Source organism: Rattus rattus, chromosome 14, assembly GCF_011064425.1.
Source record: "Rattus rattus isolate New Zealand chromosome 14, Rrattus_CSIRO_v1, whole genome shotgun sequence".
Lineage (NCBI taxonomy): Eukaryota > Metazoa > Chordata > Mammalia > Rodentia > Muridae > Rattus > Rattus rattus.
Genome location: NC_046167.1, coordinates 72,498,334 through 72,570,247, shown reverse-complemented (window position 1 = coordinate 72,570,247; position 71,914 = coordinate 72,498,334). Strand labels below are relative to the sequence as shown.

The window sequence follows — 71,914 nt, the reverse complement described above, 5'->3', positions numbered from 1 at the left end:
CCCAGCAGCTGTGCTTCTGGAAGTTTGTGTCGGGGTCTCCCTGGCACTGCATGTGTTAGCAGAGTCTAGAAAGAACATAAAAGTGCACACAAGAGACTGTGAGGGAGACACCAAGACTAGCTTAGAGTACCTGGGAAGCTCTAAGTGGGGTGTGGGGGAGTCTCCAAGTCACAGAGGAGGGTACCCATGTCTCTAGGGAGGAAATGGGTAGCCACATTAAGGGTGGAAGACTCCCTTCTCACTACCCTCATTTGAGGCCCTTTCCGGACATTTCATTTACTCAAGACCCAATAGCAACATGACTTGTCATGTTGAAAAGGGAAGAGGCGGTGTATGCTGGGTGGAAGGGACAGCATACCAGAAAGGAAGTAGGTGACCAGGTCACATTAAGAGGGGATGGAGACGGAGTTGCAATGGGTTTTAGGTTAGGGAGAGGGTGCTTTGTAAGGAGCCCACCACTTCAAGCTCACACTCCTTCCCTCCACGAGATTCACAGCCGGATGGTCATGTCTGTGACTATGCCATGCTCCCAAAGGTTCCTCTTTCGTCAGAGTAGAAATGACACCGCCTGCCTTGCTTGCAAGATCCAGTGCCTGCCAACCTACCCAGCTGATTGTCAGGAGGAAAATGCAATGGAGGATAGGTGCCCAGATGTTTAGATTTAGTTCCGAGGGCAATGGGGTGACATTGACCATTCAACAAGCAAGTTCAAGATCATCCAGGGATCGGGCAACAGACAGAAAACACCAGGTTTCCCTAGCCAGTCAGCGAGGCTGTTCCACTTGGAAATTAGCTGAGTGTATACCTCACGGCCTGAAGCAATGCACTGTTTTATTTCCTCTTTGCACAATTCTGTCAGGTGAGGGATTTTTCTTTTTGCCACTTTACAAAGGCGGAAATCAAAGCTTAGAAGTTGTGGCGCTTGCCCAGAGTCTCAAAACCAGTAAGAGGGAAAGTCAGGATTTGAGCCCAGATCTGTCTGCCTCCACAGTCCCTATTCTTAGCTACTCTGTATTTAGCTTTTCAGCAGACAAAGGCCGGTTGGCCTGAATGCCTGTGTTTGCAGCTCAGGCTTCTTCAAAAGACTCCCTGAAAATCACGGTCTCTCTCTCTCTCTCTCTCTCTCTCTCTCTCTCTCTCTCTCTCTCTCTCTCTCTCTCTCGTTTCTTTGTTTCTTTTCTTTTCTTTTCTTTTCTGGTGGTTGGGTCAGTAGCTGCGTCCTCATACATAGTGGGTGGGACATTTGGTCACGGCCCTCACTGCAGGAAGACATCTGGTAGAAGCTGTTGCCCAGCCTCACAGGGCCTTTCATTCCACCCCCTTTGTTTCTTCGGAACATGGGTGATTAAAAGCAGAACTAGCTTTTGCTTGTCCTCGTGTCACCTTGTCCAAGGATGCACTCCCCCACCCCAAACACACACACACACACACACACACACACACACACACACACACACACACACACACACACACACACACATACACACCAGGCCGATCAAAAGGTGAGCCTATCTGAATGTCATCTGGAATCTGGGGCAAAGGTCTGTAGCTGCTGCTCTCGGCCCAGGTAGACAAGAGCCTTGCTGCCGCTTAGCCAGGTTCTCATCCACGCAGAGCCGGGAGATGGCTTCAAAGTGATCTCTTTAGAATGATGGATGGACCCAAGAGGGAGAAGGTGACTTTGACTCAAAGCCAAGACAGTGACCATTCCCATGTGCCAGTCACCTACCCAGGTGGTAACATCTGCAGCAAGACAAATGTTATCAACACAGGACAGGTAGTGAAACTGAGGCTCAGAGAGAGCACGTCGCTTGTCGAAAGCCACACATAGCCAGTGACAAGACCAGCAGGGCTTTGTACAAGATCGAGGTCAGAGTGTGAGCATCTAAACCTCCCCACATCATCCGGATTTTGGGCAGCTCAGCTGTCATGTCTTCTTTGTGGTGACATCGGCTTGGCATCTGGCAGTAGTGCGTGGCGGTGGCCAAACCATACCTGGGGGTTTGTCTGAGAAAGCGGTTATCTCTGTTTCATGCCTTTTCCCCCTTGAGCTGAAATTCTCATAAGCCACTGTTTCGGGGCACAGCCCAGCAGCTTTGGACAGCATTGTCACATTGCACATGAATCCAAACCACGGCAGGAAGGAGATCCTTTCCTTGTTGGCCCCTCCTCCATCTTGGACTACTTTCTGTCTATAGACTTGGCTGTCTATACATTTGTCTGTCTGTCTGGAATCAGGAAGTAGGTCCCTGAGACTTCTTTTCTATTCTGCTTTTGCCCAGCCTTCAAACACATTGTTCAGAAAACTGTTCCGTGAGACACATCAGCGTTACTCTTAACTCCCTGCCCCTCCTTCACACCAGCGCTCCACCACACACAGGCCAGCCCGGTGTCTCCTGCCTCTGTATCTAGCCTCCCCTCTCTGTCACCTTCCATTGCTGCTGCCACCAATTCTGTGGCTACTCAGCTGGTGCAGTTGTATTATCTCAGCACAGGTGACCGTTCTGAGGAGAGGCCCACCAGACTCCTCTCCACAGTGAGCCCACCTAACCTTCTATATAGCATTTACACAGCATAGTTTTTAATTACTTAATTTTTTTGTGACAGAATCTCAGGGCCGGGTTGACTTTGAATTCATCATATAGGAGAAAATGACCCTGAATTCTTGATTCTCCTGCCTCAGCCTCCTGCTTATGCCTGCCTGGCTTGTTTTCCTGCTTGTCGCCACTCTCCATTGGAGTGTGAACTGTCAAGTGTTAGGACTTAGAGCCCCATTATCTTGCTCCCTGACAGGCAATAGGAGATCACCGACTATTAGGTGGAGTAGCCAAATACACCATTGCCACATAGTAACGCCCCGTTTATCAGGCACTTGGAACTGTCAGGCTACATTGTAGCACCTTTTACACGTGTGTTTCTTCTCCGCTGCAGCTCTGCAGTCACTGCTCGTCTGTTTTATAGACTTGGAATTGAAGTGTTCAGGTCAAAGTGGACCAGGAGTGTGGGTTGGCATGCGGGGTGGGTGGGGGTGATGGACGTATTGACAGGAGCTAGAGGGAGGCAAGGCTTCTGCCTTGGTTCTCGAGGAAGAAAAGCTGAGACCTCCCCCCTTAGGCAGAGAAGCCCAAATCCCCACCACCTTGGGGGATAAAAGCCTTGGGGCAGGAGCTGGGGTAAGGAGGGTAACCTACTGCAAATTTGGATCCCCGGTCTAAGTCCTGGTGCGACACTGACTTTATACTCTGTTTCCTTGGCAGAAAAATGAGGAGACCGGCTTAGAACATCTTGAGTTTCTCCAAGCTCTAAATACATGAAGAGAAGGAAGGAAGGAAGGGAGGGGGGAGGAAGGAAGAAAGCAATTACGTGTCTTCCAAATAAAAAAATATGAGAGAGCTGAGTGGAATCCAAACACAGCCATCCCCTAGCACTCCTGAGGCCCTTTTACAACATGCTCAAGAGACAGCCATCTCAGGTCTCCCTACATAATTCCGCAGATGGAGAGCCTCTTATAAAACTTTTCCCAATCAGTCATTTAGAGCCTTGTCCAGGGCCCTGAATACTTTCTCTTGGAAACCATAATCCCCGGGATGGGGAGAGCATTGCAATTTATGCTCATTCCAAAAAAAAAGGGGAGCATGGATGTGGCTAGGTGGCTAATACTATGTTTGTGGTTGTCTGGCTGCAAGCTGCCACTTGCAGTGTGTGTTTTCTTCTCTCGTAGTTTTGATCTGCGGAACTCAAACTTTTCTATTTTTTGTATGTCCGTGAAAGGCTCCAAGTTCCCCCTTTACAGGCAGCTCTGGTGCCATTCAGGCCTTCACATCTCTGTGCACTCAGGTCTGCCTGATGGATGCACCTCCTTGCCCTCACCATCACCTCATCACCTCAGCCACCATGGACCCCTAATCGTTATCACATCACCACCACCACCATACACCCAGGGACCAGCTACTTTCTACTCTCCTCTCTGCACCAAGCTCATTCCTTGAGAGTTTGCCCTTCCAGCAGGGTACAGATTAGTTGACAGGACAAAGCCCTGTGGTTGGCTGGGCCACTTTATAGGTATCAGAAGCAAACAAAGGTAACCCTTGCCAAGAACGTTCCCACTGCTGGTTATCTTAGGCAATCCTCTGTGCCTTTGCCACCCCCTTCCCCAGCCTCTCCACACACATTACCTCAACAGGAGGTCTATAGGAGAACTGTGTGCTGTGGACAGGGATACCAGAGTCTTCCCATTTGGCAGCGTGACCCAGAGAAACCGGCTACTTTGGTGGAGGCCATGTAACTGATGATAGAGGGTCAAGAGCCAGCCCTCTTGAAACTCAACTTCTTATGCTTCACCCCATCTCCCTCCCTCCATCTTCCAAACGTCAGTCCCTCATCCACCCCCTTATGATCCTTACCAAATTCACAAATCATTATGGGTATATTTTTTTAAAGTGACATTCTCCCCTCGAAGGCGTCGAAATTTTTGCAAAAGCAATTGTCTAGTGATTCATTCAATAGATGGATAGGCCCCCTCTCCCACAAATGGGCCACCCCAACAATAAGTGCAAATGACAGCCAATGTTATTGACGCCTCCGAGGCCAGTCCAAAGGGTTACTGGTCTACCTTAGAAAGGTGGTGACACTTTAGATGGTAGCACTTGGCAGGTGTTTTCTCGGTGTTCAGAGGAAGGTTTCCAAGGCACCCGAATCTTTCTCGGGTGAGCCCCCTAGGGTTGCCTGCTCTGTACCAGACGACTTATCTCACCCTTCCTAAGGAGCCAATAGCATGGAGTGGGAAGGTGAAAGCCTGGTCTGTATCAGATTCTGGCTTAGCGACGTCTCCACTGTGCTGCTGGGACAGCCCTTGACCTCTCTGAGGCTGTGATTCCATCCACATTGGTTCATCACAACCCACTGCTGAGAGGAGGAAAGTGGGCGTCCGGGCCATGGCCGTGTGAAGGACGCCGAGGCCCTTCCACAGATGGTGTGCCTCATGCTTGCTGTCTGCTTCTCTCTTACGGAAGCTTATTTGAGGTCCCACCTTGTCTGAGAGTGAAGGCAGCCAAGGTCTCCAGATGGAGAGAGGCAGAGCGAGCCTAAAACAAATCCGTCTAGAACAGCCTGTGGGCTGGGAACGGGGCCAGGGCAGGCAGGGTGGGCCTGAGTTTGGATTGGAAGGTGGGGAATGGCTGTGAGGGGGAGAAAGTGGATAGGAAAGGGAGCCCATGCTGGAAGGGGTCACTTTGGTAACAGCCCCCTCATGGTGGCAGTAGTAGTAAGGGAGAGGGGTGAGGCCAAGTGGAAGGGGGTGGATTATTACAGAGGTAGAACCCTACCCCGGGGCCAAGGTATGGTCAGACTCTGATGTATTCTACACAGGGAGAAGGTTTCTGAGACATCAGTAGGGGAGACTTGTTACATTCTGCTAAGGAGATCAAACCCACATAGGGCTTCTGAGCCTATCAATCCTTGGAGGTTCTTCTGATCTATGTTTTCAGAGGCTTCTGACCACACCAACTTGAAGTCACGTGGGACCAGAAGTACTGTGACTGGCCTGTGCCCAGAGAGGGTTTGGTAAAACAAGCCTGGATAGGACTTTTGTAGTCCTAAAGTGGCTGGGTTTTGGCCGGTGGCACACAGGGGATGGACTCCCATTGTGAACAGAGTAGACTCTTGCAGGGTCTCTGTGGGCTCAGGTATGTCATGGTGTGAGGGAGGAAGGGATGGCAGAACTGAGGGCTTATGGGATCTGTACATCCTCTGATGGTGAACTGAGAAAGTAATCCCTGAGGTGCAGGAATATCTGTCCAGTATTCCACATGGTGGCCAGACTATCTCCCCTTCATTATCTCCAAAGACAGAGCTATTATTCCTGCCCCCTTCAGGAACATAGATCTTCCTCGGTGTACTTATATGTGTGTGCAATAAGTAAGCCAGTGGCTACATATATTTTAGTCTACTGAAGAGTTATTGGGCTTAAACAATCTTTATAGTTTTTTAAATGCCCACTTTTATCATCGGGAGGTAACATGGAAATTCAGAGTTAGTTTCTGGCTTGCCATGGCTTGACTTAGTAACTTTATTTCATGACGAGGAGGAGCGAAACATACACTTCTAGAACAGAACACAAGAAATCCCATGAGGCGGGTGGGCCACACTTGATAAGGCAGGTTTTGTGCTGGATGCTATCTGCCCAGCTGGAGGATGAGGTAAGTGTCCTGGTAGATCCTGTCTATGGGAAGCTGGGCTCCCCTGTGGCCTTCTTAAGGCTGGAAGCATCTTCAGTATCTTCTGTATGCTACATTCACTGCCGTCAGAGATGGCGCCTAAGGAAAACAGTTCCAGGTCTGTCCTCATACTAGATGTCACTTGGAGCAGACCTACTAGGCAGGGATATCAGATATCTGGTCTCTGAGAGGCTGGGATTTGCCATTTTGAGGCCGCGGTTCCTACGGTTTGTGCAAATGAGGCTGTGTAGACAGTTTCTACCCAGCTAGATAATCGTGAAGTCTTCGAGGTTCTTTAGCTCAGGCCTCCCTCAGATCTGTCACCTAGAAGAAGTTGTCCCTGTGTAACATCATCTGTCCTAGTCAGTGTTCTATTGCTATGAAGAGACACCATGGCCAAGGCATGAGAATACCAGAGAGTTCTACATCTGGATCCGCAGGAAGAGAGAGTTCACTGGGCCTGGCTTGGGCTTTTGAAACCTCAAAACCCACCTCCAGTGATATGCCTCCTTCAACAAGGCCACACCTACTTTAGTGAGGCCACACCTCCTAATCCTTATCAAGTAGTGCCACTCCCTGATGACTTCAAATATATGAGCCTATGGGGGTGATGGAAGGGGCATTCTTATTCAAATCACCACATCACCTGACCTGTAAGGAGTCAGGGGGCAACTGTACCTCAAGTCCCAGCATCTCCGAGCTCACAACAGTGCATCAAGACTGTGGCTTGCCTACAAGACAAGCCCGATTCCTGGCCCACATGGACGCCTGCCTTCCTGCAGCTTCCCACCACCGGCATTTGCTCTTTCTCCTCTGGGGTCTCATTCTGTCCACTCATTCTTCAGCTCTCTTAGGCCTCCAGTACCTTGCCAACCAGATCTTGCCCAGCGATCATGCTTGTGGCCTAGACACCTGTCTTCCTTCACAAACCCACTCAGCCACAGAATATTCCGCGCCCTCAACAGTGGCTTGGACGTTGAGAGTGACCGGGATGCTCAGTACTCGAAGGGCAGTTGAGCCATTTATGCTGCATCAGAAGCGCCACACCTACTACTGTCGCGGGTTGGAAACTATAAATTATCAGGTAGAAGTGCTTGTGCTTAGGTTTAAAAACCTCGTCAAGAATCAAATTATGCATTTCTATGAACTTCCATTCTGTCTGTGTTAAGCAGCGGAGAATACCACCAAATACTGATGAGTGATTGGGTTGTAATAACTGTTTTTTTTGGGGGGGGAGGGTCACTGATACCAATTATTACATCCCATGCACATTTCTTTCTCCATTGATAATTACTACTAGCTACTTCAGAGCAATTCTTACAGTGTGGGATAGCATTTACATGCTCCCCTTTGGGACAACAATATGAGTACACAGATACTATGAATATAATGGAAACATAAGTAAAATACAGCAGAACCTTTTATCTGTAGTGTTTTCTCCTTTGTAATCACCCACAGCCTGGAAACATTAATGAGAAATTCAAGAGATAAGCAAGAAATCAGTAATAAGTAATTAAGCTTTTAGCTGCCTGTTAATTCAGGTACAGTGGTACATACCTATAGCCCCAGTATTTGGAGGCCTCAGGCAGGAGAATTGCAAGTACACTGGCTTAGAGAGCCCATCTCGAAAGCAAACAGCAGAAAACCCTCTGCTGCTCTGAGTCGCATGACGAAGCCTCGTCAATTCTATCTGGGATCAGGGATCAGCTCTAATCCCTTTGTCCATAGAGTCCACATGGGCTGTGTCCCTTAACATCCACTGTGTATGTTTGGAGTCAGGGAGTGCTGTGTCCAGGGGGTTGGTCACTAAACAGCTACGGCCACTCTGGGCCCAGAGCCCTCTCATTACGTTTTTTCAAGAGGAGCTAGAAAGCTGATATAGACATGAATCTTTTGGCTTTAAAACAAGATGTCCTCATTTCCAGCGTATTCTCCTCTTAAAATGTTGGCCCCCACAGGCCTTGATTGCAGGACATTGAGAAATCAAGTCAGAACGAGGCTGGAAGCTTCTGCCCCGCTGTGTTAGCCCTCGGCGCTGTCTAGGCCGCAGTGGGTGGGGGTGGGGGTTGCCATTGACATCCTGTTAGCTTCGGACCCTGAGTCTAAAAATCTAGCCTGCCTAGATCAGATGGATGAAGCAAAGAAGTGCAGGTTGACAGGAACTGGATGTAGATCTCTCCTGAGAGACACAGCCAGAATACAGCAAATACATAGGCAAATGCCAGCAGCAAACCACTGAACTGAGAATAGGACCCCCATTGAAGGAATCAGAGAAAGAACTGGAAGAGCTCGAAGGGGCTCGAGACCCCATATGTACAACAATGCCAAGCAACCAGAGCTTCCAGGGACTAAGCCACTACCTAAAGACTATGCATGGACTGACCCTGGACTCTGACCTCATAGGTAGCAATGAATATCCTAATAAGAGCACCAGTGGAAGGGGAAGCCCTGGGTCCTGCTAAGACTGAACCCCCAGTGAACTAGACTGTTGGGGGGAGGGCGGCAATGGGGGGAGGGGTGGGAGGGGAACACCCATAAGGAAGGGGGGGGGCTAGGGGGATGTTGGCCTGGAAACCGGGAAGGGGAACAACATTTGAAATGTAAATAAAAAATACCCAATTTAATAAAGATGGGGGGAAAAAATCTAGCCTGCCAGGCAAGATGAGCTCACTGGTGTAACGGAGGCAAGACCATTATGAGGGTAACTAACGGGCTTTTGATTAGATTAGATGCCTACTCCCCAGGGGGGAGGGCAATTCACTTCTATCACCGCATACCCACCAAAAGCCTGTGGCTGGGGAAGGCACACGCCCTAATAGGAAGCAGTTACTTTATCTTGCTAAATGGACGTGATGTGCCCATCAAAAAACGCTTCTAAACTGCCGTGCCGAGAGGGAAAGGCGCGGAACCCTGAGCCGGGCATGGCGCGTCTTGAACTGACAGCGATGTACAAGATGGATACAAGACTGGGCCCAGCGACAGTCTGTCATGGAAGGGGCTCATAGGTCCCCGCCTTCCCCAGAACCTGCACATAGTAGTAGTGTTACTTGGTTGGGAGGATCCGTCTCTTCAAGGGTCTAGCATGGGTAAACTTCCTACGTAAACAAAATCTCGCCTCTCCTCCTGTGAACAGGATCAACGAAATTCATTGGTGTGTGCGCAGGTGTGTGTGTGTGCACATACACATAATACACACACACACACATACACACACACACACACACACACACACACACACACACACACAACTGTCAAAACAGAATGCCTAATCAGAAAGAGGAAGGGAATCAGGGAGAGTGGGAAAGGGTCCAGAGAGATGATAATGGTTGTGTGAAAATAATTGAAACATAGTTATGCATGCATGAAATACATGCATGGGAAAAATCTTAACGGAACCCACTGTTATGTAATTAATAACCACTAGTAAAACATGGAGGGGGGGGAAATAGGCTCATTCAGACGAGCAGACATCCTGTGGGCTGTGTGAGCATCTCCTGGACAGGTGATCTCTGCATGTCCTCCTGTGTCCTGCAGAGTCTGGAAGGCTCCCTGGCTGACACTGTCCTATTGTAAATGCCTTTGCGGGGGTCATAATTGCTTGGCGTCAAATTCATTGGCAGTAGTTTGAGGGAGATGGATGTCCTCTCCTGCTAGGGCAGCAGGCTGACACGTGCTCCTCTCTGGCCCAGCTGAGAGATGCCTGACTCTAGCTATGGGCTCTCTCCTGGGTAGAGTATTTTTGTTTCTGGGAATAAACCATAGTAATGCTGCAGCTGGGATTCCTGCTCTGGGCTGTAATGTGGCCTCGATCCCCCCCCCACTTTCCTTCTACACTGTCTGTCCTCAGGTCCCCAGAAGGCTTCATCATTCTTGGCTCTCTGCATTTTGATTCCTTTATTTCTTTGCCTTCCAGATCCCTGGGTCTGAACCGACCTCTCTGGCTTCCCCTATCCCAGTCTCCTGGAATTTTGTGTCTGGATGCCAGCTCGCACCAACCTGGTGCCTCCCCTGTGGTGGCAGACACCTCAGGAGCCTGGCATTAACTGCTTCCTATTGCTCTCCACTTACAATTCCCAGCCTTCATCTCTGCTCAAGGTAAAGGTGGCGAGCCGGGGAAGCACCAGTGCGCATGAGGTCCGTGCCCTCCTCCATTGTCTGGAGGAGTGGCGTTTTGGAAAATGCAAACTTGACTTCTTCTGTGAGAGCCTAGACTTCCATGGGACTCCCACAGCCTCCTTGGCAGTGAAGGATTGAGGTCCTGTAAACTGTGAGACCCTTTCCCATCCCCTGCCCTGCAGACATCGGATGATACCTAACTGTTCTAACTGCCCCCAAGAACGTCTGGAAGTTCTGCAGCCCTGAGCCTCTGGATGTTTTCGGTGTCCACCTGGGCTATGCGGCCACTTTTTATGCTCCCATCACCGCCAAGGCAGTTTTTGATGTCTCTGGAGGTGACTTCCGCTGTACAGTAGGTGCTTGGGTCTCTCATGCGTGCGTCACTCGGCTGAAAGGCTGCTCTGCCCCTTGGCAGCAACATCACCGTCTTCCCCACTAAACAGGCATTCTCAGGCTCATGCCACATTCACCCATCTCTGTCTTCTGTGACCTGCTCAGGTTGGGTACATGGCAGCCTTAGAGAGTGTTTTCTGAACACCTCAGTAAATGAGTGGCTAGTTCTGGTTTGGATGCTTGGAGGCTCTTCTATTGAGAGAAGCAGACAATTTTAGAGTTGACAGAGACCACAACAGTCAGTTTCTGCTGGACCTAAAAGTAGTAATGATCATTTCCTGCTAGTTTTTGAGGCTGAAAACCAGGCCAAGCTCCCATGTTCTCCAGGATAATGCTCCCATATACTCCTGGAGAATGTTCCCATGTTCTCCTGGAGAATGCTCCCATGAGGCTGGTAGCAATTGGCCACTCTACCTTCTCCAATTCATGCCCAACATGGGCCTAGACAGCCTTCTCTCACTGTGGCCAGGCCCACACCCTTCTCACTACACTGTCAGCTATGGGCTGAGTTGGAAAACCCATCTGAGATCGGTCAGTGATAGGCCTCTATGGTTTTTCAGATCAGTTTAGTCACCGGAGGCCCACAGAGGAAAATCGACTTGACCAGGATTGCAGAGATGGGGGAAATGCGTATTCACACCCGAAGTCAAGTTTGTGTCAGGTAGGTCAGAGTGACCAAAGAAAAGTTAGAGATGGTCTAGGAAGCGTCTTGGCTAGCCTGGAGTTTGAGAAGCCAGGAAGGGTCCCTCTGAGGATACCCCTGGACCTGCTGTGCAAGGGGCAAGACGGGTAGAGGAAACACGCAAAAACCAGAGAGCAAGTGAGCTTGCTGCTTTGAGGCCAGTGGAGAGAGGAGAGCCCAGCCATGCCATGGGCTGCTTGGTAGAGATCTGTGGACTTTGCAGTACAGTCTAAGTAAGAGAGTGCCATGAGAAGGTTTACCAAACAACAGGCACAAACGGGATCCAGGAGAACCCAAATCAACTCACCCTTCTAGTCCCAAGTACATACCTGGCCAAAACATATGTGTCCCTCCAAATGGCCTGTACCCAAAAGCTCATAGCAACACTCTTCATAATAGTTCTAGAATGGAAACAACCCAACTGCCCATCAACAGGCCAACAGATAAATAAAAGGTGGCACCCATAAAATGGAATCTAAGTTAGCTCTAACAAGGCAGGCGGCTCTGACACATGTTCCAATAGGATGGGCCATCAAAACATGGCAGGACAGGTCCAGAATAGAAGGGCTTATAGAGACAGACAGACAGACAGACAGACAGACAGACAGATCAGTCAGCATTTGGGGCAGGCTCATTCTTTGCTGAGGTGCTGGAAGGGTCCTGGGGTTTGTCCAGCAGTGTCCCTAGCCTCTATGGCTAGATGCTAGAACATCACTCCTGACCTTGTCACATTCAAAGACCTGCAGTTGATGAAAAGGTCCCCTGGAGTATTAAATAGTTCTCAGCCAAGCACCACCTTCCTTGGGGGTGACCCTTACGGAATCATTTGCGTATCTCACCCTGAGGTCTCCAGTGCTGCCTTACATCCTGCATCTTGGTCCAAGGGCTCCTTCTATCCCATCTGGGCATTCCCTATAGAGATGGTGCCTTATGTCGGAGTCCTAGAATCCAGCACAGAGACCATCACTTTGTGGTCACCCAGGAGTCATTGTATGGTCTGTGTGGGCCAGGGTATCTCTTCTCATAGGGCTGTGGGATGGCCACTTAGGTGCTGGAGAGCACGCTGAGCTGCTGGCATTAATAATTTGTGGTTCCTTCTCCCGCGACATCGCCGGGTGTGCACGTGTGCTTCTGTCGTGGCAAGAACACACCTGCTAGCTATGTGAGGGAACTGGTGAGAAAAGACAGGGTAGGTAGGTCCCCTAGTCTCCACCCTCAGGGTTCCCCAGGGAGGTGCTTACCCATATGTATGAAACACAGAAGAACCGTGCACCCCAGTAAATGAGAACTGGGGACAGGTGGCATCAGAACCAGATGGGAAACTAGATGGTGACCGACTCAGTCTGGCAAACGCTGCTTCTGAGGACACTGTCTACAGAGGCTCTGGAAGCCTCAGAGGTGGCCTGCCCATTGACAGAACCACACCAGAAATGCCTCTTTCATTCACTCCCTCTCTTCCTTCAGCAAGACTACAGCCCTGGAAGCCACAGAGGTCTCGGTGCTGATTGCTGAAGTGTGTGTTCCTTGCAGAAAATCAGGAAAGCCCGGGGGTCAACTCTGCCCCCAATCCCGCCACCCAGGGCAGACATCATTAACCTTCTTTTAGTCCCTCTCCACGTTTTTGAAGGCTTTTGTCTCAAATCCAGGGTCATGCCATGTCTGCAATGGATAAGGGTGTCCCCACTCATTCAAAACTGTTTTTAGTAAAAACTTGTCTGCCCCAATTGTTGGACATGTAGACACTTTCTGAGTTTTGATAACGGTCGTGAGGACTGCAGTAATCTCCGTTCTCATCCCATCATTCCATTTGGATGGATGTATTCTTGTTTTAAAACATTTTTGGCAAATAGCCTTTTTGGCCTCTGCTGCGACCCTTACCCCATTATCAGGGATGTCTTTCTCAAGGATGTACTAAATCCTCCCGATTGCAGTTTAACCCTGCTTTTACCTCCTCGGGGCTATTGGCGGAGTGGGACCACAGCTGGGTTTGTTTTCCCCACGGACGTGACTTCTGGAGAGAGTGTCTCTAAAAAAAGAGCGTTTGCCAGATTGAATCTGTCACCAGATTTTTGTCTTCTGTCTTGTCCCTTCAATTCAGATAGCACTGTCAGTTGGATGACGCGGATTGAGTCGACGCAGTTTGTACACGTTAGCCATTAGTCCAGGACAGAGGGAATGCGCCTGCCTAAGAACCCAGGGGAGCCATCTAGGCTGAGACTGAAGGGGGTGGGGTTCTTAGGGACAGGGTGACACAGGGCGGAGTCAGGTGCAGAGGTGAGGCAGTGCGGTATCAGCTTTCTGCGGGACACTGAGCAGTGACCTTTGTTCTTTTAGAGGCAATGCTTGGTGAGGATACCCAGCTCTCTGACAACCATTAGTCACCTCTAGTAAGTGTGCGGCCACTCCTCTCATTGCACGTGAGACAAGGAGGGAACCGTAGCGATCAGGCGTACATACTGGGTGCCTATGTTATGCATGGTCGTGGTCATATTTAATGGCCAGGGCTAGCATGATACAAAGTAGTATCACCCTGCAGCCAGGAAGACGGGAGACCAAACGGCACAGCGGGGACCGCTGGAAATCCCTTATTGTAGAGAACCTCGGTTCCTCCACCTGAAATAGGAGGTTAACCAACTGGTTTCCAGAAGTACTGTGATGACTCTTTGTCTGAATTATTATACACCTGATGTGCCTGGCGCCAGGCCTGCCCACAAACGGTATCTTTACTCTTTTGAGATCTCCCTGAAGCCGGCTCAGAGATCGGTTTCATAGTCCTGGATAACCTTCAGGGAAAGCAAACATGTTTGTAGAAACTCATAACTCTCTCTTATAATTAAGAGAGCAGAGGGTTGGCCAAGACTCATCTGAGAGATGTCTCCTAAAAAAAAGACGCCTTGCGAAGTGTTTGAGGGGAGGGGAAGGGGTGGGGCGCCTGGGACTTGAACTAAACCCCTCTCCATTCTCTGGGCCTTGCTTCATGATTAGCTACATATATGACCTCCAGATAAATAGTGCCAAGGCTCGGTAGATGCCAAAGGTAGTGTATAACAGTGACCTGTGGGAACACCTCAGCTTACGGATGTGAGTGTCAGAGGGGGAAACTGAGGCTTCCAGGCTCAAGGTCACTGGGTTTCTCAAGAGGCCAAAACCAGAGTCAAGGCCACTTCCCAAGTTGTACTACCAGAGAACAGCTACTGGATGTCCCTGATGTCCAGGGCATCTACGAGAAGAGCTACCAGAGTCCCTCCCAGTCTAGAGCAGGGAACTCCTTTCTCCCCAGCATGGGGCAGCAGCCCAGAAGGACTTAGGCAAAGCGACCTGTTCCTGATAAACTAGACATCCTCCTTCCTGTCAGCCCCAGACGCTCCACTGGTGCTGGGGAGCTGAAAGTCTCTCCAAGCTCCCACCATATACATCAGGCAAGCCACGCCACCACCCACAGGGCACAAAGCAAGCCTTTAGTCGCAGGTAGATTTTCAGATTCACCCTAGAGGGCACGGGAAGTGTGAGGCTACCCTGGCATCCCTCACATCCGCGGGATGAGGCTGCAAACCTAGCCTCTAACACCCCTTTGGGGGTGGGTATGACCCTTAAGGGTTACAGGGAGGAAACCGAAGTAGAGGCATCAGCCCAAGGTCAGGTGCTTGCTGTGTGCTGCGCTGCCTGAGGTCAACCTGGAGACGGGGTAGGCAGGATTCTGAAGCAGGCAGCTAAAGCGGCCAAGTCACAGCCTGGTCTCCGCGCAACCCCACCCGCGTCCCCATCCCGAGGCGACGTCTGCCGGGAGGGCGTCGGTCACCTTACCTTACCTGGTGCTGCTGCTGCTGCTGTGCGCCACCGGCTGCACCGGGTCGCTTAGGACCGCGCGCTCGCACTGGCTGGGGCAAGGATGGAGCTGGTGGCGAGCGCCTAGCACCCACTTCCTCGTCCCCGCCCCCAACTCGCTCCTCCTCGTTCTGAAAGCCGCTCCTTTCCCCAGCGCTTTCTCCCATATTCATCTTCCCCTCTTCCTTTCTCCCCCTTCTTCCCCTCTTCTCCTTCTTCCCTCCGTCCCTCCCTTTCTTGCTCTCTCTTCCTCCTCCCTCCCTCCTTCCCAACCCCCTTTTCCTTCTCTGGGTACTTTCACGCCTCCCTCTTCTTCCTTTCAGACGGTCATCTGTCACCCCCCACCCCCAACACACCCCCACACACACACACACACACACACACACACACACACACACACACACACACACACACACACACACACACACACACTGGCTTCCTCCTGTCCTTATTCTGGGCAGCTCCCTGGCCTGAAACCCTGCCCACCTGTGTGCACACTGGCGTTGTGAGAGGGGATGCCCAGTTATGCACCACCCTGGTTTGAGAACACTAGGCCAGAAATCTGGTGAGCCCTTCATCTGAGTTCCACCAGGACCTGACCACTCCAAGGACGGCAAGGCGTGAGAGAAGGAACAATGTTTTTTGAGGAAATCCTAGAAGATCCTGGGATCCTGAAAGCCGGAGGTAGATCTCACTTAGCCCAGGGGTTCGGGTGGAAAGAACCGGGAGGGAGTTGGGGCTTGGAAGCGGGACAAATAAAAACTGTCCAGGTAGAATGTCCCACCTCCTGGAGGCCAAGCCAATGCAACTTGAGGCAGAGTGTCTGGCAGGAGGCTATGCCTCAAATCAGTGCAGACCCAAACCTCTTAGTTTGCTTTGACAAACTTCCTCCACACAGCCGATTCCCCTCGAGCACCTAGGGGCAGCTCATCTGACCACCAATCTCCCTAGCGAGGCTGCTACCCCAGTGCCTGGCACAGCACTGTGGCCATTCTGCCTGTCCACAGCTCCCCTGAAGTCCTTAAGGTAAGCGCCAGGCATTTGCCAGCCTGTTTCCTCCTCTGTGACCCTAAGGGTCATGCTCACCTCAGGGAGCCTCGGGTAGCAAGGATAAAGCCTTGGGTCAGGGCTGTGAAAGGGATCCAGGGTGAACTTTGTGTACTCTCTGCTCCTTAGGATGCATTTGCCACGTCCCCTTTGTGCCACACCAGTCAGTTTCCAAGGTAGAGTCTTCTCTTGCCATTCGCAGAGCATCCCGGGTCATCTCTAAAACGTGCAAGTTGGTCACACGTCTCTGCTCCTGGGCGTCCAATCCTCCCACACTTTCTGCTTTAGTCACACTCAAATCTAGCTCTCCCCACCTCCCCTGTGATCTGAAGACTCACCTCCGTACAATGAGTGACGTTACTGTCCACACACATTCAGGGCCTCTCTCAGCAGGACCGCGATGCTCTCTACCTTGAATAGTTACTAATGTGTTGGTGGAAATGACTTTGGTGAGAACCTGCCCCATCTCTTTTCTCTTCCATAGGATGCCATTAGGGCAATGTTCAGAAAGAGGCTATTCCATTACCTGAGTCCCCAGGGAACAAGCTCTATTAACAAGAGTTTAGCTTGCTGAAAGCCCTTACAATTTCTGAGGTCGTCTACCCTCCTTTTAAAAAAAAATTAGCTTTTATTTTTTGTGTATGTGAGTGCCTTAACCCACGTGTGTGTCTTCACATTGTGTGTGTGTCTGGTGTCCATGGAGACCAGAAGAGGGTGTTGGATGGCCTGGGATTGGAGTTACAGATGGCGGTGAGCCACTGGGTAGACAGTAAGAATCCAATGCAGGTTCTCAGGAAGAGCAGCTCTTAACGGCTGAGCCAACTCTTTAGACCCAAGTCATCCGATTATGTCTGAAGGTCATGGTCTCTTCAGTACCTTACTGTGTCACAAGCAAGGTCAGGCGGGTTCTCGCCCTCGGTGGCTAGGATGGATGGCTGTTTCGAACTAATCACAACATCGGCCCAGCATCCTATTCAACGGGAGGTGGAGTGTATACCCTGCGGTAGGAATCTGGATCGAGGAGCTTTGTCTGCAGTTTGAGCTCTCCCTCCACAAAGCCCACGGTGCTCCAGCCATCCCACCACGCAGATGCCTAAGAGGACGGAGTGGTTGGGGAGCGATGCTCTGCTGTCCTAGAGCTGTCAGGTGAATGTGAGGCCTTCTGAGGCAAGAGCAGCGGGAGAACCCACAGGAAGACTGGCTCCTCGTGGTAGGCAGCTGTGCTGTGCTGTGCCTTGTCATACAGCAAGGAACAGCTAAATAGGCAGCCGGAGGGGTTCAGTTCCTGTCTCTGGGCCCTTTCCCTGCCTGTAAAAGCAGCATCCCAGTCATGCCTGCTGCAGAGAGCCTGGGCAAGGTCTACATTACGAGAAGAAAGGGAAGAGAAAGTCGGGTGTGATGTGCAGGAATCCCAGCACTTGGAAGCTGCGGGGATCAGGAGTTCAAGGTCATCCTTGACTTCATAGTATGTTCAAGGCCAACCTGAACAGCATGAAACCCTTTCTCAAGAATGAACAATCAGACACTAAATAAATAAAAAGGGGGGTATTAAATTTACTTATTTATTCAATAAATGTGTACTGAAGCTTGTTGGGCACGAATTCCATGCCAGGACACAGCAATGAACAAGATAGAAAAGGGTCTGCTACACCACACAGAGACAGCAGTGCCAGGTAGCTCCACTGGAGGGAATTAAGATAGGCAGGAGGAGAGAGACTACAGCTCAGCTCGTTTACATCCCTGGCGTGCGTGGCATTGGAACTGAGCTGGCCACAGTAAGAGAGGGTAGAGCAGCCTCTCCAGAGGAAGAACAGGTGCCGGAGGTGCGGACCAGTGTGGCCTTGAGTGGACAGGAAGAAGACTGGCGTGGCGAATGGATGAGGGACAGGAGTGCTGGGCAGAGACAGATCAATGAGCTGGGTAAGTGTGAGTTTCACTGCAGCAGAATCGTGGGTGGGGCTGGGGTGGAGGCAGGGGAGTGGGGGTAAGTGAGGATGGGGGTGGGTGGGTGGAGGGTGGAGTGGGGTAAGTAGGGGTGGGGATGAGCAGGGATGGGATGGGTGGAAGATGGGGGGGTAGTGAGTGAGGGTGTTGGGGTGGGTGTTGGGGGTGGGGTGGGTGGGTAGAGGGGTGGGTGGGAGTGAGGGGGTGAGGGTGAAGGGTGAAGGGTTTGGGGGTGGAGGAACGGAGAACTTCCTACCTGTGCTGGGAAGTGTGTTGCAATTCTAGTCAGCCAACTTTTTCCAGCTCTGAAGATATCCCCAGCTCCATCCCAGATGGGGAGACCTTTGGAAGTGTGTAGTTTATAGGTGTACTGGCTAATGACAGCCACGTCCCCACTTTACAGGGGTTGTGGAGGCCGAGATGTGTAAACACCATCTTCTTCCGGCAAAGGGTACCGGAAGAACCCTCTCATTCTAAGGAAGCCCAGACCACTGTTGACAAAAATAGAAAGGAAAAGAATTTTTTTTTTTTTTTTTTTGGCTTTGGAATGAGTAATCTCTGCTGGATCTGACTGCTACAAAATGAGAAAGAGAAAGAGTGGGGGGGCAGGTTTGGCATACACAACAGTTCAAATATTGAATAGCAGGGTAGGGTGATAACTTTTAATGGAGTCGCCTGTGAAAAACCCCACTGAGAACCTGCTGGGATGGTCAGTGGTCCCTTCCTGTGGTGGCTCCGGGTTTGTTCGGAAGTGGGCAGGATATGCTGTTCGTTATGCACTAAAAGTCTTGAGGTGAAGTAAGGGCCTGCTCCAGGTGTTCCTGGAGGAGGGAAGCTAGATCCTGACCTTGTGGGCCACGAGACAGGAAGGAGCTCGGTGGGTAACATATTTGCTGTTTTCTTCATACAGTGCTTGGTTCTTTGCCTGCGACATCTTAATGGATTCTCTTCAGAACCCTGAAAGGTAACATTGTTATTTCCTCCAAGCCCACACCTGGAGGTACGAAGGTTCTCATCTTCCTGGCTCTCGTCTCCGTCACTACAGATTCGTACAAACGCGGTGCAGTCCTAGCCCACTGTCTTTCTTGGTTAATCGGCTCTGAAAACTCAGGATAGGGAGTGATTCAGCCTGGGGTGGAGAGGGAACCATGAGGTGGCTCTTTAGAGCAGGTCCACTTATGGAGTGGGTGGATACTCCAAGAAACAGCTCAAAGAGGGTTCCAAAGCTGTCTGTCCTCAAAGACTTGGTCTCCGTTGTAGTGATGTGAGGGGTGGTGGGACCTTTAGGAGCTAAAGGCCTCGTGAGAAATCCTTAGACCCTCTGAAGGGATTCTGGGGTCTGAGTGTCACCTCACTTCCTGTTGGTAATGCCATCTGCATCGGCTGCCTTGGGGTCTTCCCCAAAGCCAGGCACATGAAGATCTCTGAATGAAGACTCTTGTCTTTAACAGCTCAAACCCTAGCATGCAAGTGTGTGTGTGTGTGTGTGTGTGTGTGTGTGTGTGTGTGATGTCATACACATACAGGGAGAGAGGGGAGGGAGAGAGAGGTACATACATATATAGGGAGAGAGAGGGAAGAGATGGAGGGAGAGAGAGGTACATATACATTTATACATATAGATCATATACATGGAGATATAAATCATATACATGGACATATAGATACACATATACATCATATATACTCACATATACATATACATCATATGCATCATATACATCATATACACATATACATATATGGAGAGAGGGAGAGAGAGACCTATACATTTAGGGATAAAGGGGGAAGGGAGGGAAGGAGGGGGGAGTTTCGCTAGAACGTGGATATAAAACGTGGGGTCAGAAGGATCCCCGCAGGGACGCTGAGGAGGCACGTTGATCTAATACCAAAAACGTGCTTGGGCATTACGCCAGGAGCCCGCTCTGCGTCCAGGTGGCTGAAAAGAAGACACCTTTGAGAGAGATCGAGTGGGAGAAGGAAGAGACTAAAGTATCTTCTGCTCACAAGGAACAAAAATATCCCGAATGGCTCAAGAATGCAGGGCAGCTTATGAAGCGAGGGGAGTATGAGAGGCAACTGCTTGGGCCTGGTTCATGGAGGCCAGAGGCTCTCTTGTCTTTGGTCAACGTCTGCACCTACCTCACATCTTCTCCCTTCAGAGGACATGTTCCTCCAGCTCTGGCCCTCCAGAATTTTCACTTGCACAGCACCTCTGCTTGGAACTTAAAGTTACACGGCTTTAATTCTAAGTCTCCTGACTATTCAAATCGGAGGACAGAACAATCCGAGGAAAGGGGCTTTTGAAGTCTCAAGACCAAGGGGAGGAAGTGGCGCTGCTGACTGCGGACAGCCTGCCAGGAAGGCACCTGCAGTGCGACAGCCACGGGAAGCAAGAGTTGTCCCAGAGAGGGTGTGACCGGCCCAGGTCCGAAATAAGGAACTGGTGGAATGTGGGGGTTGATCACAGGGCCAAGGTATTTGTGCGAACATGTTTCTGTGAGGGTTTTGGGGATGAGATCTGCATTAAATAGACTTTGAGGAAAGCAGGTTGCCTTCCGCACTGGGGGTGTGTCTGGCCAATCAGGTGAAACTCTGATTGAGATGAAAGGCCCAACTCTAGCCAAAGATGGGGGTCGAGCCGCAGCAGGAGCGTATGTGGGGTCTCATCCCAGGGCCTTAGATTTCAGGGTTGCCCGCCTCCACGGTTGTGTGGACTGATTTCTTCAAATACAACCCCGGAGGCTGAAGAGATGGCCCGTCCACTCTTCCGACGCGTGCTGACTCAGCTTTTCTGCTAGGACATCCTTTTATCAGGCGCCCTAGCCGATCTCCTACCAGGCTTAAATCTCGTCCTGCGGCAAAGTCAAGGTCAGAATTGCAGATCACGTGGTCCTCCTGCGAGCTCGAGCCCCTGTAGATCACGTGCTCTTCCTGCGAGCTCCCGTAGCTGTGTACATTGGCTTTTAAAGCACACGTCACACGGTTTATCCCTCCCAGGGAGCTTCTGCTTGTGTATAGGGGCCCAGATGTAACACGGGGCTTCCCCTAGTTTGAAGGAAGCCTGGCAAAGTGACAATTCACTTCAGCAGACTCTGTCGTATATAATACAGGGAAGACACCAAGGGGTGGAAATGTTCCTTTTGACATGAAAGTTGGAATTTTTTTATTTAGATTTATTTATTTTATGTATGTGAGTGTGCATAGGAGTCTGTGTGAGTATGTGCACATGTGTTTAAATGAGTGTATGCATATGTGCCTGTGTGCGTGTGCACATGTGTTTGTGTGCAGATGTGCATGCTTGTATGCCTGCTCTGGGGCCTGAAGAGGGTCTCAGGGGCCCTCTCCTACCCCTCGGTGTACTCCTTTGAGGTAGAGTCTCTCCTCATCCAGGCTCCCATCTTCTCAGCCTGGAAGTCAGCAAGCCCCAGCAATCCTCTTGTCTCCGCTCTCCTCAAAGCTGGGCTCACGGACGTGCATGTGTCTGGCTTCTTGCGTGCTGGGCTCTGGACTAGGCCATGTGGCTGCCCATCACACCTTTTTAACCACTGAGCCATCTCGTCCGCCCCAAATCTTTTGAAGCACCATCTAGCCCCACATCTGGAAGTCACCCTCGTCATTGTCTATGCTCTGGGGACCCAAGAGACCTCATTTCTCTATGAAGTCTTCTGCTCTGTTTTCTTTTCCTTATTGATAGGCCTTCCCCCTTACTCAGAGTAAGGATCCTCATAGCTTCCTCTGGGATTCTAGTGTAAAATGTTTCTAATCACAAAATCGCAGATGTATAGGACAAATCTCATATACAATCCCTTCCCTACTCCCTTCTTTCAGATATACTGCTATTTAAAAAGGGTTATGAATCTTTTAGGTTTGTCTAGGTCAGGGCTTCTATTCCTGCACAAACATCAGGACCAAGAAGCAAGCTCGGGAGGAAAGGGTTTATTCAGCTCACACTTCCACATTGCTGTTCATCACCAAAGGAAGTCAGGACAGGAACTCAGGCAGGTCAGGAAGCAGGAGCTGATGCAGAGGCCATGGAGGGATGTTACTTACTGGCTTGCTTCCCCTGGCTTGCTCAGTTTGCTCTCTTATAGAACCCAGGACCACCAGCTCAGGGATGGCATCACCCACAAGGGGCTGGGCCCTCCCACCCTTGATCATTAATTGAAAAAAAAAATGCCTTTCAGCTTGGTCTCACCGGGGCATTTCCTCAAGGGAGGCTCCTTTCTCTGTGATAACTCCAGCTTGTGTCAAGTTGACAAACAGAACCAGCCAGTACAAGGGTTTTTCTGGGTTTTGTTTTTGTTTTTTAAAAAAACTTTTCACTTATGTGTCATGATGATGCTGAGATGGAGGAAGATGGCGGAGATTAAGATGATGATGCTACTGCTGATGGAGGCAATGGCTTCAGGGATGGTGGCAGCTTCAGTTAGTGAACATCTGCTGAGTGGCCGCATTGCTTTAATAGAACATGCTTTCCCGTGCTAAAAAAGGCTTATTGTTTACCGCTACTGAGCCTCTCATGATCCTAAGGAAAGCCTTTTTTATCTAATTATAATCCAATTTATGTTATCCAAATTTGAAACTTGTCCCTGGAATGCGATCAGGAGTTGATGGCATCCACCCCCTACTCTTGACAAGAACTCAGGTTCAATTTCCAGTTCCATGAGATCTGACGCCCTCTCCTGGCCTCCTTAAGTACTGCACACACACGGAGCACACACATTTATGCAAACAAATGCATGCATAAAGTAAATAACGTTTACTCGGGTAATGTTTCTGGGCTCACGTTCTGATCTGCAGAGTGGAGATGTCAGGGTTTGGAGTCTGGGATGCTGGGAGATGCAAGGTGTTTGTTGCGTGCACAAATCGCTCAGATGCCTTCGGCAGCTGCCGCCTCCTGTGCCTCCTGGAAGCCCAGCATTAAGCGCCCCCATTCTGTTGCACATTGCAGAGCAGGGGGGACTTAAATATCCATCGAAAGAACAGGCGGGTAATGTGAGGGCCCCTTCTGTGTTCCTTTCTTAGATGTTTCCCTAACTACTTTCGGACATTATTTTACTCAATTTAATTTTTTTTATTGGCCTTGCAGTAAACTAGTGGGGCAATTTCAGGAGAATTGGCCACCAAAAATGCAATCATTTGCTCTGTACATCTTCCCAGGGTCCTGGGAAGCCGCACCAAATCATGGGTGTCTGCAATTTCTCTTGCTCTTTAGAAAGACAAGCCTCCTCTCAGCAGTTAGGAGCACTTGGCTTTGGAGCCCAGGAGAACCTGGCATGAATCCACTCCAGATGGGCATGACCTTGAGAAACTGCCTTGTCACTGTGAGTCCTGGTCTCTGGTGTACCCATGTGCTTGCACGGCCTTCCCGTGATCGTCCAGGTAATGTTTTTCCGGGGCTGCCTGGTATGATAGAATTACACAGCAATGTCTTGCATTAGGGTCACTTCCTGATATTAAAGACATAAATACTTTATAACTGTAGTCGCTACCACCTGATTCTCTGCCCTCTACTTCCATTCCTTGGTGACCAGAGATGACAGCAGCTGCTATACACCTGTGCTGTGTCCCCAGGCTAACACGGTCTAGGATTCTTGAAGGCTGGAAGTGGACACGTGGAGACACGGATGTTGTCTGACTGAGATTGGACGGAGGCAGGGTGAGAGCAGGACCTCTTGGGAGACATGAGTACGGGTAGAGGGAGGAGATGTTCTCAGAGAGTGGCAGAGAAAGGCACCAACATGGAAGGGACGAGAGCCCCAGATGTGATAAATATTTGGAGGGGGCCCGCCCCCTCAACTCCATTCCTCTCTCTCCTACAAGCAGGGAAATTCTGAGACTCTCCACATCCCTAATCTCAGCAGGTCTTTGATTCTCAAGGCAGGGCAGCAGGCCTGGCCTCTCAGCAGCTTCTGCCTGCTCCTCGTTCAACCAAATCCCCTGCAGTGTCCAGATTCTTAGATCTCCCATGGGCCACAGCCTATCGATCAGTGATGTCCCCACCTCCTGCTTCCAGTGCAGGTGGTAAGAGTGGAAAAGCTCCCTCCGTGTTGTGCCTGCTCTAGTCCCAGGGAGCCCTCCCTGGAGGATCTGAGAAAAGCTGCAGGGTGTGTGGAAAGAGGCCAGGTCCTGGCTCCCCGCCCCGCCCCTGCTCCCTGATGGCTTCTCCGGCAGTTTTAGATCTTCCATGATGACAGGGGGCTTCCTCGGGTCAGAAGGTCTGGGTGACCTTTCTGAAACAGGGCCAGTTTCTAGTTCTGCACACTTAACTGATCTTATGATGTCTCACATGGGCTCCCCCAGGTGACGTGGCCTGGTCTGAAAGCGTCCCTGCAGGAGAGAGTGGACGTACTCTAAGGAGATGGTTTGAAGAGTACAGGAGAGAAACTTTTCACGAAAGGACCAGGGAGCTTGTAGGTACCATGAAAGCCAGTCCTTAGTAGCTGCTGGGCATTGGTCCTCCAAGACTGACTGGGGAGGGGACAGAGCAAGCTCCAGACAGAGAGAGGTGGGTAGAGCATGCCTGGAAACAGCTTCTCTTTTTGGTAGAGGGAGATATCCATCTTCAGCAAACCTACTGTGTAAAAGGCAAGATGCCACCCTTCCCATCCCCTGTCCCCTCTCCTGGCAGAGCCCCCCATGGCAGTGCGCAACAGGAAGGAAGTTAGGAGACAAAGGGCCTTTTAGTATAGAGGACTTTGGGGGTGGAGAGAGGGTCAGGAGGTCGTTGCCACCACAGGGAAGCCACACCCCAGGGTCCACAAGAGTACCGGTGCACATCGTCCCGAACCCAGCTCTTTTAGAGGTACCCTGCATTACTAACTTTTCCATCCTCCTCACAACTCTCTGAGGCAGATGACATCAGTAGCATCCTTGTTTCACCGGAGTTGTCAGGTACTGGATTGCCTCGGATGCCACCTAGCCACAGACTGCCTTGTCCCAAGGGACATCGATCAAAGGAGTTCACCACTATCATCCTTTTCTTTTCTTTTTTCATGACAGAGTTTCTCTGTGTAGCTCTGGCTGTCCTGGAACTCTCTGTAGACAAGGCTAGCCTCGAACCCAGAGATCCATCTGCCTCTGCCTCCCAAGTGCTGGGGTTAAAGGAGTGTACCGCCGTGCATCACTCACCGCTGTTGTCTTAGTTGACTGGACTATTGCTCTGATAATAATTATGTCCAAACACAAGGTGTGGAGGAAAGGGTTTATTTCATCTTGCTCCTCCATATCATATGGGAAAGCGGCCAGGAACTCGAGGCAGGAACCTGAAGGTAGGAATTAAAGCAGAGGCAACGGAGAGAGGCTGCTTACTGCCTTGCTCCCCATTGCTTGCTTCCTTATAGCCTCCAGGCCACCAGCGTGGGGGAGCATACTGCCCAGAGTAAGCTAGGCCCCTCACATCAACCATTAGCTAAGAAAATGCCCCATGTACTTGCCTGCAGGTGAGTCTGGTGGAAACCATTTCTCAATGGAACCTTCTTCTTCTTCTTCCTACACACCCCTGGCTGGTATCTAATTGACTAAAAAAATCTAACCAGTACAACTGTGTTAGTGGTCTGAACAGTGACCGCACTACACGTCATTATTACTAAGAACACGCTTCTACTGACTAGTTCGCTGGCAAGCACTGTGCTGTGTTTTTGCCCACCCTGAGCTTTCTCACTATTTCTCTTGATGACATCTAGAGGCCATGTGGAGTGGCTGACCGCTGAGGCTTTGTGTGGTATAATACAGAGCGGCATCATGGCGTGTATCGAAGGACGTGTCTCCACCCTAAAGCAGCCCTAAGGTGCAATTGAACTGTTCTTGACCACGTCGTAAACTACTGCTTCTGTATCAGCTGGAGATGTCAACTTCCAGGGCTCCCACTCAGGCTAGACTTTAGAATCCACTGGAGCTATTTCTGATTACACTTGAGCCTGGGCTCTCTGGGGGGAACGCATTCATATCTTAGGAGTGGGGTGGGCATCGAGTTGTGGTGAGAGGTGAATTCAGCTTTGGGGAGCTAAACTTTGGCTGGAGAGAGGAGAAACTAAAGCGCTACTTGGTTCTTTGAAGGTGAGCGCTGAAACGGAGAGTTTCTTGAGGGGAGAGGAGTGGCCTGGGAAAGGTCAGAGGCCTTTGCAGATCAGAAAGGAAACCCACAAACATTCCACAGACAGGAAGCCCAAGGCAGGAGCCTGTCTGACGGCTCCCTCAGATAGGGCCCGCCACATGACAGGGCTTCGTAAATATTAACTTAAGAGAGAGTGAATGGGCATGTGCCCTCTAAAACGGCTGAACTTGTAACTCAGTGTTTCTTTGTATACTGTATGTATCCTTTCTTGTGTAACAAAATAGCACAAATCAGGTGGTTTATGGAACAGAAACCCACAGTTCTGGACGTTGGGAGTTGGAGACAAAATATGTGGAGAACAGATCCTTCTGCCCTGTGCCCCCTCCCCAGGCTTCTGTCACCATGGCATTCCTAGTAGTAGTGTTCTTTGCCTGTATCTGGTCATGTCTTTGTGAGCTCAGTATTTCCTGCTTATCAGGACTCTCGGTGATCGTCAGTCTATCCCAGATGATCTCATCTTCATCATCTGCCAAGACTGCTATGCTTGGGACACAGTTTGAACACATCTCTTCACAGTTATGCTAGTAGCTTGGCCCTCGGGATGGTGAGGCTGAGAGATGGTGAGGCCTACGTGCAAGGTGTCTAGGTCATTAGGGTATCGCCTTCAGAAGTGACCGATCGATACTGGCTTTGTGGAGTGAGCTCTCGGGAGTGCCAGTGAGTATGTGTCTGATCTCTTCCACACACGGCCGTTTCTCCTCCTTACCTACCATGTTATGATGAAACGAGAGGAGCCTTGGCCGGGGATGCCAGTATAATGGTCCTAGGATTCGGGGCCAAATAAACTTCTTTACAAATTATCCAAGCTCACATATTTTGTTTATAGAAATCCCAAATTGACCAAGACATGCTTCTTTACGAATGAGTCGATTACTCGTGCTGACTTCAGTATCTTTAGGGTGACACAGTTCATATGACCTTGTTGACTAGAGGGCTTAGACATTCAGTCCCTCCCTTTATACTCTGTCGAGTATGTGTCCTAGATGCTGCAAGACAGAATGGCAATGAGCAAAGACATTGAATACTGGCCCCCTGGCGCCAAGGAGCGCTCGGCCTCCAGAATAGCATTGCCCATAAATAGGTAATGAGAAGGCACCGAATGAGGTGGTGGAGAAGGCTGTTGAGTTTAGTCTAGGCTAGAAGTTCTCAACCTCCCTAATGCTGTGACCCTTCAGTACAGTTCCTCATGTTGTGGTGACATCCACCCAACCCTAAAATTATTTTCATTGCTATGTCATAGCTGTAATTTTGCTACAGTTGTGGATCTTGACGTAGATATCTGTGTTATCCGGTGCTCTTAGGTAACCCCAGTCCACAGGTTGAGAAGCGTTGCTCTAGGCTCTTCTGCTTCCCTCATGAAAAGCCCTCAGCACATTGGTGTTCGTTTACATCCAAGTCCACAGGCTTCTGTTTCCTAGGCATCTGGAGGGCGGTTCCTTTCTTCAGTGTAGGAAAAATAATCGGCTTCCAAATGCACGCAAAGCTTATCCTTCTGATTAAATCTTTGCAACGACTTTCTCAGAGTCTGCACCTCGGCCCCGAATGCTGGTTCTGACTCATGACTTGCCCCTGGAAGAGCACAAACTCCCCCGGGCTGGTTCTACAGTGACCCAGGTCTAAACAGCCCAAACTTTTGCCAGCTTGAGGAGTGCCTTAACCCAGAGAGTTGGAGACGCCAGGCCCCTGGGGATTTGTCTGGGCTAAGATCTGGGTGGTGTTCTCTAGTTCCATTTCCCAGCAAGGTCCCAGGGGCAGAGAGTTTCTGTGGCTTTTGGACTGTGGCACAGCTGAGCTGGGCATGTCTCCACTCTCTGCCCTTCCCTGAGCATTTTAGAACTGTTGGCAAGAGTGGAGGAAGTACCTGGTACCAAGGTTGATTTACGCCTGGGCCAGGGACATGGCTGACCTCCAGGGCTGCTCTTCATAGATCCCCCGAGGTACTGGCTTACAGCCAGCCAGCTAACTTTGCCTTGCTCGTTCCTACGACCTCCTCTCTCAGACCTGTCACTGACTTCTCCAAGTGCTGGGAAAAGAATCTAGTCTTAGTTTTACTCTAGTGTTACTGAAGAGTTTCTTGACTGATTTGGTTCATCATTTAATAAAGTCCACTACACCCTTTGTGTGTGTGCGAGAGAGAGAGAGAGAGAGAGAGAGAGAGAGAGAGAGAGAGAGAGAGACAGAGAGAGAGACAGAGAGAGAGAGAGAGAGAGAGACAGAGACAGACAGACAGAGAGAGACAGACAGACAGAGACAGACAGACAGAGACAGACAGAGAGAGAGACAGAGAGAGAGAGACAGAGAGAGAGAGTGAAGGGTGTAGGGAGGGAGGAGGAGGGAGAGAGACAGACAGAGAGACAGAGAGATTCTCCTGATTATCACCAGAGAAGACAAAAAATATATAGGTATTAAAATAAAACAGAAATATGCCACTAAATGTAGTCAAAGAATAAAGAAAGTGCTGAGATATGGCACTAAACACATGTATAATCGGAAATATTGAAAGTGAGGAAAGGGGGGCAGAAAAAGGAAATAAGGTAGATGTTTTCATCCTTTGGATGACAGCGCATCGCTAGGCAACCACTGAAGAGGGCCTGAGACCTACAATGGTCACATGGGAAGCTGCTGGAGACTGGCTCCTGTCAAGAGCTGCCACATGAAGGTCAGGAACAGGCCTGGAGTGAGAACGGAGGTTTATGTCACCTGCTGCCACAGGGAGAACATATTTGAGAGGAACCACAAGGCGGGTCAGCGAAGGGGGATGAATTGGGGAATTCTCTTAGAAACTGTGGGCTCTACTTTGGAATCCTAAGGTGGGAATAAGAAAGCAGGCTCTGCAGTGGGTGTTATCAAAGGGCTGGGAAGTTCAGTGAAGGGCAGTGAAAGCAGCTATGATTCACATCACTAAAGGGAAGGGGGTTTGATAATCTATGTGTCCACAAAATGGCTTTGCCTCTGCCTCGTTTGAAGTCCAGATGCAGTGATGCTGGGCTCAGATCAGATGCTGCGTGCGTCGAGCTGTGTTTAGGCTCTGGTGCGAGCATCACGCCCTGCCTGCTGATGAGGCTGGCATTCGCTTTCTTGTCTGTAGTAGAGAACGGAATTTTATTTCTTATTCTGGGAAAACTATACACCCCAGTGCATATACACACGTGTACATGTATGAGCGAGATATGACGGAAATTAAATAATCTAGTAGATACCATTTTCTTTGAATGGACAGGTTTTACGGTCTGTTTTGAGCTCTGAAAATTTCACACAGAAGTATGTCTGATGTCTGCTGTGATATGTGGGAATACTCACCCATGTTGGCCTTTAATATATTTTCCTGATATAAAATAATAATCATAAATAATAAATACTAATAAAAATTAAAAGCATAAGTATAGTGGGACTCTCTAGAAATTGGGAATTTGCATTCCTTGATTCACACCTTCTGGTGTTTGAACTTGGAAAATCTCATTAGGATGAGCTGGAACTGGTCGTGACCCCCAGGAAGGATCTATTAGGGGAAAGAGTCAGACTTCAGGGGAAGAGCTGCATTCACGTAGCTAAAAGTCCCATGGAAGCAACCACTCTGGTTTGGGGTACCTTAGCAAAGAAGAACTGAGTATTGGGATGTGGTCCCTGAAAGGCTGGCTGGTGCCTAGTGGGGAATACTGAGATCCCAGCAGTAGGGTAGGGTGGGTTAAGGGTCCGACCAGATAGAGTGTGATTCAGAAGCCAGCCGTCCCCAGGGTTGTGCAAGACTGGTGTTCAACAGTGACCCCATGTGGCCATAACAGAAGCAGCCAGATTTCGGCTGCATACTTCAGGCCTCTGAAGATTTGTGTGGCTAATGAAACCCTCCCATTTCTTTCTTTTTTAGAATCAAGACTTCACTTCCTTTCTGTCCGAGGAAAATGTCAGGGTCTTTGGGCAAGTTGGGTAAGCTGGTATTCATGTCTAGAGGAGAAACAAAGCTGGGTCCAAGGAGCAGGAGGATGACCCAGGCAGTACAATAGGGAAGATTAGTTCACATGGAAGGGCAGCCTCGGTGGACTGCATTGCGCCTGGCTCAGGCCTTACTGACTCGCTGTCTCTCTGACTTGGTCTCACAACACTTGGCTTCTCTCCGCTGCAGGCGTTCTGCTCGGTTCTCTGCTCATCCTCACCTCGGTCGCTGCTGCACCTAGGCCTAAAGACCCCTTTGTGTAGCTGTGGTCTTCTTCGTTAGAATTCAAACCCCAATTTTTTGTCTTTCTTGGCCAAATTCCCAGGGCATGGAACGATATCTGACAAACAATAGGAGCCCAGTGACTCTTGAGTAGTGAGTCCTTTAGCTCAGACACTGAAGGCTGATTCACAGCAACCTGCATCTCGTTTAGCCCTCGCTTGGTGGGATTAAGGGACGTGACAGTCAGATTGTGTGCGCATGCTCGCGCATGCGCGCGTGAGCACCTGCCTCTATGAGACGCTCTTGCTTCTGAAGAAACGAACCAGTTAGCCTTATAAGATGTTGACTCGGACTGGAGAGATGGCTCAGTGGTTAAGAGCACCGACTGCTCTTCCCAAGGTCCTGAGTTCAAATCCCAGCAACCACATGGTGGCTCACAACCATCTGTAATGGGATCCGATGCCCTCTTCTGGTGTGTCTGAAGACAGCTACAGTGTACTCATATATATAATAAATAAATAAAATATTTTAAAAAAAAAGGTGTTGACTCACTCTTTGTACTAAGTTCCACACCAGCAGCTTTTAGAAGCGAAGAGAAAGGGAGAAACAGCAAATAAACAAACAAAACAAAGCAAAAAAAAAAAAAAAAACAAGCACATTTTGTTTAATTTCCATGGACAAGGAGCCAAGAAGTTGTGCCTTGGACCCGCCTTTCTGGAAGACTGGGGAAGAATTTGTGCTAGTGAACACCTTAGGGAAGGGACATCAGGAGGATCCTAGAAGGGGCAGATTTGGAAGGCTTTGGTGCTCCCATCATTGGCTAGCTCTCCTCACCATCGGTGCTCCCCAACATTGGGTAGTTCTCATTATCAGTGCTCCCCATCATTGGCTAGCTCTCCTCACCATCGGTGCTCCCCATCAAGGGCTGGGTTTCATTGTACACATTTAGCTCCTTCAGAGTCTGGGTTCTTGGAACATAGTTACGTTGACCTTTCCAGTCAGGTCTCTATCAGAAAGACTTCTTCTCCTGTGCCCCCAACGACAGAGGACCATGTGCTGGTGACAGCCACCATCTGGTTATTGGAACTGTTTATCTGTGAGCCTAGAAGGCAGGATTAGCTGAGAGTGTGGATATTTGGTAACAACGAGGCAACAAGGGACACAATTTCCTGCTGGGATTCTTGTGCCCTTGACACACTGAGGAGACGGTAACCGCTGTACCAATAGTGTTCCTCTGTAGCCCTATACTGAAGGGACTGGCAGCTAGAATTTAAAAGAATTTATTTCCATCTGGCTGACTATTCAGAGTCTGAGGCAGGAGGATGGCTTTACTTCAGGACTCAGGGATCAGCTTCTTTAACACAGTGAGACCCCACCCGGAAACAAAGGAACACCATCTTTCTCCTGGCAGCAGAGCCATCATCTGTGCCCCTCTGGCCCCTGTGGTCCCTGCAGCTTCTCCTCTGATTCAGCGTGTGCGGCAGCATGGGAGAGCTGAGGAACAAGTCCAGAAAAGACCTGAGCCAGCCCCACAGGCCACCCAAGGGGCAGTAACCCTTTGCTCCCCACACCCAGGACCGTGGCAGGACTCCGTCCAGTGAGAGCCACTGACGCGATCCGCCTCACTCTGCTCTGCTCATGGGGATGATGCTGTCAGGTCACTTAGCTGGCACGGGAGCTGGTGGGCACAGGCTGTTCTGATGAAGGGTACTGCGTTCAGAGGCTCAAGTAATGATCGCTCTAAGACCCACACTAAAGGGCAACAGGCCTCCTTGTGACATCCTCGGGCAGCGGGAGGGTGCCAGTTAAACAGAGGTACTCTGGAGTCCTGTACGGCTCTGGAACTAGTCTGCCCTTGAACAAGTCCTCACTTCCCAGTGACCAGCCTCCACCCCAGCCCAAGCCTGTGCTCCTGTAGCCTGCACATGCAACTCTCAGGGACTTTTCTAAAAGACACGGGAGTCTGCCTGGCCCCTCCCACTGCCCTAGGCCCCTCCCACTGGGAAACTTTCCCAGAACTTACCTTCCTCTATCAGGGGCAGAGACTTTGGCGTGGTGTGGGTAGATTATTCTAAATAGTCAAACTGGCTGAGGGCTTTCTTCATGACTCTGGGGCTCGAGGTTCTGGGTCCTCTTTGTTTGTTGTGTTACAAGGAGCCTCTCAGAGCAACAGAGCCTCCGTGTTGGCTGGCGTTTCTTGGCAGCTGAAAGGTACGGGCCAGCCGTTCCCTGGCCCCCTGGCTTTTACTGCCTCATCTGTCCTGGGGGAGCATCAGCAGCCAAGTCACAGAATCATGGGAGAAGGGAATGAGAGGATGAGACATTCCCGGTGCTGATTGGTAGCTAAGCTCTAGGTCTTCAATGGTGCCTCCTTCTTGCACAACCTGTCTGAATTAATTTCGTGTCCACTCCACAAGTACAGCTGATGTTCTGAGCCTGGTTTTGCGTGCGTCTTTATTCAGAGATCTCGTTCCTCTTGCATTCCAACTGGGAAATGAGGAAGAGATGTGAAAGTGAGGTGTCTTGCATGGTGCCAAGTGCTCTGAGAAACCCCGTGGCAGCCAGCATCGCCCAGGGTGTGGGGGATGGGATGTGGGGATGGGGTGTGTTGGGCCTGGATGCTTGGGGGATGAGTGAAGAGTGGTATGGAATGGAGTCGGAGTTACAAGGGAGGTCATTAATCTTGGGGCATAGAGTTTCAGAAAGGAGGCAAGAGCTGGGGAACCTTCAGCCAGACCAACCACAGGGCAGTCTGCTTGCATCTGCCTGCCTCCCACTGACTCCTGTCTTGCCCGTCAGTGGGCTCTGGGTGGTCCCCATGAAGATCCTCCCGCTGTTTCCCAACTCATAGGTCTAGGGTGGGAATCGCACCTGACTTGTACTCTGCCTTGCCTGGCAAACCTCCTGCTGGGACAGGTTGTTATTTATGGGCCTGTTTGAGCTCAAGCACTCCTGGAGGCCAAAGGTGAGGCTATTTTTTCTTCTCTGCCTTGGAACCTGGAGACAGCTTGGCTCAGTCAAGTTCTCAAGGCCAGGAGAAGGAATGATTTAATCAGCTCCCTACAGAGAAGGGCAGACATGGTGACCCCCGGTCACAGGCCAGGACCACACACATCTCTGGTTCTCATGGGATCACTGTGACAGCTGATGAGAGCATAGATAGCAGCAGCTTGTGGGGACATCCTAATACAGACTTGTGGCAGATGATGTCACCCCAGGAGATGAAGGCTGGTTAGTCTGACGGATCCCATAACATAGCTAGACATCACCGAGTGACAAGCTCGAAGCACAGAAATCTTACAAACTCTTACAAGTTTCTTGGGACAGGTATTTCTAAAGCCTTGGGTTAGCTGATCTGTCCTGAAGGCTTTAGTCAAAAGCAGCAAGCACTGGGCAGAGACCCGGCATTCTAAGCTCGGGGTGTACCAGATGACACAGAAAGTGGGACCTTCAGGCAGAGGGCAGCTCTGAGGCTGTACCTGGACTTCTAAAGGTCATTAGCATTTCTAGTCCTATATAGCCTCCTGTTAAAAGTAAAAAATGTAGTTGGGTATGGTGGCACATACCTTTAGTCCTAGCACTTGGGAGGCAGAGGCAGGAAGATCTGAGTTCGAGGCCAGCCTGGTTTACAGAGTGAGTTCCAGGACAGCCAGAGCTACATAGACAAACTCTGTCTAAAAACCTCAAACCCCCAAAACCAAAACCAAAACTAAAACAACCTCCCAAAAGAAACAAAGAAGCAGACACAAAACCAAGAAAGAAACAAAGAAGAAAAGAAACAAAGAAACAAAGAAAGAGCTAATGGCACACTCTATTTCCGGAATAGACAAAGGAAGCAGGCAGTGGGGACTAACAGACTCTGCAGCTTCTGTGGAAGGTCCCGGCTTGGTGCTTTATGTTTTCCTTGCAGCAACCTCACGCTGCAAACACCCAGAGCTAGGGTTCAAGACCCAACTCCAGCAGTTTGGGGCTGTGTGACTCCGGGCAAGCCGTTAGTTTCCACCACCTAAACTAGAGATGTGGAGTGAGCTCCCAGTTGTCTGCCTCCTCCAGGACCAAGCATGAGAGCTGTGCTATGCTTCTTAGCCACCTAACATCTCAGCTAGCATCTCGCAGCTGCTCTGTAGCCTGCCTGCCTGCCTGGCCCCAAGCAGGACCAATTTGATCCTTCTTCCAGCTGAAATGCCCTTAAAGCACCACAGCAAGCAAGGAAAAATACATTCTTCCCTCCTGGGCTCAAACTTCCCATTAACCTCTCAGAAAATGTCAGCCACCCCAGGCCTGAGTCCTCACAGGTCCCCATCTCCCAGTGACCGTGTAGAACAAAGTGATGGTGTTGTTTCTTCCTTGGATCTGGGGGCTCTGGCATATCCAGGTTTTAAATTCCTGGCTGGACTCTAAGGCCCTGAGCGAGCGTACCATCCCGGTTAAATGCCATTTTCCTCACTGTTAAAACAGAAATGGCAGCACCCACCTCTCAGAATTATGATGAGACGACATTAAATGAGATAATTATATGCAAAGTGGCTGACGCACGGCAAGCGCCCGTGAATGGGGACTATTTTTACCTCCACAAGTGCATCTTCAGACTGAGCTAGGCTTTCCTGACGCTCACCCACTGAGAACCACTACTGGCTTTGATAAAGCCAGAAGACCTGATGAACCGGCTCACTTCCCTTTCCCCACACCTCATTTTCAACACTCGACTTCTTCTGGCACATCGGGGAAGCTGAGGTTTAAAAGAGGTAAATGTAGAAGGAGGATCTCTCACCCCCCCCATCAGATGCCAAATTGTGGGGTCGTTTTTTTTAAATAGATATCTTTACAAATTTTTTCCTTTGGTGTGGGGTGGGGGGTGTGGGCAAACGTAGAGGTGCACATGCATGTCACGCTGTGGGTGTGAGGGTGGGGGTGGAGGGTGGCGATGGGGGACATAAGACAGTTCTCTTCTCCCATGTGGGTTCGGGGTATGCTGGGTTCACTCAGGGAAGCGCTAGACCATGGGGCTACTTCTGTGGCTTTTCTTTTTAAATAAATGGTTTCTCCTCTAGAGAAAAACACGTAGGCATAATACTTCAAGACACAGACAGGTATAGGTGAGAACTTTCTGAAGTGGACTCCAGGCGAACAGGCAATAATTCTAGTGATTGACAAATGAGATTGCAGGAAATTTACAAGTTACTGTGCAACAAAAGAAGCAACCAAGAGAGCCAAGAGACCGTCTCAGAACAAAAGGAAACCTTTACCAGTGATGAACCCAGCAGGGTGTTAATGTCTAGGATTTGTACAACTCCAAACACATCCCAACAGTAAGTAGGCCCGCGAACTACATAGACAGCTCTCAAAGGAAAAACACAAATGGCCAATAACTACTTGAAATTGTTCAACACCTTCAGGTAACAAGGAAATATAAATTAAAAGTAGAAAATTCATCTCCTCCAGTCAGAATGGTTTTCATGAATAAAAGAAATGTTCACCTGTAATCCTAGCACTGAAAATGTTAAAGGGGGGGGGGAGATCACCATGACTCTGAGGCTGGGCTAGGATACATAGTGAATTATGGTCTAGCCTGGGCTACAGAGTGATATACTGTGGAGGAAAGGGGTTGGGGATGTAGCTCAATCCATAGAGTATTTTCACACAGCCCTGGATTCTGTTCTCAGTTCCACATAAACCGGGCATGAGCTCATTCATAAACCAGACACTAAAAAGGTGGTGGGAATCTTAGGTTCAGGGTTATCCTCAGCTAATAATAAAAGGCAAAAAGGGATATATGAGACCCTGTATCAAACTGAAAAAGAGCCCACAAAAAGACAAACAGACAGACAGACAGGAAGAAAGAAAGAAAGGAAGGAAGGAAGGAAGAAGACTAACAACAAATGCTGGTGAAGATAAAGGGAGGGGAATACTTATACATGACTGAAGGGAATGTAGATTAGGCCAGCCACTATATAAATCAGTGTGGAGGTTCCTTATGTACAACCACATGACAGCTACATGACTCCTGGGTATGTGCATGAAAGAACTCTAAGGCAATATATAGCAGGGATACTCGAGCACAAGTGTTTATTGCTTCCCTGTTCATGGTAGCCAAGATATGGCCCCAGCACAGAAGTTCATCATCAGGCAATTAGAAAGAGAAATATATACACGTACATATGTACAGTGGAATTGTATTCATCTGTAAAGAATAATGAAATGGGGGTTGGGGATTTAGCTCAGTGGTAGAGCGCTTGCCTAGGAAGCGTAAGGCCCTGGGTTCGATCTCCAGCTCCGGAAAAAAAAAAAAAAAAAAAAGAACCAAAAAGAATAATGAAATGTAACAGTAGGAAAGTGGATGGAATGGGAGAGCCTTGTGTTAATTTAAAAAAAAAAGACAAATGTCACATATTTTCTCTCGCATGCAGAATCTAGGGTAAAATTTAGGAGCTAGAGGGATGGATTAGCAGATAAGAGCAGCTTCCTCTTGCAGAAGACCTGGATTTGGTTCCCAGAGCACTTTTGGAAGTTCACAACCATCTGTAACTACAGTTCTATGGGATCTCATGTCCTTGTCTGACCTTCATGGGCTAATATTTATACACGTGGTATGTATGTATGTATATATATATATATATATGCACACAGACACACAGGCACACACACACAAAGTAAAATAAACATTTAAAAATATCCTCAGCAGGAATGTGTCTTAAGAGTTCATTAACAGCAGATCCTGCAAAGAGTATTTTGATGCCCTTCTATCTAAGACACAGAGGCCATAATGGGCAGGTGGGCAGTGGTCACTTTTGGAAGTGATTCTGTAATAACGGGTGTGGAATCTGCCTGGTCCACGGCCTGCTGCGATGCGACGGCAAAACCCGACCCGAGGTCAGGGTGTTCTGCTTGCCTTCCACTCAGCGAGGACTTACTGAGCATCCACTGTGTGGGCTGGGTTCTCTGACAGCAGAAACAGGATTTAGGCAAGCAGAAAAACAACTTAACGTTCCCAGAGTGGACCTTCTCTGTACCCCGCAATTTCTCTTGCCCCAGTTCCCTGCTCCTGGCTTGAAGACAGCATCATCAGAGCCCCTGCTTGGCAGGAACGCTGGGAACATTGGAGGCTGATCCCCGATTCCACTCCCACACTGGGAACGCGGGAGAAAACTGTCTGTTAACTGTGCCAGGGAGACCAAGCCTGAGCCTCGCTCATGCATAGAACTGACCTGGAACTTTCCCCTGTGCACTCTTGCACCTTCTCTCTGCTGTGCTTGGCAGAGTAGACAGTGACCGATCATTGTGAGCAGAGGGTTACAGTCCCCACCTTAGGCTATTCCGACCCTTGACCCTTGACGCACACAAGGTCCCAGGATTATCGAGTGACTGTGGAGATATTTCCTGCCCTTTCGCTCTTTGTTCTGTTTCTGCCACCTTTGGCTTCTCTGTACTTTTGAATGACACTGACCAGGTTGCTAGCTGGAAAGGTTGTTAGGACTCCATCGTCAACTCTAACGTCTGGTCCTGCCCTGGTTAGCTCCTATTCTAAGACTTCTTACTACAGGAGCCCAGCCTCCTCCTACCACATGCAGAAGAGTAAACCCTTGAGGGACAGATATCCCAAAGCAGCAAAACATATTCAGAGGAAGGAGGTAAATTCTTCACCAGCCATGTAAGCTTGGAAAGGGAGCTGCGCAAGGCTACAGAGCTGCTGGGGTCTAACCTAACACGAATTGTGCACAGCGGGGGGTTTAGCTGAACATAGGCTTCCAACACTGATGCAGTAGAATTTGCACATAGAAGGGCAGAGGCAGGGTGTGTTGGGATCTAGGTGAGGCTGGGTGTAGACGCACACGTGTCTTCTTCCCTGGGCTGGCTTCTCTGGAGTGGGTGCTCAAAACCAACTCTGGTAAATGGGGTCAAAGCTGACCATCAGTAGGGCGAAGCTTTTGTAACCTACAATGGAGGAAGGCATTCTTTGTAGGAAGGTGGCCTTGGTGGAATAAAGGCCATAGGAAGGAAACGGAACTATTATTAGTCAAATATTTTTGTATCAGGGAGTTCATTTACTCTCTAGAGCCCTTAGTCTTATTTCTCAGGCCCTGAAAAATCCATCTTGGTTTTACATACAATGGAAATTTACTAGGCCAGAGGCTAAAATTAAGACAGATTTCCGATGAGGATCTGATCTGTTGGCTTCTATATTTACTCCCTGGGCTTAGCTTACCTCGGTGATGTTTTCCAAGTAAGGACGCTCGGCAGTTGGGTGGCCTGGGCATGCTGCACCCAGGATCTTGCTTCTTTGTATGTGATGTCCCTTTACAGGGCTGCCGGGGGATTCCCTGAGACATACAGAAGGCACTCAAGAGAACTCTAGTTGAGCTAGCTCGATCTGAGTTTTCCTCCGCTCTGTAGAAGCGGGACTCTCATTTGGACTTTTGTCAGCTCCCTGGGGAGGCAGAAGTTCAGTTTTCAGGACTGTGCAAGCTTCTGGCATTTGGGGAAGGGAGACGAAGACCCCTGGATCCTGCTGCATCTGTATGGGTCCCACGCAGGCACAGAGACTCGTGTACAGTACCCACGTTAACGTCTCGCACCAGCTGGACATCAGAAGCACAATTAACAAATGCTTAAGGTGTGTTAGATGGTGTGCCCACTGTTAGTAACGTAGGAGAAGGCTCATGTGGAGTGAGGCCGTAAGTGGAAGGGAGGCACTGTCTGCAGATAGCTGGCTCTCACCTCAGACCACAGCGCTCCCGCCTCCTGTGCAGATGAAACGTTGCCAGCTAGCTGTGCGGTAGGTACCACAAACACAGCCAAGGATATTGCGACTGGTAAAATCTGATTTCTAAAAACAGGCTGAGAAACAAATCGTATTAAGTTAGTGCAGATATACAGAATGTACACATCCCAATGACACTGTCAAGGATTTCAAAAGTATTTGAAATGATTGGTTCACTATTATGTGTAACAAGAAACCAGGTTCTGGGAAACATTTGCTTCAGACTTGCCTGCGACTTTCCCAGCTTTGTACTGGGGGTGGGGGTGTGAGCTGGCTACATGATGTCTCTAGAGTAACTGTTACTCTCTTCTTTTCCATCCCATACCACACATCTTCCTTCTAAGGGAACAGATGCCCAGGTCTCCAAGACAAAACGTAGGCTCCGCATGTCTAAAACTTCAAATCAAGATGTGGGTTTTCTGAGTTTCTCACTACACATCCTTGTTGTGGTTCCTCTTTTCTCCATTTGCCTTGGCATGCCAGCCGGACTTAAGGTTATTCCTTCTCCTGGAGAGGAGCATGGCAGCATGCCGGCCAACATGGTACGGGGGAAGGATCCAAGAGCTCTATGTCTTGATCTAATGGAAGCCAAGAGGACTGGATTGCACACTGGGTGGGCTTTAGAGTTCTTAAAGCCTGCCCCCATAGTGACATCATCCAACAAGGCCACACCTCCTCCAACAAGGCCACACCTCCTCCAACAAGGCCACACCTCCTCCAACAAGGCCACACCTCCTCCAACAAGGCCATGCTTCCTACTACTCCTACTCCTAATAGTGCCATTACTCAAACGCAGGAATCTATGGAGGCCACACCTATTCAGACCACCATATCATGTAAATGAATCTGGTCTCAAACACTAGCTATCAATCTCATTTTCTCTTCCTCTGTTTCTATTTTCTTCTCTCTCTCTCTCTCTCTTTCTCTCTCTCCCTCCCTTCCTCTCTCTTTCCCTCCCTCCTTCCCTTCTTTCTTTGTTTTATTTTTCGAGACAGGGTTTCTCTGTGTAGCTTTGGCTGTCCTGGAATTTACTTTGTAGACCAGGTTGACCTTGAACACACAGAGATCTGCCTGCTTCTGCCTCCCAAGTTCTGGAATTAAAGGCACGGGCCACCACCACCTGGCTCAGCCTCTTTATTTTCTGAGACAGGTTCTCACTGCGTAGACTCTGATGACTTGAAGTTGCTACATTGACCAGGACTGGCTTTAGCTTGTAGCAGTTCTCCTGCTTCTCCTACCCAAGTGCTGGGATTGCAGGTGTGAACTGCCAGGCCTGGTTGGTTCTCTCTGTCTCTCTGTCTCCCTTGCTTTCTCTTTCTTTCTCTCCCCTGCCCTCCTACCTCTGTCTCCCTCCCTCCCCCTGTCCCCACTGTGTGTGTGTGTGTGTGTGTGTGTGTGTGTGTGTGTTCAACAGGGTCTTACGTAGTTCAGAGTGGCCTTGCACTTGATGTGTAGCTAAGGATGATCATGATTTCTTCCTCCTCCTGCCTTTCCTTCTTAAGTATAAGGATTACAGGCGTGAGCCATTATGTCTGGTTGTTCCCAGCTCTTATGTCTCACACATAGCACCTGTCTTCTTTGTTCCTCTTTAATCCAAACATTTACACCTGGATAGAAACGGTCAGCTCAGCTTACCCACGTTCTCTAACACGGCTGTGGCTGAGCGCTTAAATAGAAAGAAACGCACCCTCCTGAATGGCGTTCATCCATTTTGCATTATTACTCCGAACTACGAGAGTCTCGGCCACTTACAACAGAGGAGGCTCACAATGACCGAGACCGATGATCCAAATACTACCGAGTAGGCTGTAGTGAGGGCTCTCTGGGCAGCTGCACACACAGTGGACGGCACCACAGTGGCAGGAGCAATTCTGAGAGAGAGAGAGAGAGCTCTCTCACATAGGAAGTCAAGGAACATGGAGGAACTGGGTCCGCCTGTTTACAACATCTCACCCTGAAGAACTGGTAACAACTCATTCTGTAAAAGAGCTCCAGTCTCCTAAGAACTGCCAATTCCTTCCAAGGGCCACACCCAGTGACTTCGGAGAGCACCCAGGACTACCTTGTATGAAGCAACACCTTTTCAAAGTCCCGCCACCTCCCCACAGTGGTATAGCAAGGTTCTAACACCTGAGTAGCACAGCCTGAACTACGGACTGTGTTACGCTGTCGTAACTGTCCTAGCAAGCATGAAGACGTTCTGAAGAGACACTCGTGACCCTCCCTTTGCTACTCACCACAGATACAGAGAATTGGAATTTGCCCAGGAATCCCACGCTGAATGAAGGGAAAGGCTGAGAACTGGTGACTTCCGGGAAGAGAAGTCATACCGCTTTGGTCACTTACCAGGCCATCTTGCAAGAGGTCCTGGAGCTCAGACAATGATGGGTCAAGGACAGGCAGGACCACCCCTTGGCCAGGACTGCTTAGTTACCCAAACGGCTTGTCTTCTCAAACCTAAATCCCATGGATGAAGACGGATTGGGAGGCCACCTTTCATTTGCCAGTGTCCTCAATGTGGTCTCATTGAAAAAAAAAATCTCCTTTCTCTGCCTTGCACTGCCGCTGAGCTATTTAATTGGTATTTAGAAGATGGTGGTCAGGACAACTTCTTAGGTCTACCAGGGGTCAAGCTTTTGTCTTAAAACCCTGGTGACAATTTTGGTTAACTCTAATGAAAGGGAAACATTTTTATTTAACTATTCACGACAAGTTGAACTTGGGTAGAAAAGGAAGTTCAGTGACTCTCCAAGCTCCTGGGAGCCTTTAGTTCCCAGGACTTTTCTTGTCGCTTTACCTAACGTCAGCTTCACTCCTGTTGTGGTAAATATTTTAAAATGTTGTAACCTTTTAACCCCCGCTACTGCTGACACCATTGGGCCACATGGCACTGTGGGGTACTTTTATCTCAGCGGTTCTACACTGCCCCCAAGTATTCTCAGACCCAGGTGGTCCCCGAGCTATTCCAGAGAGGCACCTTGTCATGCTGGTCCCTAGAGTCAGTTCCAACACCCGTGGGGCCATATGGAACTAACCATGATTTATCTCTGGTTAGTATCTTTCCCGGCGGCTCTCTACTAGCTATGAACTCTCTGGTTCCAGCTACCCAGTAAAATCAGGACTCGTGAAGTCCAGCAAGGGCTGGCCTATCCTGGCTCCCTGTCACAGACTCTGCTCACACTCCCCTCAACTGCCCCCTGGTAATTAAGGTAAAAACTCCCAACTACCGGGTGAAATCAGGACTCAACAAACTGCAACCCAACGAGCAGATTTACATGTTAAATTCTCAATCCACAATACATCCACACAATAAACTCACAGCCAATTGATAAAGATAGAAACCGCCCGCCTAGATGAGACAAATTGACCTATAGAAGTCCATCCCTTAAGAAATATTCATAATAACCTGTATCTACGTCGAGATGCATGGTGAGGATCGTTTACGTCTGCCTCCATGTTGCCTCTCTCCTTTCTCCTTTTGCTTCCCCTTCTAAAGCCTCTGTTCCTTCCTCCCTTCCTTCTCGTCTAATGACAGGCCTTGTTTTATCTTGCGATTGACATCAACCTACACGTTCCACATCTATTTTCTGGAGGGAGAACTGTAAAAATAATAATAATTTTTTAAAAAATCTAAAAATCCAATTATTTTTCCTTCCAGCCCCCACTCCCAGAATGATAACTCAGACTTATTATTTATGAATAAATGCCTAGGCCACAAGCTTTGGCCCATTCCCTGACTAGCTCGTAACTTATTCAAGCCATTTAGACTATTCCATGTCTACCTCTTGGGTAGTTACCGCTCCTCCGCCCTGGTCTGCTTCTTTTTTCATGTTTTCCTCAGCATCTGTTCTATCCTGAGTCCCACTCATTGACCACAGGCTTTTTATTGACAGGTGTTGCTTAAAAGAGAACTGAATCTTGAGACCGTAACAGGCCCGACTGTCACCCGTGATAAGTTCCGTCCTAATTGGTGCCCTGTGGGCTTTGCCTCCCTTTGGACTGGGGGCTGTTTAGACAGACTGTCGATTAGAAATGGAGTGAGTGGCAGTTACAAGAGTGTTTGCTCCAGGGGCTTTGTCACCTCAGGCAAGGGTAGCCTCTCACTACAGGGGCACCAGAGTCCTGGTTTAACAATGGCTGCCAAAGCCAGCTGCGCCAATGGCTTCCAAACCTACTGTGAGTTTTAGAAAGGTGTTTTCTTAAGGGTGAAAGCTTAGAGGAAAGGGAACAAGCAGAGCTGCTTAGCAGAAGCGAGTCCCAAGGATGGTTACCACCTGTGCTCCCGTCTAAGAGTTAAGGTGGCTCTGAGAGGCTGAAGAACGAGAGCTGCTTGGTTCAGTTGTCTTACCCATGAGGCATCAGCGCTCTTCTGCATCCCAGTGTGGTGGGGTTTCCGGTGAGGCCCCAGGCCTGTGAAGAACCTGACAGCACAGTGTAGCTGTCTGGCAGCTTCAGTTCTTAGGTGGTTATACAGACAGAGAAGGATAACAAGAAACCAGAGGACAGTTCAGTCTCACTAAGCATTTCTTGCCTCTGGACAGGACAGAATCCCTACATGCGAGGTCATGCCTGGTGTCTGGCCAAGACAGAACTGCTTGTCAAGGATAAGAAGCAGATTTGGGGTTCCAGACTTAAAGTGCCCAATCTCTCTCTCTCTTTCTCTCTCTCTCTCTCTCTCTCTCTCTCTCTCTCTCTCTCCTTTCTTTTTTGGAAATTCTCTGCTTAGATCGTTAACCCCTTTTTTTAGTTGGGCTATTTGTTTTCATGACATTGATTTTTTTTTTTGAGTTCTTTATGTATTTTGGATACTAGTCCTCCACTGGGTGTGCACTCTATTGGATGTGTAGTGGGTAAAAGCTGTTTCCCGGGCTGTGGGTTGTTGCTTTGTCCAAGTGACAGTGTCCTTTGCCTATAGAAACCTTTCAGTTTCATGAGGTCCCTGTTTATTAATCATTGATCTCAGTGCCTGTGCCAGTGGTGTTCTGCTGAGAAAAATAATTTCCTGTTCCAAAAAAAGTAAGGCAATTTCCACTTCCTCTTCTATCGGGTCCAGTGCATCTGGTTTTTTTTATTATGTTGAGGTCTTTGATTCATTTGGAGTCGAGTTTTGCACAGGGTGATTAAATATGGATCTAGTTGGATTCTTCTACACCAAGAGAATTCTTTTACATCCAGTTTGACCAGCAGCATTTGCTGAAGATGCTGTCTTTCTGGCATGGAGAGAGAGAGAGAGAGAGAGAGAGAGAGAGAGAGAGAGAGAGAGAGAGAGAGAACATATTATATATAATATACATAATATATATATATATATATCCAATGTCCATAGGTGTGTGAATTTATATCTGGGTTGCCAGTTAAATTCTATTGGTCAGCATGTTTGTTTTTGCAGTAATAACCCGCTGTCTCTATGACCATAGCTCTGTGGTGCTCTTTGGAATTGGAGGCGGTGAGGTCTCCACAGTTCTCTTATTATTCACAATTGTTTCATCGTCCTAAATGATACCTGAGTGTTTTGATCCCGTGTGAGGCAGAGAGCTGCTCTTCCACTGAGTTGGAATTTTGATAGGGTTGCATTGAATCTGTAGACTGCTTTTGGTTGGACGGCCATTTTTACATTTTTACTAAATAGATCCTACTGATGCATGAGCATGAGAGAGCTTTCCCTTTTGATACCTTCTTCCATGCCTTAAGGTTATTATCTTGCAAGCCTTTTACTTGCTTGGTTAGAGTTACCCCAAGATAGCTGACTTTATTTGAGGTGTTGTGGGGTATCCACCAGAGAAGACAACTTGAACACGGGCTTAAGCCAATAGAAAGCTTCTATGAGCCGCTGATGACTACACTGGGTTTTCGGTATGCCAGTGTAGCCTCTATGTTCTCAGGGTAGAGCCTTTCAATGCAAAGATTATATCCCAGGGTAACACACTTCAGTTAACAAGAAATTTTAGCCAGAAGCAGAATACAGAAGCCAAAAGGCAGGTTAGTACATTTAGAGATCTCCCTGAACTGTGGATGCCGATGGATTGGGTCTTCGTTTCATTTTGGTAGGTGGTATTGTCTACGTGCTGAGTTTTATGGCCTGATTGGTGCTTCCATCATGGACTCAGCTGTGCTAAGGGCTGAGAGCCCTTTACAAAGGATACTGATAAAGGTGTTGTTTTCCTGATTTCTTTCACTGTCCATTTGTTGTTTGTATATAGGAAGGCTACTAATTTTCGTGAGTTAATTTTGTATCCTGCTACTTTGCACAAAGTGTTTATCAGCTTTAGAAGTTTCCCAGTAGAACTTTTAGGGTCACTTACATGTTACAATGTATACAATGATGTCACGTGCAAATAAAGATACTTCAGCTTCTTTCTTTTGAATCTGTGTGCCCCTGGAATCCTCCAGTTGCCTTAGTGCTCAGTCGACCTTAAACTATACTAAATCGACCTGGAGAGAGTGAACAGCCTTGTCTTGGTCTTAATTTTAGTGGAATTGCTTTGAGTTTTTCTTCATTTCAGTGGATGTTAGCTATGGGCATGCTAGAAATTGCTTTCATTATGTCGAGGTACATCTCTTGTATCCTAATCAGTCCACCACGTTTACTACGGTGGAGTGTTGGATTTTGTCAAAGGCCTTTTGTACGTCCAATGAGATGACCATGAGGATTTTGTCTTTCAGTTTGCTTATATGGTCAATTGCATTTATCGATTTTCATGGGTTGAAACATCCCTGCATCTCTGGGATGAAGCCTACTTGATCGTGGTGGATTACCTTTTTGATGTGTTCTTAGGTTCAGTTTGCAAGCATTTTGTTACATTATTTTTTGCATCTATGTTTATAGGGAAACCTGTCTGTATCTTTTTGGTTTCGTGTGTGTGTGTGTGTGTGTGTGTGTGTGTGTGTGTGTGTGTGTGTGTGTGTGTGTAGTTTGAGTATCCTGGTAACTGTGTTAAATGATTTGGGCAATGTTCCTTCTATTTCTATTTTGGGGAATAGTTTGAGGAGTACTGGCATTAACTCTTCTTTGAAAGTCAGGTAGAATTCTATGCTAAAGCCATCCAACCCTAAGCTTTTTATGATTGGAAGACTTTCAATGACTGCTTCTATTCACTAATAGTTAAAGATTTGTTTAAATTGCTTATTTAATCTTGATTTAACTTTGGTAAGTGGTATGTGTTAAATAAACTATCTATTTCTCTTAGGTTTTCCAATTTGGTGGAGTACAGATTTCTTTAAGGGACTTATTAATTTCTTCTTTACGGGCTGTTATTATATTCATAAATATCTTCATCTTGTACTTCAGTTATGATGCAGTTCTCAGGGACTGCTGTGGTAGGGTTGCTAGACTCTAGGGGAGACATATTGTCCTGGATGTTATTGATAGCCTTTTTATGCTGGCATTTGGACATTTGGGTTTGAGAAAATTGTAATTCTAGGTGCTAATATCTGGTCTTATCTTTGTTGGATGGATGCTTTATTCCTTGGTTTCTGTTGCCCTCCCTGCTTCTTAAGAGAGTGTGGTAGCTGTGTGCTGCCTGGCCTTCCAATCTTCTGCAATCCTGCTAGGTGTGTCCACCTCAGGTTCCCAATAAAATACGTTTCTAGGTATTGGGGGATGACACTCAGGAATGGGAATGGGTTGGGGGTGGTGCTGAGAGAGGGTCCACAGATAGGAAGAAAGCAGGATCTTCTACCAGGATCTGCTTAATCCCTGGGAGTGGATGCTGAGAATGAGGAGAGGCTACACTAGGTCATCTCCTTCAGAGCTGTGGATGCAACTGGGGGAGGAGGGGGAGTGCGGCTCCAAAGCTTAGCCTCCTGCTTCACTGGCCTACTTGCGTCTCTGGGCGGGCTTGGCTGCCAGGTTTTCCACCGGAGGTGGGGGCAGAGAGAAAGGGGATCCGTTATAGAGCTGGGGGTGAGACTGGGAATTGGATTTGGAGGAGCTGAGGGAGAGGTGAGGACCTGCAGTTAGCCTATCTGTTTTCCCCAGGATATCTTTCCCTTTTTAAGTTAGAAGACATATTATACATGTCATCTTGTAATATTTCTTTCGCTTCATCATAAGTTATGAAACCCTCCCCTAAGTGCACACTTAACTACACCTTCCTCTGTACCCACCTGTAGTCATACAGTTTTTGCAATGTACTTTTAGTAAATGTTCAACCTCTCCCCTCACCCATTCCCCAACAGAGGTGGTAGAAGAGAAAAGTTATTAGGCTATTGGGGAAGTGGATATGTTCAGCAGTAGTTCCTTGGGGGTGAGCTCAATCTTCTGTGGCAGCAGTTCAGTCCCAGAGCAAACACCAAGTCCAACTCAGCAGCTGCAAACCAGTCCTCTAGGCAGGCAGACACCACACAAACCAGGAGTTGAAGAAACCACAAGGCTTGACAACCAGCCTGAAGCGAGGCTGCCTCATGGGCTGTTCTTGGGCAAGTGTCTCCCATTGGTGGCATTACCACAAGTGGAGCTCAACAATGCCATGTAAGGCGAACCAATACACGCATGTTGTTAGTGAAGAATAGCGAGGCGTAACTCAGTGCTTGTGTCCCACTGTCTGTCTCCTTCATCAAGTGTCCTTTGAAGTGGAAACTTGAGGGTTCTTTGGAAAGTTGGTTGAATGGTGTTTTGCTAGGGCTGATTCGATGCATGTGGGGGTACACGTGATGTTTGGAGGGGATAAATCAGAATCCGTGGAATGACAGAGACAGAGCTTGGCTTGCTGGTACAACTAGCTGTGCAATGCTTGTGGGTCTCATGTCTTGGCTGATCTTCTCTTCCCTGAGAGAGGCACAGCCAAGAACTTCTGCTGGTGTCCCTCTGGGTCCCTCCTGCTGACTTCAGCTGAGGCTGAGGCCTGGCTGTCTCTGCTAAATCGTGTCACCGCTGTTGCTAACCCACCTCTACCGAACTGGACTATTGGTGGATCCATGAAGTGTTTGCGAGTGGATCGAGCTGCCACTGACTGCTGACCTGTGAACTGAACTGCTGATATCCAGACAACACAGACAGAAGTTGTTCCATAGAACCTTTCTAAACAGATCCACCTCCCCGTATCCTTTCTTTCCACTACCTCTGGTGGGTGGTAGGTTACAAGGGAGGTTAAAGCATTTAAGAACCATCATTAAAAATAAGGTTTAAAAAATTAAAGTTACAGTCCTTTTGTGTGTCTGCTATATCAAAACACCCTTTCACCTGTGTGCCCCAGCAAACCATCATTTGACGTAACTGACTTTCCGAAGAAACTAGAAGTTTCCACTTCAATCACCACACTCCTTGTACACTAGGGAGGGTCAGAAAATAGCACCTTAGGTTCTGAGGGCTGAGAGGCCTTAGAAACTACTTCATGGTCAAGGCTACTCTGGCCTTTCCCTGTTTCTGCTTCTACCCTATGGGACTGGAGTTACCAATGGCTTTGGCTGCCCTGGGAGTGCTGACGACTAAACCTGGGGAAGATGTTTCCCTGCATAAGAGGAACCAAGTTCGGTTCCCAACACCCACCTGGTGGGACACAATTGCCTGTAACTCCAATTCCAGGGAATCTGATGGCCTCCTCTGGGTGTTTCATGCATGTAGTACACAAGCATATAAGCAGGCAACACACACACACACACACACACACACACACACACACACACGCCCGCACGCACGCATGCACACACACACACACTTTCTCATGTTAAAAAAATACGCATGTACGTGTGTAGATAAGAGTTTTGGGAGGATAATAATTTTGGACTATATCACAGGCCCTGTTGCCCTTTCCCCTCTCTCTTCCTTTGAAAAGTATTTAGCTAAAATGTATGCGTCAACTGTGGAATTTGGGACAGAAAACAAAAGCTGATTATGCAAGTCCTTTATCTCAGTCAGACCTAACCAAATGTTAACTAATTCCAGCGTTCATTTTGAGCTCGCTGGTAAATGGATTCCTGTCTGGTTCTTTAATGTTAACTGGTAGGAATGGTTTGCGTCTGCACTTTCAGATGTTAATTTGGAGAACTGAGGGTAAAGGGAGGACGGGCACGCAGGAGGCAGCTGCTTGCAGAATTTACAGGAGATAGAACGGTCTGCAATAGGATTGGAAGTGAAGGAGCCCAAGCGTGAATGCAACTCACACCACAGAGGGAAGAAGAGAAAGTTTATCGAGAAGTTAAATATGAGTGACCGTGGCCCTAGGACACAGATTTAGGTCCCATGCTCCAGTGTGGCATCACTTGGAGGAAGGGGTTTATAGGAACAGAACAGTGAAAGCTATAAAGTGGGGTGAAAATGGGGTGCTTTTCGAATGCACCGATGTGAACAGTAAGCAGGCAAGTACAGCAAAGTGGGAATTCTCCGGCCGCAGACCTAGGGTCTTGTCTGATGACCCTTAGGCCTTCAGTTGGTGGAAACTAGGACTTTGTTAAGGCATTCCAAAAAGTTGTTTTCTCTTAGCTATAGGGATGTTAGGTCTGACACAGAGGTGGGCAGATGATGGCTAGTTCAGGAACCAGAAGGCAGCTCAAAAGAAATTGTAATTAGGCTCTGGACCTGTGACTCTCTGACCCACTCCAGGGGTTCTCAAAGTGAGGTCCCGTTTATGATCTGAATGTGAGACTCCCTCTCGAGGCTCATGTCTTTGAACATATGCTTTCCAGCTGGCGAGGAGGACTTGGAAGGCTCTTATGATATGGGGTCTCACAGGAGGGAGTTCGGGATGTAGTGGGGTACACCACCTGCCCTGGTTCTAGCTGAGTTTGTTTCCTGGTAACCTTTAAGATGGATGGGAGCAAGCTGCCTCCTGCTCCTCTTGCTGCCACAGATAGGAACGGCTCCACGGCTCCACCACCTTAAACGCTACTGCACCTTCCCTGCTGTGAAGCTGATGAGCCACAGTATGCTCTTCCTCCTCTGAGAACAGCGGCTAATCTAGGCCTCCAGGCTGGACACAGCAACACCACCCAAGAACATGCTGGAAACGCCGAATCTTGGTTGTGTCCCAGACCCGCTGGCTCAGAGAGGAAGAGGCAATGCCCAGAATTATTTTCTTTGACAAGTCCCCAGCTGGCCTTGCTGCTGGTTTGAGGCCCGTATCTACTGCCTAGGGCGAGCTTCAATGTCACCAGCTGGGCATTCAGGGGCCTGGGCAATCTGAGGAAGGCTTCCCACCATGACCTGCTTCTGATGGTGCCTTTACCTTCAGGTTTGTTAAGACTTGAAATGAGATGGCCGTCAGGTGCCTGACATGGAGCAAGTCAAATATAATCATGGTGAGTGTCTATCATGTCGTCATCATCATCATCATCATCATCATCACCATCACCATCATCACCACCACCATCATCACCATCATCACCATCACCACCACCACCACCATCGTCGATGTTACTGCTGCCACAACTCTGTGGCAGGCACTGCTGCAGGCACTTGAGAAAAATCTGTTAACAAAAGAATCCACCATCTTGGCCCTCTCGAGGCTCAGAGTGGAACAGAAGTGCAGATGTTTCCCAGGCAGTGAAGGTTTGACTTAGGAGTTCCAGACAACCTCAGCACAGACGCAGCACACATTCTACTCGGGTCTCCCACTCAGCTCCAGGTTTACATGAGACAACAGACTCAGGGGTCTGAGTAGCGATAGGCGGTTTCACTGTTGTGACACGGTCCTGAGAAAAACAACTTAAGGAAGATCTATTTCATTTTGCAGCCTTACGGGATCAGTCCCCTTGTGACAGGAAGGGCAGAGCATAGCAGCTTGCCTCATGATGGTCAGGAAGTGGGTGCCGGGAGCTTCTCTGGTGCTTCTCCTTCTTCCCTTTATTCCATGAGGTCTGAGGAATTAGGGATGGCGCTGTCTACGTTGACTGTGGTTGGGCATGCGCCTCACCTCCAGTACGCCTCTCTGGAAACATCCTCACGGACATCCAGAAGCACTTGCTAGCTGCTCCTTGATCAGCTAAGGTGGCCATCACAATTTACCACCACAGAGACCTGGAGCGATGGATCACTCAAAATGCTTGCCAAGCAAGCGTAGGGATCTGAGTTGGATCCCCTAGTATACATGGTAAGACATTCCTGAAATCCCAACACTGGAAAAGAGACAGGAGTGTCAGGTCCCAAGGAAACCCTAGACCCTTAGTACCTATGGCCCCGCCCAGCGTTTCTTACCCCACCCCCTACCCTAAACCTCTCCAGCCCAGGAGCGGGACTTCCGGTCCCTCCCAGGGGAGGGACTTCCCGCTCCTTAGCCCAGCTTATACAATCCAAACACTTTGGCCAAGTACTCTGTCCTTGTATCCCTTTTGGTCTGCCCTTTTCCTCTTCTTTCTGTCTTCTCTTCCTCTCTTGATCTCTCCCCCTTTCTCTCCTCTCACAGCCTGGTTTAGTCTGGACTCTTCCAGATGTCTCTGGCTGACTTCTCTCTCAAATCTACAATAAAACCCATCTCCCTCAACCATAATTGGGACAGTCATGTCCTCTTTTCATTCTCCTGATTCTCGAAACCATGGAGCAGCATATGTAAGCTCCCTTCGAAGGGACCCTCTGTGGGCCAAGCTTCTGGTCGGACTCTCCTAAGGTATGTACGGATCATTTGTTTCTGCTGGCTCCTGCCGCCCATTCTATTTGACTCTTAATGCTAGAGTCTGCCTCTCTGCACCTTCTTTCCTCTGCTTGCCTGACCCATCCGTTCCTCCTCACCTACTTGGTAAGTGTCCTCGCTGGTTCCAGGAGCCTGCAGTGCCCTCCCGGGACACCCATTCTTTGGGCGCCTTTGCATCTTTCTGGTTCCTGAAACCTATTATGCCTTCCATTTTGGGAACTTGCTCCTCTGCCTATATTGGAACCCTCTGCTTTCCCAAAGCCTCTCTCCGTCCACCTCGTCAGCTGTTCTCCTCTACCTGCTCCAAGCAGGCACCTCTCCTCCATTAGGTGAGTGTCACCACAGAGCTGCCTGCTCTTTCTACAAAAGCCACTCCAATATGCCAGAAAGCTCCTCTAGCCAGCTGGGCCCTCGTCACATGGAAAGAGATGCCTCTCCTCTGTGATTTGGGACATTTTTCTCTGACAGGTCTCTCAGTCAGGACTGAGTCAGTAAGGATGCCACCCCCCAGCCCCCCCCCACACCTCTACTCCCCGCCCCCTCCCTCCAGCCCTGATTAAATTTCTTGTCACCACAGCAATTACCTCTGCTCCCTTTGCTCTTGGATCCTTCCTGGAACTTCCTTGACAGTCCCTATAGCTGCAGACTTGCAACTTCTGTTTGTCTGCCCTCCTGGCCTTTAAGATACCGGGATCCTCCCTCTGGAAAAACTCCTGTCTGTGACCTGTTCTCTGTCTCTCAGCTTCTTGGAGTTTCTAGGAACCCACCCTCCATTGGAGTTCCTAACCCTGTCTCCTTTTTCCCTCAGACTCAGTTTTCCGCTTGGACTCAGAGATTTTACTAAGGCCTAGCTGTCTTCCTACAACTTGGCCACAGTACAGCTCAATGGCCCACTCAGCTTTCAGACTCTCTCCTAGGAAAACGACCTCTGCCCTGTCCAAACACCCCAAATCTCTTATATCTAAACTTTTTCTGCTCCACACTCCCCAATGTCTCTATCTCTAAGGTTTTTCTACTCGTAAAAATCTTTTATCTCTGTGATTTCTTGGCTCTCACTCTCTCAAAAAAATAAAAAGGAATCTACTAGGAAAATAGATGTTTTTAAATAGCAACATGTAGTTCCATCTTGGCTGATGATTCACCGTAATGGAAGCAACCATGTGACTGGCAGCCATCTTTACTAAGATTAAGAGAGAGCATACGCAATGTGACGTCACCACCATCTTGATTAAGATGACCACGTGATATAAATCACCAAAGGGACACTCCTAAAACTTCTTAGTCCCACTGAGCCCTCTGCTTTAAATTACATTTCCTTTTTAGACTAAGGAGACAACAGCAGGTCTCAAAAGTTTTGATTTAGAATGGGTTTTTGTATGACGTATGACAACACATGCCTAAGGTTGTTAAAAGTGTCCTTAGGTTAACAGAACGTGACTTACAGATGATGCCTCCCTGCTTATGTCTTTATGAACTATACAGCACCAGGCTTCTAGAAACTTTTAGGTAAGTAACAAGGTATGCTTGATAAATGATACATATTTGATAAATAAGGTTTAGGAGTTTCCGAGGTCCGCTCAGGTTAGCATCGACTGACCTGAAGATGTGCGTCTAGCCTCTTTGTCTTTGTGAGTTGTGTCGCACTCTAGCTATCGGGACAAACTGAGTCATACAAGAAACTGATATTCTGTAATGGTACATCATAAAAAAAGATCAGGAAAGTTCTCAGTCCTGCTATGGACTGCCTTTATGGCTTAAAGCTTTATTTTGATACTAAAAGATTTTCAGTTAAATCTTCAGTTCAAATCTTTAAGGCTCAAATTTAACCAGACAAAGCTGTAAAATCCCAACCTTATAGAAACTACCAACTTGTAAACCAGTAAGGATTATTAAAACATGCAAATTAATGGTCAAATGATCAAAAAAAATTTTTTTCGGAGCTAGGCAAGCGCTCTACCACTGAGCTAAATCCCCAACCCCTTGATCAAAATCTTTAATGTGATCAGAACTACGCTCACTGCCATGCTAAATACGAATGTAATTCGTTTACAGGGACGAGCTTTATTTAGCTTCTTATGCATGTCTTCTAGGTTAAGCCTCAAGCAAGTAACTATAACCGAGTAAAGTTTGTTTCAATCAGGTAGACTTGATAGATAATGGTCCTCAAACTCTTCAGAGATCTACTAAATACGGAGTTTAAAGTGAAAACGCTTCCTATGCTAGACAGAAATGCCAGCTCCTAGAAGCAACACTAAGGCCTCCGAAGAAGACAATGGGGCACAGATGACTCTATCTGAACTGTAGTGCTAACCACTGGGAAAAACTGCGCCATGCTTCACCCCACTGCCAAGGCCCCGTCCACACTATGGACATGGTTAAACGACAACTTTACTCTGCCTCTTCAAAGTGAGTCTGTTATCCCAACTTCCTCTTCCACAGGAAAACCTCTCAGACCTGTGTCTGGCGGCACATGAAGGTGCATGCTGTTCTTTGCAGCAGCTGACCATGTGACACTGGCCTGTATGACCTGTGCCTTCAAAGGAGACCACAGGAGCCTAGGGGATCCGAGGGGATCCGTCCGGGGAGCAGTAAGTCTCTGTCATTCTAATTGATACAAAGACCATTTGGATGAAACTTTCTGCTACAATGTATCCTTCTCCCGTGTTTGATGGTGTGGACAACTTTAGCTTTATCAGTCTGGCAACAATGGGACTGCCTTGCTGGTTCATTTCATATATAAAAATCAGCCCTCACTTTTCTAGAGCTGCTAGGTCTCCTGCTGAAACAGGAGGACTCACAGTTTACCCTGCTGGCAAGCTTCACTCTGAAAGAGATACGTTCATCAAATAGGTTTCAATATCATTTTTGTACTATTCTCTTATTTAAAGGACTTGCTTTGCAATGACTGCTCTCGGTGATCTTACACCTCATGATAAAGGATTGGACAGAAAGAAAGTGTTTAAAGCTTATGCAAGTCCTGAGGGTCTGAGAAAGTAAATGCAAATTTTAAAGGTCTAAGAAGGTAATTGAAGGTGCGTAGTAAGACAGAAAAAGAAATGCAAAGTGAGAAATGTTTCCGATTTCTTCCCTTCCTGCTCTGCTATTGTGAAGACTGCCAAGGGTCAGAGTTTTAACATTAATCAGTGGTGTTCGGATAAGCTATGAATCTACCGTTATCATAGTCGCAAGCCCAAAATTCTAAATGTCCTTTGGTCGTCTTCTAAGCAGAGACATAAAAGTGCTTCTCGGGGGCTGGAGAGATGGCTCAGTGGTTAAGAGCACCCGACTGCTCTTCCAGAGGTCATGAGTTCAATTCCCAGCAACCACATGGTGGCTCACAACCATCTGTAAAGAGATCCGATGCCCTCTTCTGGTTTGTCTGAAGACAGCTACAGTGTACTTATATATAATAAATAAAATAAATCTTTAAAAAAAAAAAAAAAGTGCTTCTCATCATGATGCTAACACGTCTGTCCAATCTACATATCCAAACCTCTGGATATAAAGGAACCGTGTTCATGCTTTTAACCCATAATCATTTCTTGGGTTCCCAAGCTTTCGCTCTGACTCAGAAGCCTGAGTCTATTGCCTTTTCTACCATGTGGATGTCAGCATAGATGACTCTTGTAAACCAAAACGTGCATGTGAGCTTGAGGGAGTCCTGGGACTTGGATCCACCTCTCACAGCTCAAATAGATTCCAGATAAGTACTCCTATCAATCAAGAGCCTAAGCTCCCCCCACCCCCGCCTACCCCAGAGGGTGACTCCCCATTACCCTGGTCTAAGTTTCATATGTACACCCAAGATAAAAATGCCCCCTAAACTCCTACCTTTACCTTCTGTCCCTCGTCTATATCTGTCCCAGCAGGTTTCCAATCAGCTGCAGCCTGCAAACTGTTCCAAAACTGCCTGCAGTACTCCAGCTTCAAGCGCTCAGTCACAACCTGCATCCCAGACTGCTCCGAGGTGGTTCGTACTTCCCTAGCCCCAGGTGCCAACAGAACCTGGGCAGTGAGCCGCACAGTTGTCCTCCAGCCTGCACCCCTCCCTCTTCCTAGCTTGGATCAGCATTCCAGTCTTCCTGACCCTGACCAATGACGTTCCTTATCATCAACAAAAAGGCTGCAATGTCAGGTCCCTAAGAAACTAGTCTAGACCAGAACCTATGGCTCCTCCCACACGTCTTGCCCCGCCCCCTATTCTAACCTCCTGCAGCCCAGGGGTGGGGCTTCCTGTCCGTTTCCCCCAGCCTCTTTCTTTACAAAGCAGCCAATTTGGCCGCACACACTCTAGGTTCTTCTCCTTCCCGTGGCTCCTGGCTGACTCACTCTTGTCCTCTTGAATCTTAGCTCCTCATCTCTCTCTTCCCTTTTCTTCTCTCGCCCTTCACCTCCCTCATAGCTCAGTTCAGTCTGAACCCTTCCAGATGTTTCTGGCTGAATTCTTCCTCATATCTATAATAAAACCTTCTCCTTAACCATGGAGCATCTGATGCTTGAAAACCCAGGAGTAGCTCCCTTCCAAGGGACTCCGCCTCCCTGAACCCAGCTGCTGATTTGACTGTCCTCGGATATGTATGGATTATTTGTTTCTTCTGGCCTCTGACACCCAGCGTATCTGACTCATAATTCCAGAGTCTATCTCTTCAGCGTCTTCCCTCTGTCTGCTCTATATATTAAGATTTCAAAAGTTCGGAGTTCTCACAAGAAGAACTCTGGAGCCTCACTGGCGAGCCAGTTGAATTGGTGAGCTCCGGGTTCAGTGTGTCCCGTGAGTTCTCTTGGGAGATAGGAAGAAACATCTCTTCACCCCAGATGTGGCACCAATGACAGACTCAGAAATGCTTGCCCTGTACTGCCATCTAACTTGGCAAACCAATTTGGTTTTGTTCTTGTTGTTGTCACTCACAGAAGGATAGGGGAGGAGTTACAGGACTAGGGAAAACAAATGTGCAGTTAATGGATTTGCTATGCTCAGCCTGGAGAGTGGCATTATTAGAAGGTGTGTCCCTGTCAGGATAGGTGTGGCCTTGTTGGAGCAGGTGTGTCGCCAAGGCTGTGGGCTTTTTTTTTTTTTTTTTTTTAAGATTTATTTATTTTATTTATGTGAGTACACTGGAGCTGTCTTCAACCACACCAGAAGTGGGTGACAGCCTGGGTGACAGTTTACAAGAGTTACAACCCTGAAGCTCTCTGCAGACCTGGGGACTGCTCCACAGATCTCTGTCTCTGTCTCTGTCTGTCTCTCTCTCTATCTCTGTCTGTTTGTCTGTCTGTCTCCCTATCTCTCTCTCCTGCAGTCCTTATTGCTTATATAACTTTGGAGAAGGTGGGGCTTTGTGAATTATGTAAGTTGTTTACTTTCTGTCTTCATGAGCCTCCCCTCAGGATAGAAATTTGGAGAGCATTGTTACTTAACACTCAGGCTCCAGCATATCCTTCTACAGTGTTCTCTGCGCCTGATAGGGAGTATGACCATGGAAACTCTTATAAAGGAGAACATTTAACTGGGGCTTTCTTTTTTTTTTTTTTTTTTCCTTTTTTTCGGAGCTGGGGACCGAACCCAGGGCCTTGAGCTTCCTAGGCAAGCGCTCTACCACTGAGCTAAATCCCCAACCCCTAACTGGGGCTTTCTTACAGTTCAAAAGTTTAGTCTATCATTGTCATGGTAGGATGCAGACAGAAATGGTGCTGGAGCGGTAGTTGAGAATTCTACATCTGGGTCTACAGGCAGCAGGAAGACACAGTGAGCCACTGGGCCTGCACTGATCCCACCTCCCAGTGACGCACTTCCTCCAACAAGGCCATATTTCCAATTATACCACTGCCTATGAGTCTCTGGGGGCCATTTTCATTCAGAAAAACCACAGGGTCTTACTGCCTACTTCTAATTAACACCAGAGGCAATATCCTTTATTCTTTACGAGGCTTTGGGAGTCTCTCCAGCCACAACTCATACGGATATAACCCTTGCTTGCTAATGGGATTTTTTACCCAACAATCTTATGACTCCTGAAAGCATCTTTTGACATTTATGGAGAAAGTCTTTATTTAAGATTCTTAGCTGATGTTCTGTTGTTCTGATAGATGTTTTTACAAGTCTGCAAGACACTTGGGTATATCCAGGTGCTCCATTTTCATTTCTGTTGCTAAAACACCCTGTTGAAAAGCCATGTAGGGAAGGAAAGGGTTTATCTGGCCTACAGTCCCAGTTACAGTCATTTATTTTTGGAGATGTCAAGGCGCAGATTTAATGCATCGTTTCCACAGTCAAGAAGAGAAAGAGGATAAGTAAGAAGATCCCTGCTTGCGGCTCAGAGCCCAGGCAAGGCCGTGGTGTGGAAGGACAAGTGGCATGAGGGACTGGGATAGATGTCTGAGTCGTCCCTCCCCACACGCACACAAGAGAAGGGGGGGGTGAGGAGTGGGAGAGGGAGGGGGGAGTAGGAAGGGAGGGAGGGAGGGAGAGAGGGAGAGAGAGAGCGCCTCCTAGAGGGCACTGGAGAGAGAGCTGTCTGAGAACTTATGTTCAGATTGCCAGAAGCCAGGTAAAGCCAGAATCAGTACCCTTCCTCAAGATGGGAGATAAAGACAGGAGAATCCCTGGAAGCTCCCTAGTAGCTAGCCTGCCCGACACAAGAGTAAATAGGAGACCCTGTCTCAAACCTGAGGTTATCCTCTGACCTCTACACACATGCTATGGCGACACACACACTCACATACATCATTGAGACGGGTGGGAGTGGGGTGGTGAGCAGAAAGAGTACCTGGGATCACTTCGCAGTAACCGCCCTGGAGAAAAGTCACCCACTCTCCCCAGAGATGTGCTGTGTCGGTATTCCGTTTAAGCTCCACCTACAGAGCTACCTGGCAGCAGCCAGGTATGCTCCGCCCCACAGATGCCTGGCAACAGCCAGCTGTGCCTGACACTATAAAAGGGGCTGCTTGCCCCCCCTTCCTCTCTTTCTCTTACCCTCTCTTACCCTTCTTGCTTTTTGTTCTTCTCTGTTCTTGACTCCATCTCCCCCCGCCCCCCACGTGCCCGTGGCCGGCCACCTTTCCTCTTTTTCTACTCTTCTCTCATTAAATCTTCCCCGTGGAACCATGGCGTTTCGGTGTCTTCTGTCGGGGCACGGCCGAGATTTAAATCCTAACAGGCTGGTCTCTCAGGATGAGGGTCCCATCTCCCAAGACTGCTGCACAGACAGAACTTCAGCTTTCATGAAGGAAGTGAGGAGAGAGCAGGCAGAGAGCTGCTCTCAGCAGGCCACGGAGCCTGCCCCTCCCGCTGGCTGCTTTGCTCTTCTGCAGGAAGTAGGAGGCGGAGTTCAAGGGTGACGCTTTTATCTGAGCACTGTAGGTCCTCACTTTAGCTCCTCCCCTTCTACCTTTGCTTCTTGATTTTCAGGGGAAGCCTTGCCCCACTCACTGTGCATTACTAGCACCAGGGTGGGCTGCAGGAGTCCTCAGATGAGGCCTGGGTAACCTCAGGCCCAGACACGTGGTTAGAGCAGTGGTTATCCGCCTTCCCAATGCTGTGACCGTTTAATTCGTTCCTCTTGTGGTGACACCCCCCACGCCCCCACAAAAAAAAACCCATAAATTATTTTGTTGCTACTTCATAACTGTAATTTTGCTACTGCTAGAAATTGTAATGTAAATATCCGATATGCAGTAGCCGATATGTGAACCCTTGCAGAGGTCATGCCTCACCCATTCAGAACCTCTGAGTTAGAAGCTCACTATGAGGTGTTTTCCTTGCTAAGCTGTGGGGTGCAGGTGGGTGATCAGCGTGCTCTGGTCCAGGGAAGCTCTGCTCGTGAAGGAAACCAGTGTGGGGCAGCAGGTTGGAGAAAGGAGAGATCAGGAAGAAGTCTAGATAATGAGGACCAACCTCAAAGCTTAATGTGTCCTAACTCTGTGTGTGTGTGTGTGTGTGTGTGTGTGTGTGTGTGTGTGTGTGTGTGTTTACAGAAGCTAAGTTGGGTTGGTTCTTTGTTCCTGACTCACTGCAAACTGCTCCACCACCAAAATGGAAGCCTTCATGATATCCTTAGTAGGCGTGGTCCTCGTACTTCGGTGCTCAGCTACTTAGGGCTTTTGTCTTCTCTCACTTGGACTGGGACATTGCTCTTCTCTCAATATTGTCTGACCCTCACAGCACCCAGCACCATTAGGTGCTTTAGCTTCTTCCTAAGTGGCAGGTGCTTTTTAATTGGCTGCCTGGAGAGCTTGTTAAGAAATCAGTAGGGAAGAATGCTGAGCTTGATTAGTTATGTCTGTTGTGGGGAAGCATGCGTAAGGAGAGCAGATTCCAGTGCATCCGTAGGGAAGGATGCTGAGACTGATTAGGGACCACACATAAGGAGGGCAGGTTGCTGGGCTACAACCTCCCTGTGGGTGTGAATCACTCTTTGCCTGATCTTATCTATGCCAACGTTATCAAGAGAAGGGAGTTTTACTGATTTTCCAAAACCGATTCCCCAAACTGGTGCCATTTATCAGCCCAACTGAGAAGTTGGAGATGGAAAGATATGTAGTCAGAGGTGATTGAGGAGCCTGAAACAGAGGGAGAGTCATAAGGGATGTGGACCAGAGGCCACATCCTGCCTCCAACACCTTCCTGAACGATTATTTCCCTCCCATGACATCTGCATGTGAAGAGAGCCCAGGCTGGACTGCTGGGGGCTCCCCTGCTAACAGAGCCAGATGCTCTGGTGCCTTATCCCTAGCAGATGCTATTTGTGTCCTGTGTTTGTGTCCCTTTGAGATGGGATTTGAATAGGTATGGCACCCATAGATTCATTGTTCAAATGCCTGCTTAGACACAGCGACTGGCACTATTAGGAGGTGTGACCTTGTTGGAGGAAGTGTGTCACTGCGGGGGTGGGTTTTGAGGTCTCCTATGCTCAAGCTACACCCGGTGTGACACACAGTCCCCTTTCGCTGCCTGAGAATCCAGATGTAGAACTCAGCTCCTCCAGCACCATGTCTGCTGGCAAGCTGCCATGCTTTCCGCCATGGTGATGATGGACTGAACCTCAGAAACTGAAAGCCAGTCCCAATTAAATGGTTTTCTTTATAAGAGCTGCCTTGATCATGGTGTCTCTTCACAGCAATAAAACCCCTAAGACAGATGCTATTCTTACTAACTCTTGATCATTCCTCGGGGCCCTGCACCAATGTCCTCTTTCCCTGCTGTTACAGTAACACTGAAGGCCCATTGAAGGAACGATGCCAGCTCCTTGCCCAGGGGATAAAATCTACTTTTGGATGTCTCAGACCATCCCTTAGGAATGCAAGTTTGCATTAATCCATCCTAAAGTGATAGTGTAGTTGGTCTTTGCTACTTTGTGGGTTCTTCTTTCTCTCACCCTTTATCCCTAGACAGGAAAGAAAGAAGGGCGGGTGGGGGATATGAATCTAATTTCTTTTCTCTTCTTTGAGCAGGACAACTGATAAACTGCAACCAATCTCCCTGAATGACCAACAGCCACCCTCACCAGCCACCTACCTGGGCTCTAGCATTATACACTTCTGAAAAGTTCCCAGAATTCCAAAGGTTGTGCAATTGCAGAAATTATCTACGGCTGACAAAACCATGCCTCGGTTGGAGCATGAAGCACATCATAGTCAGCTGCTGCAGACAGTCCAAAGCAGCCCCACATCCCACCCCTGGGATTAAAAGAAAGATGTATTCTTATAATATTTCTGTGGGTTTTTTTTAAAAAAAGATTTATTTATTTAATGTATGTGAGTACACTGTCACTGTCTTCAGACACACCAGAAGAGGGGATTGAATCCCATTACAGATAGTTGCAAGCCACCATGTAGTGGCTGGGAATTGAACTCGGGGCCTCTGGAAGAGCAGTCAGTGCTCTTAACTGCTGAACCATCTCTCCAGTCCCTATTTGGGTGTCTTTTAAAGAAACCAAAACCCCAGAATTTCCACTGCAAGGTAGGGGGGTAATTATCCCTTCAGTAAGATAATCCTTCTGGAATCCCTGCCTGAAACAAAGTTGCTTATAGATTACAGCTGCTTTCCCCCACTCTTCAGGAAACTCCAACTTTTCCTTTTCTTCTTTTTATCTCTTTTCTGCGTATTCTCTTCCTAACATTTTGGGCTCCGTCTTTCTTCTAAGCCTCTCTGCCCACTCTGTGGTCACTTGCCCATCAGGTGGTTGACCTCCACACTGGCCTGACTCAGAATGGCTTTGTCTCCGTCTTCCTCCTCTGGGAAGCTGCTGAGATGGGCAGCTTATATGCCCTGCCTTTTTTCTTCTACATTCCGACAAGATTAGCCTTGAGATTCCTTTTGGAATTAATTTAATAATTTTATTATTAAATCTTTTATCAAAGAAACTAAGAACCCCCCCAAGTAGAGATCCAGATTTCTCAATAACATGTAGGGAACCAGGAAGACTCTTCAAAACTCCCAGTAACACGTCTCTGTGATAGGGTGGTTCAGAGCCTCCTTTTGGGATGGGCTGTGCTGTCCTGGGTCTGTGGTCCCACTAGGCTGAGCATCCTGTTCTGATTTGGTTTTGCTCTAGCGCCTGGCATGCGACCTGGTGCGGCACAGGTGTGTGGGCAATGTTTACTGAATGAGCAAGGTTGTGGTTCCTTTACAGAGACTCAAAGCAGCTGAGGGACCCAGGAAGAGGACAGAGTACCTCTTTCCTATTGGACTCTGTGGCTGTCCGGTCCCTGCCAGGAGGTGGCCCTATCTCTAGACCAGCCTTCCCCTCTGAAGGCTGTACAGCCCTGCCAAGGACAAGGACACTGCAGTCAGTTCGAGGCAGTGTTTACATGCGAGAGCCTGTTTTTCTCCGCGCTTCCTGCAGATTGGACTGGGTGTGCTAAATGCATAATGAATCTGCTAAACTCTTTAATGCACTCGCAATTCTTATTGATTTCCTTGATGATTACACATAATTTGCTGAACTGATTTCGCAGTGTGACTTGAAAGGCATTTGTGAAAAAAAAATCTCTGTAATTTGTCACTCAGCGCACCCTGGACCTTAAAATGAAGGCAGAGAGACATATTAGGAAACTTGCACGGTTGTAAGCAACCGGTGTTATTTTGGGTGGATGTCCCATATGCAATGAAACTTATTATTTTTTTTTTTTACCGAGTTCCATTCATGTGCCAGACCTCAGGGGAGCACCCAGGGTCTCGCCGTTGGAGTATGTTTCTGGCCTCGGGGTGTTCAGAACTGGGGAGGGGGTGTTGCGAGGGTAGGCATCAGAGCCATCACTTGAACAGAGGTTATGCTGTGGCTGCATCTTCAGAGGGATGATGTTGTTTGAATATGAAATGTCCCCACAGGCTCGTGTGTTTGAAAAGTTGGTCCCCAGCTGGTGGCTCTGTTTAGCAAAATTACGGAACCATTAGGAGGTGGGGCCTCACTAGAGGTAATGGATCAACGGGTGCAGACTTTGAGGCTGCATAGCTCGGTCCCGCTTCCTGTGCACTCTTGCTTCCTAGATGTAGACGCCACGCACGCACGGCTTCCACCTTTCTGCCTGTTGTGTTTTATAAAAGGAAAAAGAGAAGCCAGGGATATGTTTGGTGGAGGCGCAGTATGGAGTGGGCGGGGGGAAGGGGATACCTCTGCGGGCCCATTCTGAGGCATCCCTTCCCCGTGAGGGACCAGCCACAAGACAGTATAGTATAGAATAGACTTTATTTAGGGCATGGAGGGGAGTGTAGGGAGGTAGTAGAGAGGCGGGGGTAGAGGCCGGCCATGAGCATGTGGAGAGAGGGAGCGGGGAGGGGAATGGGAAGAGCGGGGAGAAGAGGAGAGGCAAGAGAGAGGAGATGGCAAGCAGCCCCTTTTATAGTGAGTCAGGCGCACCTGGCTGTTGCCAGGTAACTGTGGGGCGGAGCCTAGACGAAATGCTAGCACTGCCCAGGCCACTGTGTTTCCCCTGCTTGCTCCCCTGTCTTCTCTACTGCGGTCGATGGATCGTTTCCCTTTGGAAATGTAAGCCCAAGTAAACCCTTCTGTCCTTAAGTCACTTTTGCAGGGCATTCGCTTCCAGCAACAGAAAAAGAAGCTGGGCCAGATGGTGACCTTGGAGCTGGCTCAGAGCGGGACTCTCCAGGAGAAGCAGTTCAGGAGCGGGAGCTAGCTGCCGGTTTCACCTCCCACCTTCCTCAGCCTTCCTTCCAGACCTTTCTGCCTTGCCCTGTTCCTTGCCCTAAAGGGTTCAGGTGGAGCCAGGTGTGTGCCTCTCCCCGACCCTCAACAAGTTAAGTATTCACCCTGTGTTCTGTGGCGTCTTCTAAGGACAATGGGCGGCTGAGCTCCACTGACCTCATCCAGTGCTTTCCTTCCAGACTCCCGGCCCTAAGTCCCTTCCAGAGTTGCTGAACACAAACTCTTGAGATCCTAGAAGCAGAAAGGTTTATTGAGCTGTTACTAATGCCTACAAGAAAAGAACTGGGCGCCGGGTCAAGTTCTGGCTAAGTCCAGTAACAAGGTTAAAGAGACAGAAGGCTGGAGAAGGACCCAGTATCTCTAGAGCTACTGGAGGGAAGACCTGTGTTTCTCTGAATTGGCAGAAGGGAGGAGTGGGGGGAAAAGGCATCCTGGCATGGGAGGGAGGGTGGAGGGCACAGGCATCCTGGGACGGGAGGGAGGGTGGAGGGCACAGGCATTCTGGGACGGGAGGGAGGGTGGAGGGCACAGGCATCCTGGGATTGGGCACAGGCATCCTGGGGGGGGGGGGGGGGGGGGGGGGGGGGGGGAGAGGCATTGTGGAACGGGAGGGAAGGGAGAGGGCACAGGCATCCTGGGATTGGGCGGGGGGGCAGGGGGGTGGGGATGGAGGAGCAGGGGGGGGGGGGGGGGTAGTTAAGGAAAGAAATGCCTGCTGAGTCAGAACTCTTTGCAACACTGTCTAACCTTCAGGAATCTCCGGTGGCCTTTTGTTTTTTTTGCTCCTCGAGATAACTTTGTCTCTTCTCCCTCCATCTCTATCACCCTCTGAAATTCTCTTATCAAGGCCACTCAGTAGTTTAAGTTAGCTTTATAGCCCAGAGCCCCAGAGTAAAGCTTTATCATGAAATGGTGGGGGGGGGGATGGGGGGGTCCACTCTCTCTTCTCCCAGTCCTTCCCTAGAAAGACGGGATCCGTGCTCCTTCCTCAGCCAGGCCCTGAGTACACTTCCAAAGCATGGGTTTCTATTCCTACCGCCTACCGCCTGTCCCCAGCTTCTCCCTCATCTCAACAGAAAGTATTTCCACTCACCCCCTGTTTAAGGACCTTATCACCTACCTTTTTAAAAATTCTCTCTCCACCTGATTGCTTTGCTTTGGATGTGATTGATTTCTGAAAAATCATGTTGGCCTTTTAGCCCATGGTAGTGCATTAAGGAGATAGGACAAAAACAAACAAACAAACAAACAAAAAAAAAAAAAAAACCAAAAAACCAAAAAACCCAACACTTGTGTTACGGGGTGTCTTTGGGGGTGGTGGGAATTAGATAAAATCGTCTTGGGGCAGCCCTGTGACTGTACTTTTGGGGGGCTACTTTACTGGCTTCTGTTACCTACCACCTTTCTCCACTCTTATTTTCCTATAATCCTTTCCAACCCCCAACACTAGGTAGGAGGGAATAAAGGTTAGAGAGAAATGGGACATAGATCTCATTAGACTACTTCCTGATGATCAGGGGCATCCAGTTCTTGGGGGCAAGTCTAATCTTTGTCATCAGGTATCTCCAGCCAGCAAACCAGCAACCAGCAGCCAGCAATTGCAAAAGCAGCAAATGCCACAGCAGGAACCAGCAGCCAGAGGGGGAGCCACAGGCCCTCTCAAGAGTCCCCAGAAGTGCAAATGTAAACTGTCTATAGGTGGCAAAAGCCATGGTTAGCAGCCCAGTAACCCACACCTGAGATGAAAACAAAGCCACGATCACATAATATAAAGGAACCAAAATTCTCACTACCCCATGACTGAATCCTGGCAGGTTTGTAAGGAGAAAGACCAGATAGCACACACATGCCATCTTAAGCCAAGCAACGCCCTGAGCTTTGGGACTATCGTGGCTATTTTTGGTTATCAACTTGACTACCTTTAGACTTAACTAAAACCCAAGTGGCTGGGTATACCTGCGAGGAATTTTCCTTAAATCATTTGAAGTGGTAAAACCTATCTTTAATCTGGATATTTTGAGGTGGGAAGATCCACCTTTCATCTGGGCCACACCCTCTGGCGGCCATCTATAGAAAAGGGTATGAGAGGAAAACACTGTGTCTTCTCCATCTCTCTGGCAAGGCCATTTCTTCGTTGGCATTAAAGCCTACTTCATCGGGCTCTTTCTTATACTAAAGACCAGCTGAATCATCCCGCCCTGTGGACTGAACAGCTACCTGATTGTTGGACCTTCCATTGCTAGACAGCCATGGTTGGACAACTGGCCCATAGTCTGTGAGACCTTATAATAAACCCCATATACTCATTCTATCAGTTCTGCTCCTCTAGAGAACCCTGACTAATACAGGGATGGATAACCAGGAAGGTCGTCACCATAGGTAGCCTATTGGAGGGGCCTGCTGAAGAAGTTTGCAGTCCACTCAGTCCAGCCAGCTCTACAAGCTTGGTGCAAGATGGGATTCCTACTTTCTGCCTGACCTTATTGGAAGAGGTCCCTGAGCATGGATGCCTGGCCTATCTTAAGGGTGACCTTTGACACCGTTCCCTGTTTATTTGTTTGTTTGTTTGTTTTAAGTTTTCCCCTTCCTGTCCATATGATAATTAGGTGTTGTGCTCCCACCTGGGTGATCGGATTATGCTGCGTAATGCAAATGAAGCATTCTGTGAACACCCATCAGGCAGTCCCCTAGTGGCTGTCTTCTTACAGATATATTCCTCTCACCCAGTGAATAAAGTTGGGCTGGCTCTATGAAGCTGATCCCAGAAGTCTGTCATTCCACTGTACTTAGGGACCGTCAGAAATGCTTGCTCTGACTCTGCTCCCCTTACCCTTGTGGGCCAGTGGCCAAGGACCCCCAAGGAAATGGGAGATGCACAACAGACTGTTGACTTTGGACTTCCAGAACGAGGCATAGTGATCTCGATAGGTCTTTTTGGCCAACTTGGAACAAAGCCTAAAGTCATCTTCGAGAAGTGAGCCTCAATTGAGAAAATACCTCCAAAAGATGGACCAGTAAGCAACCTTGTGTGACATTTTTTCTTGATCAATGATTGCTGCGAGAGGACACATCCTTTGGTGGTTTGAATAGGGATATATTTGATGCTTTTGTTAGGTAAGGTACAGAATACACAAGAGCTTCACCAAAGGACATGGGGCCTGCTGGAGGAGCATAGGTGACAGAATGCTACTGGAACAATGGCTTATGGGCAGAAGACAAGAGCAGGATCATCAGAGGGCTACCGACTGGTAGTGTTCAGACACTAACAGGCACTAGGGGGTAATGATTCCTATTTCCATACGTGTCTTGTTCTTTCCCTTTCTCTGCTTCCTCAGAGTTAACTCCATTCTCAGACTTCATGTTACAGGACGGCTGCATGGGTCTAGCTTACTTTCTTTCTTTCCCTCCTTGGCTCCTGTTCTCTACTCCAACCCACTCATGGTGAAAATATGATGACTGATTAGTCAGGCTTGGGTAACTCTGGAAGCAGAGAGGGATCCAACTTTACCAGAAGCCAAAGTACAGGTGAGGAAGGTGGGGAATTGCTCAGAAGGAGATGGGATGAACCCATTCATAATTACTTACTCACATCCTGCAGACAAGTGTTCTGCTCTGAGAAGTGGAAGGCACACCTTGTCTGTATCTCTGTGGTGGAGGCCTTAGTGCGAGGACAAAGGTGAGGGGAAATTCATGCAAGAGAACATCACAGGAGGGATGCTGTGCTGTGATGGGAGACAAGAGTGCCTGCTCCTCGGAAGGTCCAGTTTTGCGTTGGAATTTGCTTCCTGGGTGACTTCTGACACACATTCATTTCTCTGTCTCCTTCCTGATCTTGAAGGCACATGGAAGGTTTCTGTCTGAGAGCTGGAGAACTTGGGCAGTGCTGGGCCGAGTAGGAGAACTTCATACTCTGTAATGGCTCTTATGATTCCTCGCTTTCGTAAGAGACTCAATTGTAGTCGAATCCTTGATTCGGAAAGCTTTTGGAGAGGGGAAGAAAGCAGTCACATCGCTTGCAGGAAATAGCTTGAGTTTGTGAGCTTGAACCACATCCCTTCAAACTGTGGCAAGGAGCAGCCCAGAAGGGGTCAGCGGAAAGGTGCAGACTCTGGGGGTTCTGTGCTGTTACTAGGTGTTGATGGGGTCTGTTATTCCAAGGTATCCACACCCAGTGACTCCTGGACTCTTCCTGCCTGTGTCTCGGTCCCTATGAACTCTCCAGTGTCAGGAGCTCAGAATCACATCCCTCCCCTCCTCATCTTCATCACTTAGGGAAATGAAGTAACAGAACCCCAGCTTATTTGCATTCAAAGGAATCATCCGAATTTCACCCTTGCCCCTAACAATAGCTCCTTTACCATGTTCCCTCCACCCCGTTCCGTTCCGTGTCAGGCTTCACTGCCGCTGGAATCAGCCTGTAATTTCCATTCTGTACCCTCTTCCCCTTTGGGTGATTACCACTCTCCCCATGTAATTACCAGCCTCCCTAAATAGAATTTTAATGACCGTAAGACATTTCATTGTGTGTCTGGGATTGTTGTATTTAATCATTTGCTATTTTTTGAACCTTCAGTAGTTTCCAATTTGTCACTAGGGGTTGATCACTTATCAGTGACTCATTTTCGGGGAAAACTTATTTCCTATCTCTGACAACATCTTGAGAAAACAATCTTGGATGCAGGAATGCTGCAAAGAAAGGTTGGGACCCGTTTTGGGCTCTTCAAAAGTCTGTCAACACTGTAGTCTTGCAGATAAGGTCAGGCCTGTTGGGAAGGCTGTGCGCACATAGCTGTACTTGCAGAAACATGAGCACGCCCATGTTCGGCATTTGCAGCGATGCCTGTGCACACACATATAGCCTCTGCTGTGGGACTGGGAAGCTTTGTAAACTAGGGAAGCGACCCTTTAAAATCTGCCATCTGCAGATGGGATGGGAGGAATCCAGGGACGTTTACATGGCTGCCACTAACTGATAGCTTTGGGCTCAGACACCATACCTAAGCTTCCCTGTGAAATCAGACAAAGCTGTGATCTGAAAGCTTCCTCTTCCTTCCCTGAAGAGTGGCATCCACCCTCCCAACCCCCCACCCCCACCCGGCGCTCCGCCTCCCAGGCTACTCCTCCCCTTAGGCACAGCTCCACATTTCCTTTCTGTCTATCTTGGTCCTCAAACAACTCTCAGGGGTGCAAGAGAAAGTTCTGTCCTTTGTTTCTTTGTTTCTTCCCTTTCCTTTTTTATTTTGTTTTGTTTTTGAAACAAGGTTTCTCTGAATAGCCCTGGCTGTCTAAACACCACCAGTTGGTAGCCAAGACCCTACTGATGTCCCCAGTTCTTGTCTTCTGCCCATAAGCCATCACTCCAGCAGCATTCTGTCACCTATGCTCCTCCAGCAAGCCCCATTTCCTTTGGAGAAGCTCTTGTGTATTCTGCACCTTACCTAGCAAGTGGCCACTTCCTGGGCTCTAGGAATTCAGCTTCTCAGTTCTTAGCTCTGTGGAGACCCTGCCCCTTTGTCATTAGGTTATTAAAGAGCAGACAAAGACCTTAGATGTGCAGAGACCCCACAGTCCCATGTCTGTTACTACAGTTCAGGGTCTAGGTTCTTACCCCAGAACCAGTTGGAGTATTTAGACCGTAAGTTGCCTGGTGTCTTTGCTAGGTTTCTGTTGCTGTGATGTATTCATCACACAATCAAAAACAACTTGGGAAGGGTTCATTTCAGCTTCCAATTCTCAGGCCACACTCCATCACTGAGGAAGGCAGGAACTGAAGCAGAGGCCCTGGAAGAATGCCACCTACTGGCTTGTCCCTCATGGCTTGCTCATGAACTTGAGATCAGGCTGGCCTCAAACTCACAAAGATCCGCCTTGCCTCTGCCTCCCAAGAGCTGGCATTAAAGGTGTGTGCGCCACAGCCTGCCGAAGGCTTCATATCTCTGAACAAGTTTTCGTGTGTGAAATTTAGTCCATATCCAGGAATGCACACACTGCACATGGCACAGAGAGGTATTCTGGTGAACAGTATTCCGCAGAGCATTCTGGGTACCAACTCCCAGACCAGCAAATCAAATAGGGACCAGTCTATCAGGATCTTTTTGCCTCACCTTAGTAGTGCAGCTCTCTGCGTTCTGCTAAAGAGAGGGAGCGCCTGATGCTGGAGTTCGTGTTTTCATTATGATGCCCCAGAACAACGTGACTTAACATGCATGGCTTAAGAGTTCCTATAAATCAACTCAAGGGTCTGTGTCAGCTTGTCTTTGACCTTCCTCTGATCTAAAATATGTGCCTAGTTATTCATCTGTTGTCCTGTAACATTTTCAATGTGTGTTATACTATTTTTAAAAATCGAGCTTTATTAAAACACAGTCATGGCTCCATCTCCTCCTCTCCTCCCCCCCCTCCCCCTCATCCTCCTTCTCCTCCTCCTCCTCCTTCCCTTCTGAGAATTAAGCTATTATCACCCTGTTTCTCAGGCTAAGCTGGCTGTTTGGTGCCCTGACAGAATTAACCAGAGACCAAATCCCACAGCCTCGTCTGACCTCCTCCATCTTTCCTTGGCTTCAGCCTTGCCAAGGGCTGCAGGAGCTGTAGGAACATCAATGGTGGGGGCAGCCTTGGAATGCAAATGCATCAGGCAGGAAGGCCTTGACCTTTTTATGGAGTTGCAAGGTACCCTCGGTCTCAGCAGACAAAGCCAGGCTCTGCAAGTACCCACTGATGACAGACTGTGGCACTGAGGTAAGAGTTGGGGTAACCCATCTGCACGCAAACGCTGGCAGCAGTTTGGACACCCTCTGGGAATCCAGAGCACGGAGTTTGTCTTGTGACGTCGCGCACTTCCAGGCTGTGGAGGCTGCTACTGTCTAACACCTGCTGGGTAATCAGCCCAAAGGAGAAGGTGGAGACGCTCAGCGTGTTCTGTAGTGTGGCTTCTCGGCTCTCACTTCGTCTCTGCCGTCAGCTCATAATCACTCAGAATTTCACTGGTGCCTCTGGAGACTTCAGTGGTGATACCCAAAGGCCTGGAACAAAGAGGTCCTCTTCCACCCCAGACCAGTGTTCTGAGCTGGCACGGTGACCTCCCATGGGGGGAATGGCAGCCTGCACTTTTTTGGCCAGCAGCATGTCCCTGATTTCAACAGTTTCTGCAGAGCTGGGAAGTTAACAGATGCCTCCGGATAGCCGTGGACATCCTGGGGTTCTTTCTCATCGGCATCATAGCCTTTCCCTGCAGGAACAAGCCAGTCTGCCGTCCTGCCTAGAGCCCACATTGTCTGCTCCACGGATAACCATCTAAAAGATGGATGATCTTAAGGAAGGAGGTGGACTTTCCAGGTTGCCTCGTCTTTCCTCATAGCATCAGGGGCTGCCACACAGGGTTTGAAGATGATGTCACTCTAATGAAGAAGCCTGGCAAGAGATCTTTCTTATCTTCTCTACGGTAGTTTTCCCTGCCTAATGGTGGATCGAGTGATCGCGGTAGTGGTGCGTACTTGTTCCTCTGTGCCCGTGCGTTCCATAGCTGAGGACTCAATCCACTGCAGATCAAGAAATTCAGGGAGGAACGCCATCTGTGCTGGACGCAGAATCTCTTTCCTTACCATTATCTCCAGAACGACACAGGATAAAGCGCTCGCCCAGCATTTGCATTGCATTAGATGCCCTAAATAATCCAGAGATGGCTCAAAGTCTGCAGGCAGAAGTACGCGGCTATAGGCAGACAGTATTCCATTTTAGACGAGGGACCTGCATCCTCCAGTTCTGACGTCTGCTTGGGGATCCTGGAGCCAATCCCCATGGAAGTGACAACTGTGCAAGCTCTTGGCCCTTGACAGAGTTTGCTGACCCATGCGTTGCACCACTGATGGGCAGCCGAGTTGCCACCCAGTTGGAAGGTGTCCCCAAGAATTACTCTACAACTTGTCAATACCTTTA

General features: G+C 48.7%; 1 pseudogene; it reads right to left on the bottom strand.

Annotated features, from left to right (window-relative positions):
• Positions 1-20,901: 20,901 nt before the first annotated feature.
• LOC116883254 lies at positions 20,902-71,550 on the bottom strand (annotated as a pseudogene).
• Between the last annotated feature and the right edge of the window lie 364 nt (positions 71,551-71,914).